A 72,089-nucleotide genomic window follows, 5' to 3' on the forward strand; every position below is an offset into this window, starting at 1 on the left:
GCTTACACTGCAGTGCAAAGCTGACGCTGCACCCTTCTTAACTGACTGGGCTCTGCAGTGTTAGCTGCACCCTGCAACAGGAGCATCTCCCTGCTTTGTGCACTGTGCTCCGCATTGTGATCTGTTTCACTGGTGTGAACTAGCACTGCTTTGTGCACTGTGCTCTGCAGTATGATCTGTTCTCTGGAGTGAATCACGCACTGCTTTGTGCACTGTGCTCTGCAGTGTGATATGTTCCCTGGAGTGAACTGCGCACTGCTTTGTGCATTGTGCGCTGCAGTGTGATCGGTTACCTGGTGTGAACTGCGCACTGTTTTCTGCACTGTGCTCTGCAGTGTGATCCGTTCCCTCCTGTGAACGACGCACTGCTCTGCGCACTGTGCTCTGCAGTGTGATCCGTTCCCTGGAGTGAACTGTGCACTGCTTTGTGCACTGTACTCTGCAGTGTGATCTGTTCCCTCGTGTGAACTGCATACTGCTTTGCGCACTGTGCTCTGCAACGTGATCTGGTCCCTGGTGTGAACTGCGCAGTGCTTTGTGCACTGTGCTCTGCAACGTGATCTGTTCCCTGCATTATAAGCAACATCCTATTTTGTGGGCTGTGCTTTGCTACCTGTTGTGAGCAGCATTATACTTTGAGTGCTGTACTCTGCTGAAGTGTGAGCTGACCCTTAGTGTGTGCAGGACCCTGCTTTGTGAGCTGTACTCTGATGCAGTGTGAGCTGCAACTTGGCGCGAGGATCACCCATCTGAGCCTGGGAATCAAAAGAGGCCCGAGAAATGATTTTCAAAGTAGCCCCATATCACACATTTTCAGCAACCCAACCCTTTCCCTATGAGAACATTTGTAAATAAATAAGTGACCACACAAAAGAGGCTCAGCGTGGAGAGGCCTACGGGGAAATCTCCAGAGTGCCCCATAGACCAGTCCACCACTGCAGCCCCTGCTTTCTGGGCTGTACTCTGCTGCCGTGTGAGCTGTACCTTGGCGCGAGCTGCACCCTGATTTGAGCTGTATCTTGGCGCGAGCTGCACCCTGCTTTGTGGGCTGTACTCTGCGTTCGTGTGAGCTGTACCATGGCGCGAGCTGCGCCCTGCTTTGAGCTGTACCTTGGCGCGAGCTGCACCCTGCTTTGGGGGATGTGCTCTGCGGCCCTTTGAGCTGTACCTTGGCGCGAGCTGCACCCTGCTTCGGAGTATGCACTCAGTCGCGCGAGTTGTTTCTTGCAGCGCGAGCTTTGCCCTGCTTTGGGTTTACTGAGTCATTGCCTGGTGTTTCCATTCTCCCCCTGGCTCTGTGTTTGTGTGCCACCAGCGTGGCGTAGGATATTACTCAGCCTCAAAGCATCCCGGGCCTGGATGTCAGCCCAGAGCTTGTAATGCCCGGGTGGGAGCCGGCGGGTGTGAAGGGGGCCTGCTCTGTTTCAAGAAGAGTTGCCTTTGCTTTTATTCTGAAACTTGCAGCTCAGGGGCGGGCTTAATATTGCATCTGAAACACTTATGTACGAGCGCGATACAAATAAAATATCATATCATCCTAAAACCACACCATGCAAATGCATAACTGTGTATGTGAGGACCCACACTCTCACCTTCCTCACCCATTCACCTCTTCACACTGCCATAAACCTCACCGCCATCATCCTCACCTCCTTCACCCACACAGCCATCATTCCAACGCCATCCCCCTCACCTCTATTATCCTGATCACTATCCATCTCACCACCCTCTCCCTCACTGCCATCACCATCATCATCACTGCCAACACCTCAGACTTCATTATCGCCACCTCCATTATCTTCAACTCCATCATCCTCACCTCCATCACCCACACCACTATCATTACAATGCCATCACCCTCACCTCCATCATGCTCATCACTATCAATCCTACCACCCCGACCCTCACTGATGTCACCTTTATCATCCCTGCCATCAACCTCAGGTACGTCATCATCCCCACCTCCATCAAGCTCACCACCATCAACTAGATTTCTATCAGCCTCATTGCTATCGCAAACACTGCCATAATCACAAGATCACCATCATCCTCACCATAATTATCCTCACTTCTATCAATCTCAGTGTCACTCCCATCACGCGCAGCACAATTACTTCATCTAGCTTACTGACATTAACGTTGACATAATGACCCTAATCACCATCCCCTTTGCAATCAACACCATTACGCTCACCTCCATCAGCGCTCTGTCAACACTGCCATAACTACGCCCATGCCTCATGTCATTCCCTCACCTTCATCAACCTTGCTACCATTATCATGACCATTACCATCCCTCATTACTCTCACTGACATAAAATTCACTTCCGCCACCCTCAATACCATTATCATCCACACATTCATCAACATCACTCCATCAGCCTCACCTCATCATCCTTACCTCCATCACCCTCATTGGTGTTACGCAATCATACCCGGGTGGATGACCCTCTCTCAAGTCTCATATTCATCACCATCACTTTCTCACCACCACCTCCATCAGCCCCCCTCTTCAGTGCCATCATGCTCACTGGCATCAACATCACTGTCATCATCATGACCTCCATCAGCCTCAGAGCCATCACCGTCAATACCATCATACTCACAGCCATCATCCTCAAAAGCATCATACTCACAGCCATCATCCTCAAAAGCATCACCCTTGCCTCCTCACTCTCGCAATCATCACACTCACCACAATTATCCTCAGATCATCACCTTCCTCACTATAATTATCACCTTCATCAGCATCACTGCTATCATCCTTGGTGATATCTACTTTATCACTATCAACCTTACTGGCATAACACAATTATCAGTCTTACCACCTCATCCTCAACATACCGATTATTCTCACTTCCTTAAGCATCACCTCTATCATGCTCTGTGCCACCATCCTCATCTTCGTCACACTCACCTCCATTGCCTGCACTACAATCACCCTCAAGTCTTCAGTCTCAGCGACATAATCCACACAGCCTTACTCTCTATCATTCTTACCTCCATCAAATCCTCCTCTATCACCATAACAAACACCATCAATAAAAACATCATTCTTACTGCATCACCCTTTCTACCATCATCCTTAGTATCACTGTGTTCACCCACACCACCCTCACTGCCATTACCTTCATGACAATCAACCTCACTGTCAACATCCTTTTCACCAATTTCATCCACAATCACTGTATTGTCATGTGTTGTCACCATTGCCTTAATCAACCTCATCACCAACAACCTCACTGCTATCATCCTTCTCACCATCATCATCCTCACTGCCTTAACCATTGCTGTATCAGTCTCATTGCAATCAACCTCAACTCCGTCAACATCATCACTCTCAACTTCACTTGTATCCCTCTCACCAAAAACACCATCAAATCCATCGCCCTCACCTCCATTACCCTCAACACAATCATCATCACCCCATCTTTCGGGCCTTGATCCTTTCTACCATTAACTTCGCTGTCCTCACTGTCAGCTCCACCAGCCTCATTACTATGGTCCTCCCCACCAGCACCAGACTCACCACCACCCTACTCACTGTATTCACCTTTACCTCCATCATCCTCACTGCCATTACCCTTGACTGAGAGATATCCTAAACGTTGTTCATTTTTAATTATAAAATGGTGCTGATGATTATGTCTCTGCTAGTGAATCTGCTAGTCAGACTCAACTTTCATAATGCACAGATGTACTTACCTGTGACCATCACCCGACATCCCCAGAAGCTTCCCTGCAGGGGCAGCAAGGCAGGCTCAAAGGACACAGCTGCTGGAACAGATGTTTTTTTTTAACTGTATACGACTATGGTCATAATTGTGTGCCTCAGAAGACTGGTGACAGTGGTTAAAAACTAAAAAGAAGCCATATCTAGTTATGGCATGGTGGCTACAAAGATTACGCAGTTATACAGCCACAAGCATTTGATATCAAACTATTGTCTGCTTTGGGGGACAGTGACTCATTCATGGCAGGGTCTGGTGTGTATTTTGCTGTCTGGGTTGTGTGTACAGACAACAACCATGTTGAATCCAGCCCCATAAACCCACTCTATGATCCCCCTGATAAGGGTTGTCACCATCTTCTAGGTAACATGAACACTCTCTGGGAGGTACTCTGGGAACTGGTGATTCACCTGCATTCCTGTCATAAAAATTGCCACTTCAAACCACAGTGCTGATTACTGCATACCAATTGCTTTAGGTAGGCAGAGGAAGGGGTACTCTTAGAATAGACCAGAAGTGAGTTTCAGTCCAGAGAGGGATCTCACCATCTTGGATTTTGCTATGGCTCTCAAACCTCATGTCCTTCTTCCCAATTCCTCAGACAAGGCACTCTGGTAATGACATAAAAAGTCAATGGATGCTTGTTACTGCCGCCAGGATTTGATCCTTAAAAACAGGCTTGCCTTAGAGCAATTGTATGCACTGCTGCATTTTGTCTGTTGTAGGCTTAAATATATCCTCAAGACTGAAGAACTGCTCTGACCATGTTGGGCCTAAAAATGGAGAAATATTTCCTGTAATTTGAAAGCACACTTTTGCCTGGCACACTGAAAGGCCAGCGTGGAAATTTCAAAACAACCAAATACACCAAATATATTGTCAGAAACAGGAAGAATAAAATTAAGTGTGCCATGTGTGCAAACGACAATGCTGAAAAGAAATGATGACTACCTTTCAGTATATTATGGAGAAATTAATACTTTTTTCAGGTTGTTTGAAAGGAACTGTTTAGAGGAAATTCCCTGGCCTGAACCATCCAAATGTATAATATAACGTGAAGTGGGACAGTGATGGCCTGATGTGACATATTAAAGCAGGCCTCATTTGTAAAAAGAATTGCAATATCCAAAAATACAATTTTTCTATGCATGAAGAAAAGCTCAGCTCAGCTCAAAAGAAATGTTTTAAGGAGATTTGAAGGCGAACACTGTTTACCTTTCCCCATCAGATGCAGGGGTAAGCTCTGCTCTTCTCTTTATTTTAGGTTCTCTGTAAAGCTGATGGGGTCACATGAATAAAGAGTTGGGTGTCCCATCTGCTTCAAGATATAAGATGACCCATGGCCAGCGAATAACTTTGAAAGAAGAAAATGATTTGATTGCATGCAGGGTTAACATAGAAGGGTAGCACACATTTACTGCGCCTACAAAAATACAGAATGCAAAAATGGCAAACGTTTATTTTTTATTTCTGTTCAATTACATGTGGGAGGTGGGTCGGGGTAATTTATTAGGTAAGGGACATATAGGTGTGGGGATATGAGGGGTTTCCCCCAAATATACATGTGGCAAAAAGAAAAAAATATTTCATCATTTTTGCATTCAGTATTTCATTTTCTCTATGATCACATAGATCACATAGAAGCAGATGGCTGTATCTACATCAAAGTGGAAGAAAGAAATATGTTTATGGAACTCAAATTATGCACATGACTTGAGATTACCATAGGTGCTATGAAATCATACTTTGTCCATTCCCTCTGGACCCGGGACACTCACAAAAATGGTTCAAATATCACTGAAAAGCTTATGAAAAGCCCAAACTCTCCTAAAATTCGACAATGGGAACAAGAGTTACAAGCTGAAGTGTGATGATAGCTTCCCAGAAAATGTAATGAAATGGAGATTTGGGGAGAAAAAAGCTTGTTCAATAAGAAATCTGTATAGAAAATCTCATGTTGATGACTGTCATCCCCATTGAATAAATTACAAAAACCTACCATTTGAACCTGCAACATCATGCCAAAATGAGACACATTTCATTAAGTCTGGCATGATTGGACCATTTCAGAAACATACAGTTTGTGCTTCTTATTTGTAAAAAAAAAAAAAACTATATTTCCATTTTAAAGTTTTTAAGGTCATAACTGAAGTGGTCAAAAATGCAATTTCAAAGGGGTGGAGTTATGACTCACAGGGATGTTGCCTGGTAACTAAAAAGGACTAACCAGAGAAAAGGAGGGCAGTAGATGTCCAATCCAGATCAAGAGCCAATACCCTGGCACCTGATAATTTAGATAATTTGGGGAGTGGTTACTGATTTATAAGGAGACGCACAAAGAGAAAGGGGGAGAGCTGTCTGAAAGCACCTGACTGGGAACTGCTGAAAAACATTTCTGAAGAACTAACATTGCCTGAGAGGTGGATTAGACCAGGAAGAAAACTAAAATGTGCAGGCAACCTGGAGAGGCAAAGAAAGGGATGGATTATGGAGGTATCCATGACTGAACTAGGAGAGGCCATCTAACTAAGTACTGACTTTTCCTGAGCACAAAACCCAGAGATATTCTATGTAAGTAACCTGTCCAAATAAACCAAGTCTTTTGGGGATATTTTTGATTTAATATCCTCCCTTATTGATTGGGTGGGCAACCAAGTAGATCCTTAATCATTTTACTAAATAATAATTTAATTAACTCCCCTAAATCCAACTGACACAGGGTGATATTGCTGAAATTCAAAATCATGCTTCGGGTGTGGATAGAAATATAGTTTGTTAAAGTAACTGGGTACTTCTATTTCTTTTTCCCAACCCCAAAATTCCCAAAAGGGATGGGTGCAAAAAAATAAATTCCCAACAGCTCCCTATTCCCCAGATCCTGCCTTAAGGCAGAGGAGTGTTATAAGTAAACTTAATATCTAGGTGTGTGCTGGGGCAGCAAAATGTCTTGCCAACTTAAATAGAATAAAGTCACTGATTTAAAAGCACATCTCTGTAGAGGGTGAGAAAGTGACCCCTGATAGAAGAGAGACGCTTCATTGCATAGTGGAGGAGTAAAAAATGATCCATGTGTATATATATATTAGCATTGCCAAGTGCATAGGGAGATAACAAAAAATAAAGAGTGGTGCATGTGTAAAATTGCTTTTGTCAATAGAAAAGTGTTGCACGTTATTTAAATTAAACTTCATGTAAAGTGTATTGTCAAACAGATGATATGGTCAGGTTTCAAGGTGCTGCATGTTATCAAGTAAACCACATGCAAAGTTTATGGTGAAGTTATATTGTTCCATCATGTCCTGGGTGCTGCGCAATTCTGTGCATTTAGAGTATTTTGTGAGTGACCCAGGTATCTGATGTGTTCTATAGACCTGCGTTTCTTTGGGTGGAAATCACCAAAGAAGGAAAACTGTACATCTTGTGGGGTTAAAGAGTCTTTGATTTGTGTTATCTTAAACCAACTAGTGTTCTCAATTTGTGTGAAAGTGAATTGTTAGTAAAGAAAATCATTTGGGCCACAGAGTGAGTTGGCGTGATTTGTGATTTTGTACAAATATAAATTTTGCAATTCATTAATAAATATATACTCTTTCTACATACCAGCCTCATTCTTGGCTTATCTATGGCATAGGTTGAGGGATCGACGTAGTATGATATGGTACATAGAGAGGGCTAGATTGAATAAAATGAATAGGTATAATGGTGTGACGCTTTTGATTGGGGGGACAGCTCCCTGCATTAATGGTTGCCCCATAGATATCTCCTACACTAGTGTAGAGGAGGAGCCAAGCACCCCCACTCCAACTGCCCCGCCTACATTACCTGAAAAGTATGAACCAAAGTATGTGACGTATACTGAACAGTTAAACCAGCAAAGAGAAGAGCGTGTGCAGTACCCACAAGAATACCTGTATCTAAGAGAATATGGGAGGTAAAGTACCCATTGAGGAAACCATACCTGCATACAAGACAATATGATGGCCATTTGAACGAGATTCCTTAAGAAGCAGAGACACTAAATGGCAAAGATGAATGGTGACGTCAGACAGTGTGAATCGACACCCATATAGAAAGATAACCAGACCAGAGAGGCAAATGATTTATAAAACACAAAGAGGTACCAAGGATAAGTGACATCTTGGGATCAAGATGAAGAGACTTATGCCACAAACCTGATGAAAATAGTTAGTTTAAATGTGTTCAGTTGCAATGAAACGCAAGCAGCAAAGCAATCATGATGCTAGCCACAAGCTTTTAAATACATTAGACCGTGGCAAGTGCCAAAATACATACATACCTATATAGAAACATATGGGCAAAAGGAGGAGGAGCCTCCTTTAGATTGGATACTCAACATATGCCGTCTGCTTCGCCCGCCCCATCTGAAATAAAAGACAAAACTAGGAATGACGAAGGGTTTACCCATTGAGGGAACTTTAAGCAGTGACGGGATATAGCAATCCGTCATATGAGTCACCTACGCAAAGTAGTGGCGAGGGCCCAGAGAATGATACCAAGCAAGTACATCTCTAGACATAAGGAGAGAAATAAAGAGACGGAAAGGAGATAAGGCTAAAACTGATGAGGTAGCGCTCTTACAGAATGAATGGATGGGAGGTCAGATTTTTACTTAAACTCGATGTTAAAGGCATCAAGGATGTAAGACAAAGGGGAGATCAAGATGAACAAGACAGAAAAGACAAAGAAAGGGAGGAACAATTGAAAGATGAGGGAGCGAAAAGAAAGGATAGACAAAGACCAGAACAGTTATATCAATATGAGCAAACTATAAAACAAGGGAGAGCAGAAGAGCAAGGAAAATGTGACAATAGACAAAGAACAGCCAATGAACAGGAAAGGCTAGGAAGAAAAAGAATAGAAGATGAAGAACAGGAAAGGATAAGAGAGAAAAGAATACAGAGACGAAGGGAAGAGGCGATTCGGCATATGAAGGGATATGAAAAGGGATATGAAAAAGAAAGAGGAAGACAGAGTAAGAGAGGAAGCAAGAAAGCACAGAGAAATTGATGATGACATGGAACGTAAAAGAAGACAGAGAGCACGCAATCTTGAGTATTTGGAAAGGGAACTAAGAAATCCCAATCCAGGCGAAGCATGGGAAGACATAGAGGATTTTTTTTCCTGAATCCAAATCATTACCAGGTACATCTAGAGTAAATCTAGAAGACGAGTTTGACTCGCGGAGCATTGGGGAAATGATCGACAAAGTATATCACAAAATGCAAGCCCAGAAAGAATCACAAGGGAAGGGAAAAAATGATCGTCTCGAGAGCACTCCGTTGCTTGACACAGAGAAAGCCTCCTGTAGTGCGAGACACAAGGAGCTATCTTTAGACAGATTAACATTAAATAGAGATGATGATGATGAGAGAAGTCTCACGAGTTGGGCACAAGAAGTATCAGACGAAGAAAGGGAAACCTTCCAGAGGGAAGAGACAAGTCATGCATGTGATCAGAGGGATATTCGCCTATGGATAAGGGAGTAAGATGGTCAGATTTAAAAATACCTATGTCTAAGGCATCATAGCCACCGACACAGTCAGACCAACATAAGGGGCAACCCCACGGTCAGAGCGGGGAGTCCCAGCCTTATGTAAGCAGGTTAAGATCATTGTCAGGTAGACGGCAATGTGGGAATATTACCCCGGTGGTAGACAGAAAAATGATGAGAAATGAGAATGAGTTGGAGCATCACAGTTCCCCTTGTTAGAGAATGAAGGAGCCAGGCCGCACTACATACCGGCGCCCCAAATGAACAGAGATAATTTAAAGTGCAAATTCCCGAGTTTAACTTCCGTGCTGGAAAATGGATACATGAGTTAGAAAAAATGACAGGAGGGAATACATTAGCTAAAGGGGATATTAAAGGTCTTCTAATCGCCATACTTGGTGAGAGAGCTGATGAAGTATGGACACGGGCAGGTTACCCTGGTGTGACTACAGTCAACACCGCGCATGATGGAGCGCCATTTAATAACTGCAGAGCAGCAATTTAGAAAGCGCTATGAGTATTATATCTGGATACATCCGATATGGGAGCTATAATGACAATAAAGATGAAAGAAGGAGATGATCCGTTAGTTTAAATTCAAAATTTCCAAGGCGCCTGGGCGCTCGAGACTAGGGAAGCTTGGGGGAAATCTATACCTGTATTTTATCATCTATTATTTCAAAGGCTGCCCAAGCAAGTACAGAAGCAGTTCAAGAAATTAGTGGGTATAGAAGCCAAACTGTGCTCGGAAATCCAGTTAAATATTGCACATTACTGCAGACTCCTGCAGGAAAAGAATGGCAAAAAGGACAATTCTTGAAAAGGTGAGGAAGCAAAATTGGTTCAGAAAAAACTGTCCAAGTACGCCTTTGAAGGGGCAATGTTAACCAGCATAGGCGGATCAAATTCGCAGCAGGCAGTAAACATGCCACAAGTAAATAACCAAAGACAGTTTGATTAGACAAATAATGGATATGCTCGGCGAGGAAGGGGTTATCGAGGAAGAGGTTGGCAAGGTAATCAAGGGAATTGGCAGAATAATCAGGGAGGTTTTCAGAATATGCAAAACGGTAATTAGAATATGCAATATGGGTAGATGGGGAGACCACTGCCTATTTGTTGGACATGTGGAATGACAGGGCACATAGCTAGTATGTGTAGAAGCCAAGGGATGGTGCAGAATGACCAGTTTTCGAGACAGTGAATGCCAAATCCACCTGCAGACAGGGGTGGACTGGGAACTAAAAGATGCCTTCGCAGCAGAGCAGAAATGGATTTGCACAAAATCAAACAGTCCAGCAGCAAGTGCCGAGAGTGTAGTAAGGCTTGCAATCACAGCAAATAACAGGTAACCAACCGCAAGGACAAGCACAACAATCTCCTATGCAACTTCAGCAGAACACAAACACAGATCCACCAATGACTCAGAGAATAGGAGGTATCACTGTTGATGGACGAAATCCATTCACGAGAGATGGAGTGAGACTGTACCCAAAATAGGACAACTCACTGGGAGACCTGATGTATTCAGTTCTATCTATAATGCCAAATCCTCATGAGGAACTGAGGATAGACGTAAATATAGGCGGCAAAGCTTTTTCGTTCTTAATGTCTGGCAATGCGATGAATACGCAGGGCTTTACAGGAGCAACAAGTCGAGTTCCTTTCACAGAAGAATTACCAGTCTCCATAGGAGAATGCGATATGAAGGTGCCACTGCTTTATTCGAGGCAAACACCTATCAACATATTAGGATGCGATTTTATGACAAAATTAAATATGACCATTTCGTTTACAGACGAAGGCATAATATGATCAACACCGGGAATGCATTATTTAAATGTGTGCGAAATGATCATGGCATTCACAGGACAGATAGCTCCTAGGGTGATAACACTTGAACCTGAGGTGTTCCATTATGGGATATGTATTCTGTTAACATGGCTACCAGGTCTGGAAGGTAGAACCATGAGGATACCATATGAGTTTCTATTTAGGCCTCAGATACCCATGGATGAAAAGGAGGGGCACATTTTTCCCTTAGACATAGAAGCAGCTATAGTCCGAGGAAATATGGCTTTACTTGATGCAACTGATGATAAGGGTAGACGAAGGAGCACAATAATTGCCATCGAAGAAGGCTGCAGAGAGACAGATGTCACTGATGAGGAATTGTTTGGAGATGACCTAAATGATGATTTTGTGATTTTGAAATTGTGCATTACTTATTGGGTAAAGGTGATCAAGAGAGAAGTTTTTCAGAGAATGATTCTAGCAAAGAAGTGTCACAAATATTTTGATGAAGATATGGCAAAAGTGCTAGTTTCATCATGGACCACTGGCCCCTATGATGTAGGATTACTGAAAGGGGTTGGGGAAGTGAAGATTAAATTGAAACCAGGAGCAATTTTCCCTCAAGCATGACAATATCCCATGTCTCGAGAGGCAGGTGAAGGCATTTTCAAGACGATTTCGGCTATGATGGAGCAGGGTATCTTAGTGACGTCAGAGTCACCATGTAAAACGTCAGTGTACCCCATGAAAAAAGTAAGTTGGGGGTCGTGGCGTTTAATCCAAGACCTTCACCCAATAAACCAAATTGTAGAGGTCGAGTTCCCTTTAGTCCTGAACCCGTCTACAATTTTATGTAATATACCAGTTGATGCATGATATTTCACGGTGATTGACTTAAAAAATGTGTTTTTCTCAATCCCATTGCATAAAGACTCACAAGATTTGACATTGTTTACATTTAGACAAGTGCAATTAAAAAGCACAAGGCTGCCACATGGGTACTGTGAGTCTCCATCAATTTTCAAAAAGAGTCCTCCAGATGGACTTGAGCAATATTGCTTTAGAAAGCGTTGTGCTGCAATACGTAGATGACATTTTAGTTTGCATCACCACAGAGGAAGAGTGCAGACGCGATTCTGTTCAGCTGATGATTATACTTGCTGACAAAGGATATAAGGTTGATAAGGAAAAGTAACAATATTGTCAACAAGAAGTGTTTTACATAGGCCAATTAATTTCACATGACATAAAGAAGGCCATTTTGAAAACAGCTAAGCCACACACGATAAAACAGATGCAGAGTTTTCTAGGACTATGTAATTATGTCAGAGCATGGGTCTTTGACAACAGCTCATATGCAAGGCCTCTCTTACAGGCCTTGAAGAAATCACAGGCAACGCGAGAAAAAATTGTGTGGACTGAGGCAATGGAAGAAGGGTTTGATGAATTGAAAAAAGCAATCTGCACAGCATCAGTTCTAGGAATACCCAATTATGCAGAAGAATTATTTTTATTCTCGCATACAGATGGTACTTTTATGACAGCAGTACTCACACAGAGAAGCACATTGGAGTACATGCCCCTTGCATATTACAGTGGAATCTTGGATCCAGTAATGAGAGGTCACTTTCCATGCAAACAAAGTTTGGCAGCCGCTGCGTTCACCATAAAAAAGGCAACAAGCATAGTGATGGGATGTTCTATGACGTTATTTGTTGAACAGGCACTATTTGCCATTTTGGAAAAACCGAAAGGCACGTTTACTTCTCAAAGGGCTTCTGCCTATGAGGTAGTCATATCAAATCCAGCGATTAAAATAGTTTGATGTAAAATAGTGAACTCAGCTATGTTTATTGCTGAGCCAATCACAGAAGGAGAACCCATACACGATTGCGCAAACTATCAAGAGTTCTGTGATGAGCTCCCTAGTGTAAAGGAGAATGCACTCGCAGGGGGAGAGATTGTTTTCATTGACGGGTCTTCGAGAATCGATCAAAATGATGGACAAAGATACATGGGTGCTGCTGTGGTAAAGCATCTGGCAAATGGAGAATTTCGAGTGCTCGTTAGTACTCGATTACTATCTCATTATTCAGCGCAAGCTTCAGAATTATTGGTGTTGATACTCGCGATTGAGAATCATGCAGACCAGGAAGTAACAGTGTACAGCCACTCCACCTATGTGACGTTGGCGGTGCATGCAGGATGAGCACACTGGAAAAGGAGGGGCTACCTCCGAGCGGACGGCACGCCAGTGCAGCATGCAGCCTTATTGTACAGGCTTATTAAAGCACTACAACTCGCAGTGGACATAGTAGTCGTTAAATGCGCAGCTCACACGAAAGGGACAGATTTTATCTCACGCAGAAATCAAGCAGGAGACGCTGAATCCAAGCGAATAGCAAATACAGATACAGGGATTATGAATATTGACACCGTTGATATGAATGAAAGGATGAATGTGATGATGACTGCAGTTGAAGGATATAATCATATGCCTAAAACACAAATAGCGGAGCTCCAAGGGGAGGCACCGCAAGAGGAAAATAATTTATGGAACCAAAGATGGTGTTCTTTAAAACCCTCTGAAGCATTGTGGCGACAAGACAGCACTGGTAAACCAGTGATGCCTATAGCCTTATTAAGGGTGGCGCTGGAACAGCTACACTACCCAGCGCATACAACTAGGGAGAATCTTGCTGAGGATAGGTTTGTACCGAATCTAATGGAGCATGTTGCATTTTTTATGGTATATTGTATTGTTTGCCAACAATTCACGGCTGGACATACACTGCGCATAGTGAGGGGAGACATCCCAAGACCCAATGGCCCTTTTCAGCACTTGCATATCGACTATGTCGACATGATACAAGTATGCAAAGGATATAGATATTTGCTTGTTGTAGTGTGTCCCTTCTCCAAATGGATAGAGGCGGGTCCATGCATACACCCAGACTCTATCTGTGCAGCCAAATTTTAGTGTGAGAATTATTTCCTAGATGGGGAGCGTGCCAGGTAATGAGATCGGATAATGGACCTCCCTTCGTTAATACAGTTTTTGAGCAAATCAGCTCATTGCTTGGTATAAAGCCCAAGTTTTCTTCTGCTTATCATCTGCAAGTAAATGGGATCCGTGAGAAGCTCAATGGCTAGTTAAAAGAAAGAATAGCCAACTTGAAGCTTACTCTGAAGAAAGGGTGGTTGCTTTGCCTACAACTGGCATTATATGCATTGAGGAACCAACCAGGTTCTGACCACCATTTTACGCCTCACGAAATCGTGACAGGAAGGTGAATGAGAACACCCCTAATGCCTCCATCCTGAGTTAGAAGTGATGCTCTGCGGACGTCAGAAGTTTTAGGATTGGAATTGAAAAACTATTTGAACTGTATGACTTCCAGTTTTTCTGTAATTTCAGGACAGTTGCAGAGATGAGGGTGTAGGGCAGTACATAACACAGAAGGAGATGCTTCAACAACCCAACCTCTGGAATTACACATTCCCAAACTTTACACCGGAGATGCGGTCCTAGTTCATAACCACACAAGGAAAAGGTGGGACGAGCCCAGGTTCAATGGTCCTTTTGTCGTTGAGGACATAACGCTATCCGCTATCAAATTGCAGGGTAGGCATGCTTGGATCTTCTTGGGAGATATACAAATCTACTCTGGAGAAACCCCTCTGCCTACACCCCTCTGCGAAGAAGCTGCAATCATCGGGGAAGAACCACAGCACGTGCAGACGAGCTCTATGATGAAGAAATGTGGAGAACGCTTTAATTGGACTGTGGCTTGATTTTGGACACTCCCTTTTGAGCTATAGATAAAGGGGTAAAAGGACACATTCGAACAGTCTGTGCATCTTAGTTGCAGGATTAAGGGAAGATTTGCCTTCTTAAAGCCACAGTAGCTTATTTACTTTGGACTGAGGCATGCTTAAGCCTTGATAAGAATATGCCAGATTCTGATCGTGGATACAGCAATTGGAAGAGGGTACAATAACCCGATTCTTTCCACAAAGAGTTCTTGTTTGGTTCTACTCATGGTGTTACCCAGTGATGATCTTTCCCGGAACATAATTATGTATTTTGAGTTGGTGTTATGTTCTTATCCATCACTGGTGGGGAGAACTTGCTGCATTCCAGCTTTCATTCGAGATCCTGACAGTGAAAAAACGAATACAAAGATTTCTCACAGTCATTGCAGAACAATTCCTGAAGTTGCCAGAGTACAGTGGGAAGACCACAGATGCCCCTATCAGATGAAGCAGCTCATAGACTGGTCAGTGTGGTGTTCTTTCGTCTAATTGGAAAATACCTGCATCTTGTTGGAAGACACACGGATGTGGTGACTTTCTGAGAGATCCAAGAAACACTGCAAACTTGAATGTAATCCTGGGAAGTATTATCATCCAGGTGAGCATCTATTCTGAAAGAAATCACAGAGCGGTGTAGAAACTTTCCTCCGAGGGACAGATCGAGGAAGTGAATAAAAGACAAAACGTTTTGTTCATGCTGACAGGGAAGCTACATGTCATCTGGACTGAAGCAGATTCGAGGAATTGATTGGGAGCTGATATATGAAGCAGAGCTTGTAAAAACATGCAGAGGTCAATTTCCTTCATGATAAAGGAACATTTGCATCCCGACTGGTGAAAAAACTGGTTCCAGAGAGAAAGATAAAGTCATTTCTTAAAGTATCCAGAAGCAGATAGTTGATCGGGGGCAAATGCTGAATGAAGACAACAGCTTCCAGAAACCAATCTAAAATATAGAGCCATTAAAATTTGTTTTTCCTTCCGTAGCATCAAATGATCGAAATGAGGAATTTCAATAGTAATATTGTGTTGCCCCATGAGAAAAGACGCACACATTGTCCAAGAAACAAATGTTGCAAAGTGACATACCTTTGGGTCATTTACACATGCATTATATTCATACTCATATTGCTTTCACTGACAGTGAGAACTGCATTTTATATAGGAGCACATGGGGCTAAAACTCCTGTATATGTTTCTGAGCAGAAAGAAAAGGTGAGCGAGACAACTACAAGGCAGCCTAGACCCTACATAGTTATTCCTGTCCCGAGAAAAGATGGGAAGATACCTGAGCTTGAAATGGATGTTAGTAATCAATCTCACACAGCACGTGGTTCAGAAGATGCTTTTAAACGCTGGTGACAGGGTCGGCGGATCAGGCAAGGTAAGGGGTTGATAAAGGTTGGTCCTACACAGAGAAGACATGCAGACACACCTGGCTCAGTGACAAGAGGCCCAAGCACGAGTCCCAAAGAAAGATCACCGGTAGAGATTATAGTAGAAACTTTATGGCCGTCATTACCTGCTGCTAGAAAAAGACAGATGGATAGAGACAGATCTGTTGAACTTTCTTCTACACAGGGAATCCGGACGGATGTTCCTGCAAACAAACCAGCCAGAAGAAGCTATGTGGATACATTTAGAGATGTAGTCATAGAAAACCACATGAAGAGTTTGAGAACCAAGAGAAGCACCCAAGAAGTTAATTATGAACTGAATGATTATTTGGACAGCACAGCACATTTAGGAAACAACCTATGGTACCAACACATGAAAGAAGTTGGAAGAAGGACGTCAGATGAATTATGCTTCGTATGTGCACTCCTGCCAAACAGCATGGGGAAGTCAAAGATCTTCATAGTCATTGAAATAGATGTCCTAACTGCACACTGCATAGTGCACCTAGCTTTCTGTAGTACAAGAGGCCAGTTCAGGGGTCGAACAGCCTCTCTCAAATGGGCAACTGAATGGACAGATCCAAATTAACATGACAATGTTCAAGATATAAAGATAAGACATAATGCCAAGACAAATAATCTTGTGATCAGAAATGAGAAACCTGCAGTAAAAGGAACAGGAATAAGAAGAGAATTAAATAAAAAACTGAGCGTTCCAGGACAATCTACAGAAGATAACCCTAGATGGAAAAATAGAAGCCAGATGCAGATTTGAGGGAACTGTTCTATCACCAGATGGCTGGGAAGAAGGGGTAGTAATCTGCAGAGACTTGGTAATAATGGGTCAATACCAACCAACAATCGAGAATGCACAAATGTTGTGTCAACCATTATGGCCAAAACTTGCTAAACTGCTAGCATGGGTCAAAGGCAGAGGAGGACCCCTGCAGATAGTACCATTGGAGAGCTCTAAATTGTGCTTCAGGAATAATGGTACAAGAAAAATGGGGGAGAATCAGAACTGTGGACGAATCTTCATTGCACCAGGAATGAATATCGGAACAGCAGTCATCATGGATCATTATTGGGCTTGTGGATCCAAGGCCTACATCAGACTGCCTAAAGATTGGGGAGAAATCTGCAATTGGTGAATGTCCATGTTCCTGCGTTGGTGATTCCTAAAGGTGATCTGAACATTAATAGTTTCGCGAAAGCAGGTGCTCATCTGAGGAAGAAGAGATCTGATGAGCTGATAAATCGAATAAAGAGAGAGAACTACTTCTCTGCCAAATCAATAGAAGCCTTTGATGCTATTCCAAATGAGCACAGACTGTTCAGTCAGACTTCTTCAGTGTTCATGTTGATCTTCATGCTAAGGATCCAGGTTGGAGAAAATACTAAGTGGCTTCAGATCACCAGATGGGAATTGCTAAAGACGATTAATACTACCATAAAGGGATTCAATGCAATCAGAGAAGAGATGAGAGCCATATGACTAATGACTCTCCAGAACAGGTACCTCCTGTGGACATGATCACAGCTATGGATGGAGGTGTTTGTGCCAAAATTGGAGAATCATGGTGCACATTTATACCTTCTCATGATGACGAGAATGGTACCTTGACAGAAGCCATAGACATGCCGACGAAACTCCATGGCCAGATGATAGAAGAGGTCGAAGACATTGCTGATGACAGCTGGTTTGGATCACTCTTCTCGTGGGTTCCACAATGGATGGCAGATATGTTCACATTTCTTGGAGCTCTGCTATTTTTAGTTATGCTTGGATTCTGTGTGATCAAGATAATAATCTCACAGTGCAAGAAGACAGCAAAGAAAGCCATAGGGATGAAGATTATGATTGATGTTGAACCAGGATGGAAGCCTAAAGATCTGACTGATGAAGAAATCAGAGACTTTGTGAAGGCCAGTATCCATGCACCTGAGGGAACAAAGTTCCTGTATCCAAAGGACCATAAGAAGTATGTGAGAAAATTGATCTATTGCAGTCCACGTGGACAGTGCATGCTCATGACATGGAACAAGGATTTGCATGGGAAATCTGCTGGATGCTTGAAGGGAGTCATAAAAATATGGATCCCTAAGAAGCATTTCTTCAGACCAGGATGTTTAGATGTAAAAGATGATGTGAGAGTGGTCGATAAATCACCCAGAGGGGGGGAGTGTAGAGGAAGAGCCAAGTACCCCCACTCTAGAGGGCTAGATTGAATAATATGAATAGGTATATTGGTGTGACGCGTTTGATCGGGCGGACAGCTCCCTTCATTAATGGTTGCCCCATAGATATCTCCTACACTAGTGTAGAGGAGGAGCCAAGTACCCCCACTCCAAATGCCCCACCTACATTACCTGAAAAGTATGAACCAAAGTATGTGACGCATACTGAACAGTTAAACCAGCAAAGCGAAGAGCATGGACTCCGTGCAGTACCCATAAGAATTCCTATACCTAAGAGAATATGGGAGGTAAAGTACCCATTGAGGAAACCATACCTGCATACAAGACAATATGATGGCCATTTGAACGAGATTCCTGAAGAAGCAGAGAAACTAAATGGCAAAGATGAATGGTGACGTCAGACAGTGTGAATCGACACCCATGTAGAAAGATAACCAGACCAGAGAGGCAGATGATTTATAAACCACAAAGAGGTACCAAGGATAAGGGACATCTTGGGATCAAGATGAAGAGACTTATGCCACAAACCCAATGAAGATAGTTAGTTTAAATGTGTACAGTTGCAATGAAACGCAAGCAGCAAAGCAATCATGAAGCTACCCACATGCTTTTAAATAGATTAGACTGCGGCAAGCACCAAAATACATATATACTTCTATAGAAACATATGGACAAGTAAAGGATGGATGGTTCCACTATGTATATAAGCAGTACTGAAAAAAAGCAAGAAGGCCTCATTTCAGTGTCGCAGCTAAGAAAAACATTGAATTAAACAGAATAAAATTTCATCTAAGGAGTTCACTGAGCCAAGAAAGCCAAGGTCTTATCAAACTGGTATTGGCTGACATTGGATACAATTAACATGAAAGAACAGAAGCTCCTGTTCAGAGAGGTCAAGCAAAACAAAAGACGTCAGAGGACTATTGAAGAATAAAACCAATTACATGAAAAGGCTCAATTTCATGGTGTCCAGTCACGTGATAGAAGGAAGTTGGATGAACGAGATGATCACACCTACGCACGGAGGCTGGCTGGTGCCCATACTCCCCAAAAATTCTCAGAGAAAAGTACAAACTCAAGGCCAACTTCAAAGCACTAATTGACATTGGACCATTGAGGTGATGATGGATGATATGCTAATTGGTGGGAGGCTGGTGCTAAAACGAGCTCACCCGCACCTGGTTGTTCAGTCTGCATGCTGCTAACATAGGTGGAAAAGTACTGGCGGGGGTTAGAAGCCAACGAATTGTATGGGACCACGTAGTTGGTGGTCCTATACCTTGTGTAGCCAATGGGACGTTGTACTTTTAGTGACGTTCATAGTGGCCATTTTGAAGGGAGTGCTTAGTTGCCCCACCTGATGTTATCTATCCAATTACCTCTTTCCGTTACCCTATACAGATAGGGAACCTATGATTAGTTATTCACTTAGAACCAATCCCACCTCCCGTTAGGTTTTTGTAGTTTGCCACGTAGGATGACGTTGGTAATGACGTAGGTCAAAACGTCAGTGATGACCAGTTTTGGGTACAAAAGCCCAACTTTTTTTGAAGTAAGTAGAGTCACAGTATTAAGCGATTGCTGATGTTCGTTGTACTCCCTGTTTTAAATATCTGATATTGAAACTGACGAACTTTGCCAAACTATTTGTGTCATCTTGATTATGGATGTATGAATAAAATCTGCATCCCCATCCATCTCCAGGGTATTGCTACTCATCTTAAAGGGCTGTTCAGGAACACCCAGCTCACTATGTAAGGCAAAAAGACCCTCCCTGTAGTTGATTCAACTTTCGAATTCAGCTGAAGAAGGATTCTCCTTGAACTCTGATGGGGGTACAGTTTGGCCCAAAGTCCTCTCTGTTAAAGGAGAGCTCCAAGAAAGAGCTCAAATAATCCACATGGCCTATTTGGGACGACCAGCTGTCTGGATAAAGACTGCTGAAACTGAGAGGGTGGTACCCAGAACCCTGCTCTATGGAGGTGAAGGAACCCTGAAAGTGATCTCTAAAAACATTCCTGGCTTGGAATGGGAGAAGAAAGGACTTACCCTGTCCCTTAGAAAATGGCGTAGGCCCCCCTTCAACCACAGAAACAAGGAAGTTACATCTGACTCTTCTGCATTGATACTGGTTTGGTCACCTTCAGCATCTTCCAAGCTGTTGCAAAGGAATCATTTATGATCTTGAAGCTCAATGGCCTCCACATCATTCTCTGCCATCTCTGTGTCTGAGATTGGACGATTCTTCCTCCATCAGAACAACAGAGCCCCCCTAGTTACCAGCATTTCTTAGCTCCAAGCTGTCGCTGCCGCAGTACCACATAACTGCTGTCAGCCTGCCAAACCCGCACGCCACTGAAGGCAAGTCTCTGCCTCTCCACCCCGAGGCTGCTGTGTCCTACAGTCAGCTAACCCAACATTGTCGCCCATTTCCCAGAGTCTTTAACCCGCAAGCCATCGCTGCTGGTGAACTGCTCTGCATAGTAGGATCCCATCACTGCCACTCCTTGACATGACCCCAGCACCAAAAGTGCCCAGACTCCTGGTTCAACACCGATAAGCCTGGCTTGACACTGTTGATTCCTGAAAGTCAATAACTAGAGAGATTTCAAGTGGCCCTGTCCATCTGGTCCACCTTAAATGGCCCAGTCTCTTTTAAGCCCCCTCTCTATATTTTGGAAGCCATTTCCAATACCTTTGACATTCGTCTGCTGCAATCTATCCCTGAGCACCCCTTTCTACATCCCAGAGCACCCCTTTATTTTAATGTTTTTTTCGGGTGTGTTTTCCCTTGGAGGGCTGATTCCAGAAGTGTGTTTATGAGTTGTGTGCATTTTTGTTATTTTAATTAGATATTCTTATTTTTATAGAGCTTTGGTTGGACATTCTTTTATTTTGGTAACACAGTACTGTTGTCATTGTTATTGCTTCTGCACCAGCTCACTTCCTTCCTGAAGAGTATAGCCTACGCTCGGCCTACATTACCAAAAGAGGCACAAAAATATACCTTTGCCTGTTTTGTCTTTATGACTGGGATCAATGCTGGTTTATTGGTACTGTGGTGCTGAATACACGCTTTAGCCACTACTCATCCCTGTACTCCTGCAAGAGCGGTTGTCCTTTCATGAACCGTCCATCCCCCGTACCACCGTTATTCCCACCGCTATCACCTTTAGGGCCATATATGTATACATATATCAGATGTATATAGGGTTATCCTAGCTAGTAAGTAAAGGCGTTCTGAACAGAATGGAACACATTGTGTGATATGATATGATAGGTTATTTATAAAGCACTTAATACCCAGAGGATTCCAAGCGTGGACCGAACATGTGTTGCTCTGTGTCCTCTTGCTTCCGAGGCGAGCATGTTGCTGATGAGTTATCCTCCCGCGACCCTTCCCGGTGAGAGGTTTTGTTTGCCCTCTGTGCTCCCCCAAGATATTAGCATCTTGGGGTATTCTTGTGCATGTTGCTAGGATACCATTAGGAGGCTTAAGTCACGTGGGACTAGCCTAGCATCCCCTCTTTTTCTGTATACTGGCAATTCCTGATTTTGCAGCAGGTGCAGTGCATTTCCGAGGGGTGATTTCATGTAGTGGGCAGCCCGGGATACCTTTCCACAGGAATAACGGCCACTGCCGTGACTAGCCTGGGATTTTAACATAGTCATTGTTTGTGTTGTGTTGGGCCATTCAAGCTGAGCCCAAGGGCGGTCTTTTAGAAGAGAAAAGATATTGGCAAATCTTTATTTTGTCATGGTTGCCAGTGATGGCACTTTATAAGGTTTTGATATCACCTTGAGTGTCGTGCATCTGAATAATATTTGAGAATGCAAGCATTCAGCAAGGCTAGATTCTGCCATACAGTAATATCTGTTGGCTTGAATGCTCGAATAGCCTTTGCCATGCCTTTTCCATACTAGGCTGGCCTGTGGACGGCCTGAAAGGTTCAGACAAAGAATTACGGCCTTCAGCTCTACCTGACCTAAGATGGCGTAGGACACCTCCATGCAATATATGGCTAGGAGTAGGAAGTGGGGCTCTCTCCACATGGAAAGAGGGGGGAAACTGTCAGCATATGAACTTTACAGCCTAATTGAATGAAGGTGGGTGGACACATCAGCCAGGCATGGGCCAGTAATTGAATACTGTATCCCCTTCGAATGCGGCGCATAAGTTAGAGGGTTTCTTGGATCCACTCCCTGATAAGGTTCGGGAACTTGTTGTGCAAGGAAGACGTTGCCTTATCCGCTGAATTCTAATGGGTGATAGACATGCCGTTTCAGGGACCTCTAAGGCCTGCCATCACTTGCTAGCCCTGGCTGCTTGCCTTCATGAGACCACCTGCACAGGGGAGAAACAAGATGTAGCACCCCCTCCCCCTTATCTCTTACACCATGAGATAGCCAGGCTGCTTAGGTGCCTACCTGTGTGCTGTACAAGTGGCAGCTCCAGTTCAAGGGGGTGTACACGATCATTCCACTGTGGCTAGAAGACTTGGGCGCAATTACCCAAACCACTACCTAGAAGGAGCCAGGAGCAATTACTGGGCCATTCCCCCCAATTACAATTGCCAATGATTGAACAACCACAGTCTCTGCAAACAGCAGTAGATCACCATAAATGTGCATGCACTGCCACAGCGCGTGGCCTAGTGAAGGAAAGCGCTCCCTAGATGCTGCCATGGCGTGGTGCACGACTAAGGAATTACTGACTGTGGCGGCTGCACGCCTGCCACACTTCTACCATTCTCTTTGTGATTAACATTGCTTCCCCATTTGTGATCTCATTGATGTCACTGGGATCAGCTGTGCATGTGTCGCCTTTTTATTGTGTTTGTACCCCTACTTTTGGTGGTTCGATATTAAAATTGGAAATTTGTATAACTTGGTTTGGCCACTGATGTCCTTGTTTCTGCTTTCTTTTGAGCTTGTGAACTGGCTGCATCTCTCATGTCACATATTAGTAAACCCTGCCCTTCGCCCATGTTACCAATGGGAGGACGAGGGATCCCATGAACCAGGTCCTTTGACCCTTCTCCCCAAAGTGGGCCAGCCAAGAACCCTTCTCCCCAAAGTGGGTGCTGCATATCGAGAGGAAGGCCTGGAGGACATGGCGCGTCCTGAGTGGAGAAGTGATTTCAGGGGATCAGCTGAGGAGCAGGTGTTTCTGGAAGAGCAAGATGTGCATTTCCTCCCGGAAGTGCAGGACGCGCATGGGCGGGATATTCCAGAGCCTGGTCGTGCAGCAGGAGAACTCTTGTCCCCTGGCTCTTTCCCTCTCGCACCTCTTAGATTCGTGTCTGCTGATGGCATGGCTTCTTCTCCTGAAGAGCAGAGGCCTTCAGAGCTGGTCGAGATTGCTACTTTGAAGGTGAAGTAGACTTGAAGGAGTAACCAGTGTAGCTGCATACACGCCAACCCTGCCAATTTAGGTGGGAGACTCGCGATTTTTCCATGAAAAATATTGTTATTTTTCACGCTCTCCCGTCTAAAATACATCTTTGCCCAATGCATTCCTATGGCAAAAATGTTGTCTCCCTGCCAGGTGGGTCGGAATGTTGGCATGTATGGTAGCTGTCTGAGGTTTGGGTTGATGTGACAGGATGTAGTGGTCTGGACTGCACCCATGGGGGTGATCAGGACTCAAGGAAGAGGGTGTTGCCCTCATCTAAGTGGGAAAGGGGCAGGGCTCGGATGCTAACTCTGTTAGTCAAAAATGTCAACTAAGAGATTCAAAGTCAGTCCGTTGGTCGTCAGTTATTTCGGTTCGAATTCTTACACAGTCATAACAGGATGACGTTTTCAGTGCCTTTTATGTATCCCTTTATAAGCATTGATGACGTTATTAGGTTCTATGTGGAAAGGGAACCAGTTTGAGAACATCCGTCTACGCTAAAACGTGATGATGTATGAAAAACAGGCAAACAGCGGTACAATACGGTCTGATGCTTCCATTAAAATGGTCACTGTTTTTCTGGCGTCAGGTTTCCTTATGCGAAAGCATATGCGTTTGTACAATCTGAGCTGGCAGCAGGGTATTTTGTGACTGAGCTTCCGGCTCTTCCTGCTTCAAATCAGGCCCCCCCTTGTGGCAGGGAGTCTGGAGGGGATTCTGGCGGGGACTCTGGAAGCAAAGGGGATTTTTATGATCCGCGTACAGCTCTGATAGCGGCAGTGGGACTACACAATGCGAGCTACCTAGCTGTCTGTAATCATACTTGAGGGATAGGAAAACCCAAACCAGATGGCCTGTCCCTCTTTGACTGTTCATAAGCAGTCTTTCTAGTTGGTAAGGTAGCTCAGTGGGTTGCGAGAAAACTGCAGTACTATCTCAGCCTTTTAGCCACAGAATGTGACAATATGAGTGAGCAGGTATTACCCAAATTGACCTTTTCAATTGACCTTTTGTCCTATTTGACCTACTAATATTGGTCCTAATTGACCTTCTCACAATTGACCTTTACCTTTATTTTAGTTATTTTATATGTGTGTGTGGGGTGGGTTTGGGATAGTAAATAATATAAGGGGATTGGGTGGGGGGGTTGTGTTTTTTTTGGGATTTGGTGGGGGGTTGCGGGTGGTTTCCCCCTGCATATAGGTCCTAATTGACCTTTTAAATGAGATCGATTCTCCTGCGATCAATTCTCCCGCGATCAATTTTCATTAGGTCAATTCCTATACATCCAGTGAGCAATAGGAGCGGGGTCGTAAAAGCAGGGGTGAGAAGGATACTGGTAGGGACAGTGCCGGGGCCTTTCAACATTGTCGTTTGAAATGGACCCCACAGTCCTCTGGGGCCCGAGCAGCTGCGTCGTGTTGGCAGTCTTATTACACAGAAACATACTCCTGCACACTACAGGCTGCCGTTGTTGCTGCCTGCGGGTGGTTACATCCCTCTTGCAGTCCCTGACAGCGTTCTTAGCACCTTGTTGCCTTTTTATTCCGGTGTCCCAGACATTAGCAACCTGCTGTCAAACATCAATTGGTAGCTTCAGAGTCGACATTTAGTATTTCAGCCCCCTGCTTGCTGGCTGGCCAGTGATAATCTGCATCTTTTTATGACTCGCTGCATTCTTTTGTCTTGTTTGTAAACTAAACACCCCACAGCTGCCTCTGACTGTTTTTCCCAGCTGTACGGAAAGTGGGCCTCCAAACATCCTGTTGAAATGGACCCCCACCAGCCCTGACACATCTTCAGCTGGCCCTGCATATTGGAAAGCACGGGCAGGAGATAGGCAGAAGAAACAGGTGGTAAATTATCAAAGAGGGGCCAGACATGTGCCACTGTTCATGTGAGCGAGAGGGGGTATTTTGTTGGACGGGTTAGTTTGGGGAGATGGAAGATATCCATACTAGGACAGGTGCCCACTCTCTAACAGAGGCATCCGTGGCAGGAGAGAGGGTGCTAGGAGTGAGTTGGTGGGATTGCTGATCATAGAGGTGCTTCAGCAAGATACTAAGGGGTTGGTGGGAGCTTTGCTCGAATTTATGTGGTACAGAAGGATTGATATCCAGGGGGAAACATGTGATGGCAGAGCATGCGTTAAGAATGGAGAGTTTGGGGTAATAGAAGGTGGAAGAAAGAGGAGGAGGAATTTGGTTAAATGAAAATAGGGGTGTCCCCACCATTGATGAGGCCTAGGGCTGTGAGCCAAAGAGAGAAGTCATCGACTTTCACGTCCGTCAGCCAGTTTATGATTTGTGCCTGCCTGCTAGAGCCCCTATGGAAGATGAATGCTGACTTTGTGGGGTCCAGTTTCAGGTAGGTGCTTGTCATTCATACGTGCTTGATGTTGTTAATGGTGTTGATAGGTAGGTAGAGCTGGAGGTTGTCAGAATATTGGTGGGTCTTGATGGAAATGTTGGTGAAGTGATCCCTCAGGGGTTCCATGTAGAGTACGCAGATGACTGGAAATAAGTTTGGCGCTTGCCAGTTTACGGGCCAGGGTTTGGCTCTCTTGTTGCCCATATGGAAAAGATGGTCTCTGTCAGTGAGGTAGGAGGCAATCCCAATGCCGGTGGTAAGTAGAATGAGAAGCACTTTGTGGATGGACACTATCAAAAGGGGACCGCTTAAGCAGCATCACCAGGCATGGTTTAACTCAATCCATGGTGAGGACATCCTCATTGCCCTTATTCTCGGTGCCATCGAATACAACTAAATCCTACTCCTAACCATCATCCCCACAACTATCACCCTTGGCACCATTCCCCTCACCTCAATCATCATCAATGGCAACGCACCATCACCCCAGCACCATTAAAATCATATCTGTCAGCCTCACTGCCAATATCATCACCTCCGTCTCCCTCAGTGCCATTGCCCTCTCATCCATCTCACTCAATGATATCACTAAGCCTCGGAGAGCTTTTTCGAAAGTGACCCGTGGGCTCCCGCAAATCTCCAAGTCAGATTTTGGTAGGTTTATGGGTTCCAGTAGATTTTTCTTCCAGCCTGAATCTGCCCAAATCTCCGTTCAGAGCCATAGATCTTTGGGAAATGTTGGGAGACGTTTGGGCAGATTGGGGCTGGTTCTTGGAGAAAAAACACAAAATAAGTTAAAAGACTTCAGCAAGATTAAGATTTGAGGAAAGGGAGGTATCGGGAGAGGCCAAGTGGGTAAGGGCTGGTTAACAAGAAGAAATGGAGTGACTACTGTGGCTATGGATGTTATCCAAATAGGACAGCACACTAAACGATGTAGTAAGATACCTCAGTAGATGAATGCACCTACTGCAAGGATCTATGTGTCACTTGCAGGTCCCAGCATTGAATCTGGGTTAGAGGTACTCAGCCTTTCATCTTTCTGAAGTTGATCAAATTAGTAACACTGAAGTGGGGAATGCTAGGTTTGTGTGTCAGACCAGCAGAGGCAGTCACATGTCAGGCATGCCTCAGACTGATTTTCATCATTCTTAGGTTGATACATTGAGTGCCATATAGGTTCATAATATTACAATAAAGGCATTGCATAACATACATGGACCCCTGAAAAGCCTACAGGGATGAGGAAGCAATAGCTGTGCATGCAGTTTCATCCTGCTGAGTTTGCTTGCATGAGGACTACTGAGATGATTTATTTAATAATAGGGAGAGTCAATGTGTGCAGGTCAATAACATCCGAAAGGTCACTAGGCCTAAGGCATATTCAGTAACATGTCACACATTCATGATGTATACGCAGACGTTTCTTAAATGAATAGCATTTGGTCAAGTAGAATTGCAATGTTATGTTCTCTGAAACTTGGACCAGCAAAACACATACCTACAGTAAGAGGTCTACTCTCAAAACCTTCTCATGGCAGGAGGGATGAGATGTTCTAGTGCATCGCCCAAAAAAGATCTGCCCTTTTCACAACGTTTGTGAATAAGGTGCCCTGGGAATTTCTCAAAGTAATGCAAATAAAAAATATATCCTCTGCACAATGTTTGATTCACATCAGTTATTTAGGAATTTGGCAATATATTTTTTTAAAAAAAAAGATTATAATTATTTGTCGGATGCAAACAAAGATTTAATTTTGGATTATATTTGAAAGAGACAGCCCTGTTGAAGCCATTCATCACGTAGACACTTTGCTTTCTTTGAGTATCCCTGGGAGGGAGGGCCTGACCTATTCTGTTAACTTTATACTTTGCTTGTTTTGGACATATGCTGGCAGGAAAAGGCCTGATTTCTGCAATCCAATGTTTAAAGCAACATTTTATTAGCATTAAATTGTTATGAGTCCCCCACATTATTAAAAGTTGGGCAAAAAATGGGTGATTCAGGGTTTGAGAATTAATTCGGCACTCACACCTCTCAACTCCCTCACCACAATCATCCTAAACTACATCACGTGCACCAGGCATTATCTTCACCAGCTATTACCCTAAGCTCAATCTCCTCCACCACCAACACCTCACTGCCCTCCCCTTGTCTGCCATCAACTTCATTTCCACCTCCATGTCCTCCATTACCCTGAGTGCCACCATATCCACATCAATCAGTTTCATCTTCATCATCCTCATGGAATAATCCTCACCACCATGGCCCTCACATCCAACACCCTCAACATCATCTCCACTAATATTACACTTACTGTCAACATCCTCACTGTCATCACCTTCAATGCCATAAGTCTTACTACTCTCATTCTCACCCCACTACCCTCCCATTCATCTCCCCATGACCCTCATTACCATCATCCAAACACTGTCACCTTTGACCCATCTGCTACACCACCATCATCCTCACCAGAATCATCATCATACCATTACCCTCAAAGGCATCACCCACACCACCATCATTCTCACCACATCGTCATGCTATCACCATCACTGTCCATGCCATCCCTGTTACCTAATCAGTGTCACCCTGATAACTCTCACAACCTCACTTTTCCTTTTTATAGCCCTCACAAAACAACTGGCACCAAAATCTCCCTCTTCCTCAACATTTTGATTGCCATCTTCCTCGCTTACATCATCCTCACGACCATCACTACCATTACAGTTACCTCCATCGCTGCCACTGCAATCACCTTGGATGCTACAACCCTCATAGCTATAAACAATTCTCATCATCTTCACTGTAATCACCCTCACTGCCACCCTCGTCACCACTGCAACCATCACTAGCATCTTCATCACTGGAGCGACCATTACCTAAAAGCCTCAAAGCAGTATTTATCACCACTTTTATCACTACAAAACCTCCTGACCCCTCTTGAGTAAGATTAATTTAGCAGGAACATTGACCATTATTATGCCTTTGAAGTGTCCTGTTGCAGCATTCCCAGCATATTCTAAGACAGATGTAATTAAGCTGAGCCCAGGCAATGACATTTTCTATCAAAGGACATTCTTTTATCTTACTCGATCCATATGTGCTTTACTGTCTACAATGGTGAGCATTTTGAAGCCTGAACCTTGGGCCCATGAAATGTTGACAGGAAGGAGCTCCCATTCCCATCAGTTGTTTTCCTGCCTCATCGTGGGATACTTAAGGGAAACATATAGCTGGCACTCATCAGCTGTGGGAGAGCTATGGTCACATTATCAGCTCTGCCTCCTGATTGCAGTACCTCCATTAGCTGTTTTTTCCATCTTGAAGTGAGTACTTAATAGACAAAAACAGCTGGAACTCAGCAGTGCTTTGGGTCCTTTGGTCAAGTGACCAGATCCGCCTCCTGTCCACTCCAACCACCTCCATCAGCTCTTTCTTCCAGCAAGCTACTTAACCAGCCTTGCATAGGAGACCTCACCACCAGTGCCCTTGGATAAAAAGGAGGGCTAAAATATTGCCTGTTTGTGCCTGTTACGGCCAAAGGTGAGAACCCTATCTTACTTGCCACGGCAAATAAGACATGACAATGTGTCTAACACAGACACATTGTGAGTGTGTCAGACACAGGACATCTAACACACTCACAAGGACCAGGCCCACAAATGCTCACCGCACCGCTGTGACGCAAATGCTCTTATCCCCATCCACATCCCCCTCATTTCGTACCACCTCTAGCGCCACTACTCTCTCTCCACCTGATGCTTTTTCACGCTTACCCCGTTGTGTTTTACACCAGTGATATCCCCTACCTCACCCGCACACACAAAAGGTGTCACGATCTTTATCACTGAGACATGGTCCCCTCCCACCTCCTCCCATGCGCTAGACATCCTTGTCCCTACTTGGTACAGCATCCAACCAGCCAACCACATGAGCAATATAAGGGGAACCCTCAGAGTCAACCACACATTCTGACTGGCAAAGGACACAGCGGTGTGCCTCACATGGTACTTCTTGATGTCATGAAGGAAAACCACCCCTCCCCGATCCATCGCGCCCCTCCTCCCCCCCAGTGTGCGACATTTCTCGATAAGTTCAACAAACTCATCATATTAGCATCAGACTCACACTCACTAAACAGATTCCCTGGTGACTTCAACCTAACAGGAAAACATGACACTAATGGAAATGGGGATGCTCTTCTTTCCCTCACTGAACCAATGGGCACAAACCAGCATGTGCTGAGCCCTAGTCATGTGTGGGGCAACCCATTCAGTCTAATTTTATCTGTAGCTCCTCTAGCTGAATACCTCAACCCTGTCCCATTTGACTGGATACACCACGACACCACTGCCATCCACCTCACCCACATCCTTACTTCTAAGGGACAATTCTAAGGGACAGGGTAATCTCAGGATTATTTCATGCCAGTCCTTCAAGAACTTCCCCATGGAAGTACTGGAATGATTTCTGACAATATTGGCCACGGTTAGCCCTATCAAATTTGAAATTGGCATCATGCCGTTTTGCCTGTAACCACACCATGACTGAACTGGTAGACGTGCAAGACCGCATGAAGCAACCTCACATCTCTACTAAATACTCCACCACATGGTGTACTCAGGAACTAACAAACACAGTACTGAAAACAAAAGCAGACCACCTGGTATCAACTTGTACTACACCAGAAGATAAAATCCATCCTTCCACCACAGGACTTCAGAACAGAACCATGTTCCAAACCCTATTAGTACATGGCGGGTGGGTCAGGACCCCTCCCAGTCGGTCAGGAAGCTCCGAACATGGGCTTCACATCATGGTAGAACACGTGTTCCAATACTCCTCAGAAGCAGGAGGCTGCCATCTTCCTATCCAGGACAGCAGGTAAGTGCTCCCCCATGATCCCCACACCCTATCCCCCCACCCCAAATTCACCATCCCTCACCCACCCCTGTCTCACTTACCTGGAACTTTCTTGTCCCTCACCGGTGCCCACTTCCATGTGGCTGTAATGGCCACCATGAAAAGGGAGAAGCAACTCTGCGTAGTTCCCTTCTTTTTTTTTAATTAATTTTTTTATTTTACATTTTTAAAGCGCTCACACAGCCCACCGGCATCGAGGCGATGTTACAGGAATTTCTTGTTTTGTAGTTGCATAATAGTTTTTCTCTTAGTTGCGTATTTATAACGCGCTTAAACTCCCAGAGGTATCTAAGCGCGGACCCGGCGATCGAACCTGTGTTGCTTCGTGTCGTCTTGCTTCCAAAGCGCGCACGTTGCCGCTGAGCTATCCTCCCGGGACCTTCTCCTTGTCCATGGTGGCCATCTTGTTTTGTAGTATTTTTTTAAGTTGAGATACAGCAAACACGCAGTTTCTCAACTTAAAAATAACTATTAGCAACCTAGAAAAACATGCCAGGATACTTATAGCAATAAACCCCTCCGGGCGGCCTCTTTACCGGACCTGTAACTCAGCCCGGGGCATTAGTTGACCCAGTAACAGCCCTGCCTGGAGGTTTTTTTTTTGATAGGTAATCTCACACCTCGGCAGAGGGAATGTCCTCCTCACATCTAGGCCACACACCTAGCCCCTCTTATGACTGTTCAACATGCGGTGTGCATCTGCGCCTAGGGTCAAATAAATCTGACCGCATCTCCCCTACTTTGAGAGAAGTGTACTGGTTGCCTATCCTGCAATGATTTGCTTCAAGATAGCTGATATCACAAATAAGGCAACTACCACCCAAACTTCCACCTACCTCTCCACCAAACCCACAAACCCAGGTGGCATGTGCTCACCAGGAGGCAGACCGTGGCAAGGCCGGAGACAAAATGCTGCACAAAAAAAGAAACAAACAATCATATTCTTGTCATGCAGCAACCCTATCTTGCTCGCAACTAGGATGTCCCCAATGCCCTTGCCATTCAAGAAGGAACACAAGACACCAATCTTCAGAGAGTAGCCCAGGCGCACCTACAAAAGTCAGGTCCTCATCCCAGGACCTTTCAGATACACAGCCGGAACTTGTCCTCGGTGGGGACGGCTTACAATGGGCCTCATTACAAGTTTGCCGGTCCGACCGGTAAAACCGGCACCGTTGCTAGCGGACCGGCAAACTAAGAGGTCTGCGAGCGGGTGCCGTGCTGCCCACCAGGTCATACCTGGCAGGTGGAACGGCACCCGCTCGCAGACCTTGACCGATAAACCACCACCATTCATGAATGGTGCTGGTGCATCCGTCCTCCCCATTACCATTGAGTCCCTCGAATGGGAATGGGGAGTAATATTTCCCGGCGCCCGGGGCTGCAACGCCCGGTAAGTCCCCATTGCAGGGCGCCGGAAAAAAAATGACACTGGTGCCAGCCGTGCCATTTTTACCGGCACGGCTACCGCAAGACTCAAAATGAGGCCCAATGTGTTGTAATCCCCATCCCACACTATACAGCACTGAGATTCTCTTCAGCTAGATGTTCACTATAGAAGCCCAAATACAAGTTCTAATGGTATGCTTTGGAACAGTATTCCCATTGGTCATCAGAGCTGCGATACCTTTTTATGGGGCCGTATTCGCACCTGCCGATTGGTGTGCAATTTTTAACATTGGACCGTTCCAGTACTTCTGTGATAAGCCCCATACCTTGATGGGCACATTGCCAGACATTTTCAGGCATGTCATAACACACACATACATATAATACTTTTTGTTTGGTCTTTTCTTTTTCATGGGCTGCTCCCAATACTTCTCAGAGCATATTCTATCCCTTTAAAGATACAATATCAGTTTTTCTCAGCAGCCAGGGCTGATATTTAGATGGACAGACAGAGCTATACCTAGAGTGCACGGAAAGCTTTGCTCGTCTCCCATTCCCTGATACCTGACCAGTGACTGACACAGCCCAAGCCCTACTCAGCTTTCAGAAGCATTATAAATCTCCATAATCCCAAACCAGGGATTCCTTGAATACGCTGGTGGCAGTGGGGCAGAGGCAGTCACAAGTCAGACACAGCTAGCCTTTGTCTGATAATGCTCTAGCCTCATGTGCATCCAAGTGGAAAAGGTGTCCGGATACTTGATCTATGTGTCCCAGATTGTAATCTGGCTGAAAAAACTCAGTATGATGAATCTGCTGCAGAAGGGGCTGGTGTGTGCTTGCTTGAGCCTGCGCACGTATATAAGTGCGTGTGTGTATTTGTGTATGCGCCTCAGTTGCTTCTCTACAGGGAGTTAAAGCTTTAATTAAAGGATACAAACACTATGGGCCTCATTGCGAGGTTGCTCTCCCGTAATGAAGGGTGCCGGTACGGGACCGGCACCGTTCATTACTGGATGCTTGATTACGCGGTACCCTAGCGGGACCCGGAACAGACGTCTGGTAAAACCAGACGTTCTTTCCGGGTCCCGCGAAGGGATCAAGAAGCTAATAAAGGGCCTGTTATTCAAGGGCCCGTTATTAGCTCCATCCCCATTCCCATTGAGCCCTAGTGGGGCTCAATGGGAATGGGGATTGGTTTTGTCCATGAGGAATTATCGTGTCCTCCAAGGTTGGAATGACACGGTAATTCCTCATTCACAGAACCCGGTACTGGAACCCGGTATGGAACCCGGTATGGAGGCAGCCATGCATGGCTGCCTCCATACTCGTAATGAGGGCCTATATTCTCAAATGGGTGTCCTACTTAAATTTGGATTGTAGTTTTGTTTAGTCTATACTTTTATATAGCGCTCAACGGAACCTCAATTGCTTTTGTAGAGCACTGCAGTGGAATTTCTCAGAGCAGCTGAAATGCTTTAAATGGAGCACTACAAGGACTTCTCATGTCCTGTTAAACCCATTCCGCAAGATTACGAGGTGCCCTCGCGGGACCCGGTAAGGATGCCTGGTAAAACTAGGTGTCCTTACCGGGTCCCGCGAGGGGACCAAGGAGCTAATAACGGGCCGGTCGTAATCGGTCCGTTGTTAGCTCCCTGCACTCATTCCCATTGAGCCCTATGGGGGCTCAAATGGGAATGGGGAAGGTCTGGGCCCAGGTTCCCTGAAGGAGGAATACCGGGCCCTCCAAACTCGGAATGGCCCAGTAATTCCCCATTCAGGGAACCCGGACCCGATTTTGGACCAGCTCCTCCCCATGCAAAACACACCCTCCTAGGATCTCTTTGGGCTAGCAGTAATAAAACACATTGTGCTGTAAATGGCCTGCTGGTGTTATTCCTAAACAGTCTTCTCTGAGTTATTGGCTTAATTACCACTTAATTTGTAAGCAATAAGCATCTCCTTGCATCTGTTCCTAGCACTGAAGTGCCTGACAAAGTTGTATCTGATGCCTACACAAATGCCAAAACTGTTGCCTTTGCCAGTGCTTGTTTTGTCTGTTCTTAGTATAGGCATGAGCCGTATGTTATGGATCAACCCCTCCCTATACATTTTTGGAGTAATTCCAAGAGAGTGGTGAGATGGGGTAAGATAGTCTGCTGTAGAGACGCACCGATCCCAATTGACAAGATACCCTGAAAAGCAGATTCTGTCATCAAGCAGGTAACCTACCAGGATGGAATATACCAGGCAATACAAGTTGCAAGTGTGTCAAATGATGCACAGATGAAAGCCCTGCCAGGAGAGTATACCAGGCAGATTCAAGTTGCAAGTGTGTTAAGAGAAGCACAGGAGAAAGCCCTGGCAGGAGAGTATACCAGGTAAAGTGAAGCTTGACAATGTTTAAAGCAAATCATATGAGAGAGTCGTGATAAAGATACATTAGTTTTGCCAAAGACTATATTTAAGTCATACTACAGGTAGGAGAGTACACCAGGTATCTGACCAAAAGTAAGACTAACAACTATGTTGTTTTGCATACATGTTGTTTTGCCGACCAGAAGAAGCCTTAGGAAAACTCATATCTTTTCAAGTATAAACATTTCAAACATTTATACACTTTCCAAGGCCAGAGACGTTCCTATTTTCACCTTAGAGTTAATGAATAGAGTGTGAGGGCCAGAATAGTATTTCAGACACAGGACATTTTTGCTTTGGACATCTTGACATTGGAAAGACCCTTGATTTTGTTTTAGGCAGGGAAATACCTCCCAGAGTAGGGATAGTGAGGCATTTTCCAACGTAGCATTTTGTTCATTAAATCACAACTGAATATATTGGCTTGTGTGAAAATGTCATGATATTACTGGGCTCTCTTCACAAGCTTGTCAAAATTTCCAAATAACATATACATTGGTGCCAGTCCTCTGGTTTTCGGTACATTGTTCCAGTGCAGCGATGCACCATTTTAAATGGCTGCAGAAAGTTTATTTGAAAAGAGGGGCATTCAGCATTTCTTGCTGTGAGTTTAAAGTTCACAAGCCAGTTCTTGTGCCTTGAAGGTACATTTTCGCAGATGCAGTTCAGAAGAATGTTCATTTTGTGTGACAAAATCTGTGTCATATGTCAAGTGCTGTCTCTCAGGAGTGAGCACAACCTGAAATCCACATGAGCACCTTTTGTGTGGTATCTGAAGAAAAGCACAACACGTTAATGAAGTGAGGCTTTATTCCAACACCTCTTAGTTTAGATTCATCCAATCTCATTTTCCCCAACAGGTGAAAAGAAGTAGGGGTGAAGGCAGCCAGGGACGCATAGGGTCTTCCTCAGTAGGATTCCTCATGGCGGCAGAGATACAGGTTAAGACCTGTGGGACAAAGCAAGTAGGAGAGAGCAGGCCTTATTTCCAAAACAGAATGAATGGTAGTAAGCATGTGTGTGTGTAAGCAGCAAGGTTGCCAGCAATTGTACCTGCTACAAGGTGTATAAGATCTGTTACACAAAGGAACAATATCACATGAGCGAGCAGGATTCAGAGTTCTACTCTAACATATCCTTAGCGTTCAAACCAATAGGTGGAAGTAGGCCAATCCTCAATCTCAAGAACCTTAGCTCATTGTATGGAGTGAATTTTTTGTTTTAAAAAAAATGGAAATAATCGATTTAGAAAGACAGCTCGGAGATCACTCCAAGTGGTCTTTCCAAGTTGAACTTTCAGCCCCGGCACACACTTAGGCGTGGCTGGGCCTGAAGAGGAGAGAGGCGGGTGCCTGAGGTAAATGTTTTGGTGTGTGCGTGTGTGAGAGTGTGATTGAGCATCTGCATGTGTCTGCGGGGAGGAGGCATTATGTTTGTCTCATGTGGAAGGGAGGGGGAGTTGGTAAACATGAATGTGTATGCATGTTTGGGTGTTTGGGACAGTCTGTCTTGAGTGAGAGTGGACAGTGGTAAGACTTCCGGACGGGGTGAGGGAGAAACACTCCCATTAGAGTGCTATTTCTGCTTTTATAAGTCACTCACAAAACTGCCAAAATAAATTGGTCTTTTTGATGTGCAACTTTATAGAGCAGAAATATCACATAGAAATTAGCTTAAATGCCCACCAACTTTCAGATAGAGTCGGGCAAGGCCACTTGCTCCCTATTCAGAAGGGGAGTTTGTGGTCAATAGATGTTTACGTTGCATATCTTCATATCCATATTTTAAAGGGACACCAAAGGTATCTTAGGTTCAAGGTGGGAGGATTCCATTTTTAGTTTTCATCCCTCCTATTTGGCCTGAAGACTGCTCTCAGAGTCTTCAGGAAAGAGCTGGTGCCTTTGTCCTGACTCTTCCACTAACAGAAGATAAGGGTTCATCCATATATAGATGACTGAATGATACTTGCTCCATCGGCCCTTCCAATAAGGATGTACAGTCTTCTAGAAGCACATGGGTTGATCATAAGATACAAAATAAACCTGCCTCAAACCCTCTCAGTCCTTGACTTCATTTAATGCCATTCAAAACCCACTCCAACAGAGCGTTCCTCCCTCCTCCCCTGGCACTTAAATGAGAGGTGCTGGGTGAACACCTTTCTAAGCCTGCACATCAATGGCTTCAGGTGCAAGGGGAAGTTCCAGCCTGCATGTCCAGCATTTCCTGGGTGAAATTAGACCTCAAACCTCTGGTCCACCTTTTGCTACAATAGTGGAATCCACATTTCTGGGACTACAAATGCCAGATCCATACATCACCAGAGATAGGAGAACATCTTGAAAGGAATAATGATGTTGCGGTCACCAGATACTGTGACAACAGATATATGTTTCCTGTGGTGGGGTTGCAACCTTGAAGCAACAATTCATCCAAAGACAATGCAAGGTCTTGCACTGCTAAAGAGCACCAGTAGACACAACATGCAGGAGGGATAATCTGAAAGGTCATGGCCCAGTAGGAGTGCATGACAGGCACATAGTCCAGGTGCACTACTCATCATTGGGATCATCGGCCAAGGCCAAGCAAAGAAAACTTTCTGAGTTTCGGAAGGTATTGAAGTACTCTTTCTTGGGTTTGTACCCCTGCTGAACCTGGAATATGGAAATGGGGTCTAGACTTCATAATAAGGGCACTGGGTCTTCTTAGCAAAGGCACCTTGCTTGATTTCCCTCTATCCTGACACTGTTACCTGAGAATGTCCCTCTTATGTTGGTTACATCATCCCATAGGTTCTGTGCGATTTTATTCAACCAACCCTGACTCTAAGGCTTGTGTTTAAGAGGAACTAATTTGGGGAAACCAAGGCAAGGATAACAGACAGTGTGGTCAAATTCAGAACGTATGTACTCATTAAGAAAGTGAGGCCCTTTCTAATCCCCAGACGATTTATCAGGATAAAGTGATACCGGCTGTAGTGTGTGGGGCTGTGTTGTGGGTTATGTTGATTATACTCCCATTCAGACCACTGAGAATAGATTTTGAAATCATTACTTAATCTTCCATTGAGACCTCGATCGACGCCAGCTGTGTGTGAGCATGGTCTCATTGAAATTAGGTATGTTATCAAACTACAGCCTGCTTTATATTGGCTCTGTGTATGTAATTCCCAAGATCTTGCACCCTTCAGAGAAGATCTCAGTGAGGATTTTCGGGTGCCGGGTGGTTGGAATCTACCATGGTTTATGCATGTCAGAACCATGTTAAATGACTTGGGGCTCGAGGACCCCAAGTCCTCGAGCCCCAAAGAAGTATGGAGGTGGCTGTAAAGCTTATGTTAAGAAATGCTTTACGGAATGGGAATGGATTATGAGGTTTGACAGGTGTCTAAGGGAGATAAAATCAAAGGTCTATCTGTATCTCAAAAAGGAGTTGGGTATGGAAGCCTATTTGTATTATTAGCTTTCCCCCGCCCTTAAATGTTGGTATGTAAAATTATGTTTGGGCATTCTCCCATTAGCCAACTTTTCAGTGGAGTAGGGGCTCTGCTTCGCCTGCATGTCCTTTTCGTTGCAACAAAATTGAAGATGAAGTACTTTTTCTCCTTCTATGCCCAGCCCATCATGTTGAGAGGTCCAAGTGGCGTAGGCCATTATGGTCGTATCCAGATATTCTATCCACTCACTTGGTCATTGAAGCCTTAAAATGCTGTTCAGCGTTTGAAGATGTTAAGACCATCTCCCTTTATATCAAGTCTGTTTGTTTATGAAAAGAAGTCTATTGAGTAACAATGCTTAACTATTTATAAAAGTGCATCAGTCGATTTTACCTCTGTATAGTTTCTTGTACTAGCGAAGTTTTAATTGACAACTTTACAGATGATTTATTAGTTAATTGTATGTATTTTGTATTGTTTCATTTGTGCTACTCTGTTCTTTTATGGCGTTTCCGCCGAAATAAATAATCTGAATTTGACTAATTATAGCACTTGTATGGGCGGTGAGCACAGCCATCTTTTATAAAGCTTTGACTATGGACAAAGGCGTCTTTGTCCATCGGCAAACGTTTATAAAAGATGACTTGAAATGTGTACCTTTCAAGCCATCTTTTATAAACCTCGAAATTTGTCACACAGTCCCCAGGTTCGCCGAGGGTTATAGATACCTCAGTGACCTGGGTAGTAGAAACAAAGGACAGTAACTTCCTCTGGTGACCCTTCGAACAAGAGGTCACCAGAGGAAGTTCCAGGGACTGACAGAAGTGCCAGCCAGCCACGGCGAGGCAATGGTGTGGCTGGCACTTCTGTCAGCTTGCCTGACTCAATGGTGGGCACATCTCCTGTCGTGGCTGCGGCCGTGGCAAGATAATGTGTCCCGCCATGAGGTGGTGGGACAGGGGACCCTGGCAGGGCCCTGGCTCAACCCCCTTTTAGGAGACTGCCAGGACCCGGCCCTGGCCCACTTAAAGCACTGCATCCAGCTGAAGAGACAGAGACTGCACCGGCCCTGGCTGGCCCCGGCCCACTTAAAGCACTGCATCCAGCTGAAGAGACAGAGTCTGCCCGGTGCAACTAGTAGGATCAGAGCCATTTGAAGACGAACTCCGAAAAACGGAAAGAGGAGAGTGAAAATAGCTGAATAGAATGAGTAGAAGTATCAGACGTTTCAAATAATATCCATTTAGGTTTCCATGCTCTAAAATGTCCCGGTGTTGGTGTTTCCATGAGTTAAAGTGTGTTCTTGTGTTTGGGTGTGTGGATGGATGTGTGTGTGTGTGTGGGTCTGCGTCTATGGAAAGGTAGGTGGGTAGAGATGCATACGTGGGTGAATGGGTGTATGTGTTGGTTGATGGAAAGAGGGATGCATGGAAGGATGGATGCATTTTGATGTGCAGGTGTGCTAGGGCTGTGGGAAACAGACATTGCTTTTCATATCATACCCCCTTCCGGATAATCTTATGAAAATCAATCAAATGTCCTAGTTTCAGAAATGGCTTTGCAGCTGAATTCGTATCAAATAGCTTATCCAATTAATTGGGTGCATACAGGTCAGATGAAAGGCAATTGGATTTTTTTTTCTGTGCATCAGGTAGAGACCCGGTAAATATATGCATATGTTAATCCCATCAGAAGGAGTACTACAAATGGGATAAAACCACAAGAAAGGATAAGATTAAAGAGGGGATGGAAAGTTCTATCGACAAGGAAACTGCTGCTGCAGAGGTGGTCAGTCTGTCGCAAAGTTGAGGGTATTTGTATCTTTTTTCGGATGGTTGATTGGTCTACAGGTGCTCTAGCACCACTGCCAACAACCTGTCAATGCACGTAACCCCGACTCCAACTTTTTCCACTAAACCAGATCCCACGATCCGAAAAGCAGACAATAAATAAATATGGGTGTCAGCTTGACACACACCGTAGAAGCTCAGATAGTAAATCAAGCTAGACTGGTATCATATATGTCCTTTCTTTAGAGGCATACATTGCACCCCGTGGCATGCTATAGCTGAACATCTTACGCTGTGTGCTATTTGTATAGACCCTAACTGGCTTTATCATGGCTTCCAAGCTTTGTGGGCTGTCTGGGAGTTCAGCAGACTGTAGTCTGAACATTAGTGATAAACATCACGTAGCATTGCAGGCAGAAGAACATTATGGGCCTCATTACGAGGTTCGCGGAACGGGTTAACAGGCTCTGCTAATGGAGGCGGACCCGTTAAACCCGTCCCGCGAAATTACAAGGTCACCTCGCGGGACCCGGTAAGGACGCCTGGCAGAACCAGGCGTCGTTACCGGGTCCCGCGAGGGGAAGAGGGAGCAGACAACGGGCCGCTCGTAATCGGCCCATTGTTGGCTCCCTCTCCCATTCCCATTGAGCCCTATGGGGGCTCAGATGGGAATGGGGAAGGCCCGGGCCCGGGTTCTCAGAGGGAGGAATTACCGAGCCCTCCGTACTCAGAATGGCCCGTCAGAGGGAGGAATTACCGAGCCCTCCGTACTCAGAATGGCCCGGTAATTCCCCATTCTGGGAACCCGGTAAAGGAGCCCGGTTTGGTGGCAGCCATGGAGCTATAGCTCCATGGCTTCCGCCAAACCCGTAATGAGGCCCAATGTGTTAATATGCATAAATGATTGTATATCAGAGATGACTAGTACCATAACAGCATATTTAGCTGTTCTATGGGCGGTGCCTTCTGAGTTGCTATGTCAGTGAATGTGTGTTTGCCGGCATGAGGCACGAATTTGGCAACTTCGGTCCTCTATGGCGTGGTTACATTGAGCTTTGCTTATTCCCATCTGTCGTGGTAACACCCATTTTATTACCATACATGATGGGATACAGAGGCTTTACGGCATCATCTGTACTGTTCCTCAAGGCACAGTGTCACAAGCAGTGTGAGGGGGAGTCACAAAAAGGCCGGCACGAGGATGTTGTTCTCAAGAAGGTAATGCAGATTCAGACAACAGAAGTGAAAGGATTCTTCAATAATGAATTGTGAGAAGGAAATTGTCTCCTGCAAGTGAGGGATTGGGCTCCGCTTGGCCCAGCTCCAATGTCCAATGGGACACCCTGGTCTTTTTTTCTGGTTGTGGGTTTGCTGGGTTACCAATCCCACATTTAGAGAGTCGGTGGTGAGTGCCCTCCAAGGCCAAATGTCAAGTGCTTGGCAGAGCTATAAGTTCTCTTCCTGAAGTCTGAGACAGAGGTGGATTTTCTCTACAGTATTTCAGGGACGTGCTTGGGAAGTTCACTGTCACATTAATCATTGGGCTCCAATTTATAATTCCCCATATGCCCATATAGACACAGAAGTGTGGGCTTGGGATGACCCTGGGTGATCTTGCTTGCAGAAGATTAGTTGTTGGAATAGCATTTGTGTTATCCCATTTGGATACTGGGTCGTTGCTGTCTATGTAAGAATTCCCAGACTTCTGTCTTTGCCGTAGAAATGTTTTTCTGGTCACGTTCCTCCCATGAGAATGGTGCTGGTCTGCTACTGAGTTTTCTTGAGATGTGGCACTAGAATGAATGATGATCTTAAACATATAGCCGATGATAAACAGAGGTCAAAGTGGGCAGGAACTAAACGGTACGATGTTCCTCTACTATTCAGGAAACTACTCCCCAGGGATGTCATTTCATCAAAACACCAGAGGTAATGGACGTGGCATCACATAACCCTTGACCTCTGATGACATCACAAGAAGTGATGACATTTAACCCAACCCCGAAGTGACATCACGGGAAGTGGATAACATGACCTTTCGCACCTTGATAAAACTGGAAGGGGCATCAAATAGTATTGTTCCTACGTACACAATGAAAACTATGGTTACAATATCGCTATAATCTGATATACATTTCATAAAAGAATAGATCACCATATGCATTGTTAACATCAGTGTGTATAGGCCCAGATTACCAAATTACTTTGAATGCAAGAAGACATCCAAGGCCAAATGATAATTCTGTTATTATTAAGCACATACGCTTAAGCGCATTATATAGAACAAATATACATACAATATCACCCGACCAGTGTTGGTACTCATTTATCGACCTCAGAAGGATGAAAGGCTGTGTTTAGGAACAGACTAAATCAGGGACTCGCCGCCTGATGTGTGCCTGAAATAAACCTTTAATGAGTCTAGTAATTATTGTATAGCATTCCAGAAAGACAAATTATTTGTTATTCTTATTCATTCTTATTTAGGGTCACACTAGTGCAACCCCCTGTTTTTTAAGAGGCCTGAACAAGAAAGCCAGCCACTCCAGAAACAAAGAGCCATGTGGCACTGGCGACAGCCAGCCCAGGAGCTTACATTAAAAAAACAAAACATGTTTTTACTTTTTACTTTTCTTTTTAGGACTAGCAAGGGAGACCCCAGGGGTAACAAGGGAGACCTCCAAAAAATGTCCCGGTCGTTCCCTTACTTTTTGCACTCAGGAATACCATTCCTGGATGGCAGGGAAAGGAACCTTAGCTTTTAACTAACCTCCTACTAGATCACATCTTCCTGAGCTATATCGCAGGTACCCGCTTCTTTGTGTTTGTTTGACCAGTTTTGGGGTGGTCAGGAAAGGTCCCCATGATTACCAGGGGTTTATGTTGCGCACACTGTATTAATAACTAGGGGTGACAGCAAACTGGGTGTGATGTTGCAATCTCATATACATGAAAGTGTAGATAATTATGGATAGTATATGTTACTGTAGCATTACTGTTTGTCTAGAAATTGATACATATGAGCGTGCACACGCATAGAAAGATAAAATGTTAAACCCACCCAATGTAAAAACATACATGCACATTAATACAAATACATGGAGAATTCATAAATCTCAATATAGTGGGCTTTTCACAAATGAGCCAAACACAGTAGTCGAGGTCTGTACTTTGAAACTGGTTCTGTGAGATCTTTGGAGCCAGGGGATAGGTAAATAAGTAACTTCATAACATTTGCGGTCTCAACAGAGCTATAGAAAATAGCCATGAGGAGTTTTTATAATCTGATAAGTATCGTAGTTAGTAGATGTAATCCCCTGATGCCTGAGAGTGTGATGGAAGGAGTTTCATTATTTATTTTGGAAAGCAGTAAAACATGGGATAAGCCACTGCCCAAGTCTACCCAGGAGTTTCAATTGTGTGATAAAGTAGCAGTTTTGTAGATTGGAAAGTTTCAATGGAACAGTGACCTGTGGAATGAGATGATATCGCTAACCTAAAAAGGAATTATTTACCTAGCCTTCCTCATATCGCTTGAACTATTGACGCAAACCATGTGCAAATTTAAGGTTAAGGCTAAAGAGCTTAGGCCAAATATTGCTAGTAATAAATTATGTTTCAATACCAATTTTTAACCATGTGCTGACATCCTGATCTACTACAGATAAATTGCAATAAGTGGTGTGTTCTACATATGAACTGAAGATGACAATTAAGATGAAACTGGGTGGTGGAAATGTAGGAATTGACAAAAGACAGGGTTTTTTTGAAGAGGTTTTTGTCCAATCATATGTGGCAGTGGATTGTAATAAAGTATCTGGGAGTGTTTTACCTATTGCAAAAATGTACATAAGATATGAACTGATGTGGTTTGTTAAGACGTGGGTTAGTTTGGTCCTGCAACACCATCTAACTGCTCCCCGGATAAGTGTTCAATAAACTTGCTTTATGTACAACCATGTACTCACTTCTTAAGTGATGGGCCTGTTCAGGTCAAGGTGATAAAAGGCCCATCTGCACATTTGGCATCCCTGGTTTGGGCCTGAGGCTTTCCGAGATATTGTTGGGTCACCTGTTGGCACCACTCAGCTATGGCATCTCAATGAAGGGACAAGTCTTCTGTGCATGGTGAAAAAGAGGTCTGCGGATGCCATATTCGTTAAAAATCTTTCTGCTCCCCAGAGACGCAGTGCTATGCTCCAGATTTGCAGGACGATTTGGTGGAGCACCACATTGGATCGCTTCGGGTTCATGTGAGTGCATGTTTGAGGTGTAAAGCAAGAGGGGAAGTAGGGTTGTAAGTTTTTTTTGTGAGGGTAGACTTGTAGTGTGGGTATGAAATGAGTTGAGATTGCAGGATTTTTCTTTTTTTTTGATGGAGTGGTTGAACTGTTCTGTTTTGTAAGTCCCCAGTATATATTTCTTACCTAGTTTGTTTTTTTTAGAGTTGTGAGGGGGTATCTTACCCTGCTAACCTAGTGTGAGGTTTGTCCTGATACCCTTTAGCTTGCTTGTCTGGTTGGCTGAAGCCCTCACCTGAAGGTCAGGTGGTATCTTAGGGTAAGTCCAAACGTAGATACCGTTCTGAAGTAGGCCTTGAAATTCTTTTGTATTAGCCGTATGGGCATAGCCCCTCACCTCGATTTTCTTGGTTATTCAAGTAGTAAAGAGGAAACTTCCAGTAGTCAGGAAAATACGGTTTCATTTTTATTTTGTAAATGTTTTTATTTGTATTTAGAATCATACATTTAGTGGTATCAGCTGGTTGCAATACGTAAATTACAATGCAATTCTCAGGATTAGTATAACAAATCACAGTCAAACATTAACAACAACAAACAATGTCTGTCTTCTGGCCTATTAAGGTCGAGCAGGCCGTAAGTGTAGACGGGCTGTGTTGTGACAACATAGCAATCACCTTGGGCGGACCTTGCTGGTCAGGAATAGACACATGCATTTATCATTGATATGCTTATATGCAGCAGGTAATGGTGCATTTCAGGGAGGCTTGTCATCTGCTGGGAGGAACATGTCCCTGATTAGTGCTTTCCATGCCTCGAAAGTTACACTCAAGTCCCCTTCGGACAAGTGAGTCTTCATACTCCAAGCAGCAGTCTCAGCAGTCGACCATCTTTCCAGTTCCCCCAACCATCTGTCGTGTTGTGGGCCCCTGAGTGATTTTCAAGCGATAGCTATCGACCTTTTTGCTAATATGCACACAATTTCCATCAGTTTCACAACATGCTTATGCTTACTCAGCCTGGGGTACGAACTCAGGAGGCATTCCTTCAGAGTCCAATCATATCGGCTCACCCCTGCATTACGGCAGGTGCTTTCAACCCTTGCCCAGAACCTCTGCACTTTGCAGCACCCCCAAAACATGTGCCTCAAGTCGGCTTCCTCTCTGTTGCACCATTGGCATGTAGATCGTGCTTGTCTGTTAAAGCCTGCCACTCTTAGGGGGGTCATGTAAGTCCTATACAGTATGTTTAGTTGTATTAAACTGAAACTGATGTTCCTAGACATCTCTTTCGGTATGCCAGAATCCTTTCCCACTCTCGATCAGTAATCGCGATTGCTAGATCTCTCTCCCATTTGTCTTTCATTGCAGCACTGCGGGGATTAGGCCTATCTGTGAGTTGTCTGTACAGTCTGGACACAGGTCGCCAACCGTCATCAAGGATATACATCTCATTCAGCAGGGGATTCTTTGACGGCTCCTCTGGCCACTTATTCCATTTCCCTTTAGCTATATGTTTAATACGTTGAAACCATAGAAAATATCCCTGTGCCATTCCCTCCTGTGTTTGCAATGAGTCAAAGTCTCTGAAGACTCCCTCCTCAAACATGTCCCCCCATGTGTATAACCCTACCCTTTCCCAGAGTCTCATTGTGGGAAGATCAGTCGACGCTTTGCAGACGTCGACCAATATCGGGACTCCTGGGGCATAGGGGTATTTCAAAGAAAGTACCAATTTCGTCCTATTCCAGACTTGTCTGCCCAATTGAACTATCATGTGGGTGTTAGCTGGCCTGTAGGAGGGTTTCAGAGGATCTCCTGTGGGTACAGCAGTGCGATGAATCCCTCCAGGAGGCTAGTTTCGGCTGTGGGCTCGTCTGACAGCCATCTAGTTAAATTGGCTGAGCTGTGCCACACATAATACCTCTCAAAATCTGGGAGTTGTATCCCACCCTCTTTGTACGGTAATTGCAGCATTGCCAAGGATATTCTACAGCGGGTTGCACCCCATAGGAACTGCCCAAGCAGAGCATCTAGTTTCTTGAAAAAGTCTGATTTGATATAGTAACATACGTTTTGGAAACAGTATAAGAATTGTGAAAGGAAAACCATCTTGGTGATGGCTGCTCTGCCCATCATTGATAGGGGTAGTTTGGCCCAAAACTTTATAGAACTGCGTAAGCCATGTATTACAACCTCTGTGTTGCACTCATGTGTGAGCTCAGGTGTGTGCTTGATGGTGACCCCCAGGTATTTAAACTCGTGCGGTTGCCATTTGATTCCCACATTGGTAGATCTAGCACGTCTTCCCATATCATCTTTGCCAGAGGGAATGCGCATGATTTGTGTTTAATAAATCTTATTCCAGAGACTCTCGCATAGTTGTCAAGTATCTCCAGTAGTACCGGGACATTAGCCTATGGGTCTCTTATATATATATAAGAACGTTGTCCGCATACAGGGATATTATATTGTATTTACCCCCCAATTGTATCCCAGCGTCAAACAGCTGTTTCCTGAGATATATTGCCAATGGTTCGAGGCCCAAAATGTATAGCATAGGTGAAAGCCTGATGCCTTTCTGGATCGGCCATGCTCCTGATACCGTTCTGCTAGTCTTAACTCTAGCCTTTGGGGTATTGTATAACACTTTGACCCACTCACGAAGCCATCTCCGAACCCAAAGCTCCTTAGGACTTCCACTAGCTATTCCCAATATATTGAGTCGAATGCTTTGACAGCGTCCAGTGACAGTACTGCCATAGGGACCTTGCACTCTTGTGTCTGTGCTATGATATGTTGGAGCTGGCGCAAGTTGACTGTCGTATTGCGGCCCGGGAAAAACCCGTTCTGATCCTCGTGTATCACGTTCCCTATTACCCTGGCCAGCTTTTTGGCCAATATAGTGGTCAGAATTTTGCTATCATAATTCAGCATAGCGAGCAGCCAGTATGAGTCGCATTCTGTTGGGGGTTTATTTGGCTTTTACATTGGTACTATCAGAGTTTCCTTCATGCTCTCTGGTGGGCTCCCTGTCTCGTATGCTTCTGTAAAGACTTCATGTAGCAATGGGGTAAGAGTGGACTCGTAGGCTTTGTAAAACTCTGGGGGTAACCCATCGCTCCCCGGTTTCTTACAAGTGGATAGTGATCTGATCGTGTCTGTCACACCCTCAGGAGTGATCGCTCGTCTAGTGTGTCACATTGAGATGTGTTCAATTTGGGGAGCCCTATCTCCTCTAGCGTGTCTCTAATTTCAGATGTATCTATCAGGGATTCGTGGGCATATAGTGTGGAGTAGAATATGGCGAAAGTGTTGTTAATCGATGCTTGTGTTTTATGTGTATCTCCTCCCTTCATCTTTAACTTCCGTGGGTAGGTGCCTTGGGCGTTCTCTCTTACATAGCCATGCCAATAGTCTGCCCGGTTTATCTGCTTCTCTATGTGCTCTGACAGTGTAGGTGGTATAATCAAACTTGGATAGCCTGCCCCACGCCTCTTGGCATTCATCTCTAGCCTTTGCCAGTTTTGCCTCATCCTCTCTGGTTCCCCTGGTGTTAGCTTCCAACTGTTGTATCTCCACCTCCCGCCTCTCTAGTTTGTTCTTCAGAGTTCTCCTTATACCACCTGCACTAGCTATCATTTCTCCCTGTGTCACCACCTTCAGTGTCTCCCAAAGTGTGCCCCATTGTTCCACGCTACCTTGATTAATGCGTACAAATTGCTCCAGTTTATCGCATAGCTCATCCCTGAAAATCTGGTCGGTAAGAGCTCCTGTGGGCATCCGCCACATTGGTATAGGGGGTCGTGGGCTTATAACAGACGAATGAATAAGCAGTGGTGAGTGATCAGATAACGATCTGCCCAGATATTGTGCATTTTCTATTTGTGAAAATAGTTCCCTGTCTGTGTGAAAATAGTCCAACTTAGTGTATAGCCCGTGGGGAGAGGAGTAATACGAATAGCATCTGTTGGTGGGGTGAAGTTCCCTCCACACATCTACCTGGTCCAGATGATCTACCATCATGTTCAATGATTTGGATGTTGTGTGTGTCTGATGCTGAGGTGCATGAGATCTATCTAATGCCATATCCCTTGTGCAATTGTGGTCTCCTCCCCATAGAAATAGACTGTTCTGGTGTGGTGTTATCTTGGCGCACAACTGGTTTGTTCAATAATTCCCCACATTATCAAATATCTGCCTTCTGTGTCTGTTTCCGTGCCCATCAACTGAAAAGGTATCTCTGGGCTTACTCACGTAAACACTCCTATGGCTTATATGGAGTAGGAGGCTCCAGGTCCCTGCCCACCCCAACATTCCTTTAGTTTGGCCATGGTTTCGCCCATGAGATGGGTCTCTTGTAGCAGAGCAATCAAGATTTTCTTCCTGCTCAGGAAGGAGTTAATCCTATTCCTCCTCAAGTATGTGCCCAATCCTCTAACATTCCAAGTCAATACTTTAAGGAGTTGTGCCATATTGATCTGTAACTGTCCGCCCATATCCAGTACCCCCTGCCGTGTGCAGGATAACCTCTGTTCAGTGCCCCCCTGATCAGGACATGCCTCTTTTTGGCCTTCGCATGTGTAGTGCTCAGACTCCTCAAGTTACTTGGCTTCAGCATCTCGAAGACAGACCAACATATATAACGATTAACATAAACCAAACTGTTGCGCCCAGCTGCTGCATTCTTCTTGCAGCACTCGGGCGCTCTCGCGCTGTCAATTCCCCTCCTGGGTTTCAAGCACAAGTGATCATGTGCTAGCAACAGGCCCGCACTTGTCGTTTCACAGGGTGGGTCGGTGCGCATAGTTGGGGAGACCAAGCTTGGCCACCAGCCATTCTTAGCAGTGCAATGGAAGAATAGTATTCAATTTTCAGTGTGTCGGTACCTCATTGGTGGCCAAACATACTTGTAATTGATGCCGCTCGCCCTGTGAACAGCCATGAGTTGGTTTAAGTGACTGTTTCTTCCCTGCCGGCCAAGTTGTGTGCTCCATCCACATTGTTGCCACTGCTGTGATTTCTAGGAACACTGCTCTACCTTTATGTATCACCTTCAGTCTGGACGGGTAGCGAAGCATGTACTTCAAGTTCAGTTGCTGGAGCCCGGCCTTGATCAGTATAAAGGAGTTCCTCGCTTTCTGCACTGCCGCGGTGTAGTCAGGGTAAATGGTTATCTTGGAGTTGTCGTGTTCTATTATACCATCTTCTCTGGAGTACCTGAGGATAATTTCCCTGTCTTGGAAATTGAGGATGTTCACAATTATTGGGTGAGGGGATGAGCCTGGCGGAGGTCTTTTTGAAGGGATCTGTGGGCTCTTTCTACAGCGAAGCCCTGTGAGAGTCTGCCCGCGCCAATTTCCTGCTGCAATAGTGTCTCCACATAACCGGTCAGGTTGTGTCCCTCCATACCCTCAGGCACCCCCAGAATCCTGATATTGCTGTGCCGAGCGCATCCTTCAGCCTCCTCAGATCTCGTTTCCAGCGCAGCAATTCGCTTTTCGAGTTCACAGACTTTGAGTTTCAGGTCGGCAGTGCTCTCAGCCATCTCCTGGAGTGCTGTACCGCATTAGTGACCCTCTCCGTTAGATAGCGTGCGTCCTGGCGCATTAATTGCATGTCAGATTTGACCTCCTCAATCTTGTTGTCAATAAAGGTTCTTAGCGAAGCGATAGCTTCCAGCACTTGTCCATCCCTACTGCTTCCATCTGGCTCTATCTGGAATGTAGCTTCAGTAGTCCCACTGTGTGTTGCAGCGTGAGGCTTTGTAGCATTGTATGAGTCCATTATCGTCACCTTTGTTTTGTTTTTAGATGGTTACCTTTTGGATTTAGGCTTCAGGGGGTATGTAGTGCAGGGACGTGATATAGCTATGACACACCATTCGGGAGCTCCTGGAGCGCAGGTGTCATCTTCGTTGCGTTCCCCCTTGCCTTTCGTTGTGCTTTATCTGTTTATTAGTCAAGTGTGTCGGGTATAGCTCGTTCTCTGGTCGAACAAGTCGATTTGATGATTATCGGCGCTTGCACCCCGTGCTCATGCAGTGTAAGAACTGTTGTGAGGTCAGAATGTTGCGCTCTCAGCAGTGTGTTTGCTTCTTTTCAATGTTGGTAAGCAGGCCGTTCATGATGTCGACTGGGGTTCCAAACTGGTGACGTAACTCTTTGTATATGGGATTGAGAAGCCGGGGGCATTCTTACTGTGGGCCACGTGGCTTTACGTTGTGCAGTAATGGCTGCTGTTGATGCCTCAGGAGGGTTGCTGGTAGGTTCTTATAGTGCTATGAGGAGTGGGCTTATAGCAACGACCTTATTGTGCCTGCCAGCCCGCCTCTCACCCTCTGGTTACTCTCCACTAGTGTCACGGTGTTGATCGGTAGTGTCGTGTGCCTCGATGTACAGTGTTGTGGGGGTAAGGTAATGCTCTATAGCGAGCAAGTTGTGGCCAGGTGGAGGGGACTGCAAGTGGTTCATCCCGTAATATAGCCGCACATGTCAACCCGACCGAGCCAGCTGCTCTTCAGTGTCTTGTTGTTGGTATTGATTTGCTAACACCCTCTATTCAACATGGATGCCCTTTGTCAGTGGTAGTTCATGTCACATTAGGGCCTTATTTCACAGACAGTTCTGTGGTTGGCGTTGTTCCTCATCGTGCTGCGACTCTTCCTGCTCCAGCAGCACGATGTAAGTTTAGAATCCGGGTTGTTGCTCCGACCTCACAACCAGTTTCGCGTGTTGTTCTGATGGTGACAGGGATTCCGGCAATCCCGCGGGGTGTTCTGCGAGCTTCGCTCACCCCCGCCGCAGCAACGATGCCGGGGGATCCGCTCAGATTACGAGTTCCCAGGACCCAGGTCCCGCAACACTGTGGTAGTCAGCAAATCAGTGTCGGGTCCCGTCGGGCATAGCACTCTTATCCAGGTGACCGGCAGCTGGGTTAATAAGACCAGGATCGGTGTGGGGAAGTGCCTGCTTTCGTGTGGGTGCGTCCACCATGCTGCTCTCCGGTGTTCAATTCAGCTCCAGTCCAGTGCAGTTGGGGCGCTGAGCTCTCGCTTCGGTGGCAGCGTTCCACACCTCCCCCTTCAGCGGCCCGGTCACACAGACGCGTCTGCCATTTTGCGGCGCCTAGGAGAGAAGGTCTCCAGAGTCTTTTCTTAGCTCTCCCGGGTCCTATTTTCCTCAGAGTTGCAGATATAGTGGGCGCCTGCATTCTGTAGTCCTTCAGGCGTCCTTATTTTGTCTTTTTGCAGCGTTTGGCCACCAGTGAAGGCTCAAGCTTCAGGATCTTGGCTGGAGCTCAGAGCTACTGCCACTTTACTCCATGAGCACCAGGCCACGGCCCCCAAAAATACGGTCTCATAATGAGAAGACCGTACTGGTGATAAAGACAGCGAGAGTAGCAGTGCTCTAGTGGAAAGCATTGCGCCCCTCCCTATGATTGAGTGGTGGGGATATCTCAGAAATAATGGCTGGCAAGTGTTTTTTCATAAGATGCTGTCTTTTGAGTAAAAGCGAGAAGTAGAATTGAAGTAAGTAGCTGAGTGAGGTAATTGAGGTATAAACGAGTACAGTGAGTGATTGAGGGGTACAAATAAGAAATGGGGTAGGTGTGAAAAGGGGATTCGTTGGGTGAAAATGTCTGCCTCGGGTTCGGCCTGAAATATATTTTTGGGGAATAATGTTTTATAACTTGGGGAGGAGTATGGAAACTCCATTGAATCATTTGTGCCCGGTGTTGTCGGCTGTAAGGCGAACATTCTAAAGTACTACAGGGAGTGGTTGTGGGAAAGTAAGGGGAAAATGAACAATTCTTGGCCTATGATAATGGGATATTGAAGAACTTGCATACCTTTTTAACTACAAAGCACAACCGCTCAAAATTAGAGAAGCGGGTAAACATATTGGAATTATGGAGGATGTATGAAAAAAGGCGGAAAGGCCATAATGTTGCAATTTTGGGAGGGGGGCTGAAAAAAGTGGTGCAAGAATTCCTTCTGCACTGACCCCATATGGGTGCTATACTTAATTGTATGTAGAGGGGTAGACAGACCCCAATTTCGTATCACCATTTTGCCCAGCGGCTACGCCAGTGGTTGCGAAACAGCCACAGGTAACATCTCCATCAGTTATGATTTATAAGAAATAGGATTTTGAGGAAAGTGGAAGGGTAACTCCTTCAATGTTTAAGGGTGCAGAGAGGTTGAAAGCTAAGAGGGGGAAGGAGATAATTTCCCTGACTGCTAGGTTAGCAGATAGATTAAGGGTGGAGGAGTGAGAAAAAGTGAGGCTGGTAGTTAGAAGAGTGGATGAAGGATTGGCCCAGCTCTAATGTCCAATGGGACACCCTGGTCTTTGTTTTCCGGTTGTGTGTTTGGTGGGTTCCTAATCCCACTTTTAGAGAGTCGGTGTTAAGGGCCCTCGAGGCAAACATGTCAAGTGCTTGGCAGAAACATAAGTTCAGTTCCTGAAGTCTGAGACAGAGGTGGATTTTATCTACAACGGTCCATTCTCCCAGTATTTCAGGGACGTGCTTGGGAAGTTCACTGTCACATTAAACATTGGGTTCCAATTCATAATTCCCCATATGTCCATATAGACACACAAGTGTGTGCTTGGGATGAACATGGGTGATCTTGCTTGCAGAGGATCAGTTGTTAGAATAGCATTTGTGTTATCCAGTTTGGATACTGGGTTGTTGCTGTCTATGTCAGAATTCCCAGGCTTCTGTCTTTGCCATAGGAATGTTTTTCTGGTCACGTTCCTCCCATGAGGATGGTGCTGGTCTGCTACTGAGTTTTCTTGAGATGGGGCACTAGAATGAATGATGATCTTAAACTTATAGCCAATGATACAAAGAGGTCAAAGTGGGTAGGAACTCAAGGTTGAGATGTTTCTCTACTTTTCAGGAAAATACTCCATCGTTCCCCATGGACGTCATTTCACCAAAATGGCAAGCGTTGCAGAAGTGGCATCACATGACCCTTGACCTCTGATGACATCACAGGAAGTGATGTCATTTGACCCAACCCCAAAGTGACATCATGGGAAGCGGAGGAACATGACCTTGCTCCCCTTTGTAAACCTGGAAGGAGCATCACATAGCATTGGTCCTACATACACAACGAAAACTCTGGTTACGATATCGCTATAATGTGATATACATTTCATACAAGAATGGATCACCATATGTATCGTTAATATCAGTGTGTATAGGCCTATTACCAAATTTCTGTGAATGCAAGAAGACATCCAAGGCCAAATGATAATTTATTAAGCACATATGCTTGAGCGCATTGTATGGAACAAATATACATACAATATCACCCGACCAGTGTTGGTACTCATTTATCGACCTCAAAAGGATGAAAGTCTGACTTGAGGTGTTTAAGAACAAACTAAATCAGAGACTCGCTCCCTGAAGTATGCCTGAGATAAACCTTTAATGAGTCTAGCAATTATTGTATAGAATTCCAGAAAGACAAATTATTTGTTATTCCTATTCATTCTTATTTAGGGTCACTGCTTAAAGTGTTACACTAGTGCAACCTCCTGTTTTTTTAAGAGGCCTAAACAAGAAAGCCAGCCAATCCAGAAATAAAGAGCCATGTGGCACTGGCCACAGCCAGCCCAGGAGCATACATTTAAAAAAAAACATGTTTTTACTTTTTACTTTTTATTTAGGGCTAGCAAGGGAGACCACAGGGGTAGCAAGGGAGACTTGCAAATGACGTCCCTGTCGTTCCCTTATTTTTTTCCCTCAGGAATAAAATGTGTGGATGGCAGGGAAAGGAACCGTTGCTTTTAACTAACCTGCTACTAAATCACATCTACGTGAGCTATCTCGCAGGTACCGGTTTCTTTTTGTGTATTTGACTAGTTTTGGGGTGGTCAGGAAAGGTCCCCATGATTAACAGGGGTTTATGTTGCACGCGTTGTATTAATAACTGGGGTGACAGCAAACTGGGTGTGATGTTGCAATTCCATATGTATCAAAGTGTAGCTGATTATGGATGGCATATGTGATTTTAGCGTTACTGTATGTCTAGAAATTGATACATATGAGTATGCACACACGTAGAAAGATAAAATGTTAAACCCACCAAATGTAAAAATACACATGTGCATCAATACAAATACATGGAGAAATCATGAATCTCAATATAGTGGGCTTTTCACAAATGAACCAAACACAGTATTCGAGGTCTGTACTTTGAAACTGGTTCTGTGAGATCTTAGGAGCCAGGGGATAGGTGAATAAGTAACTTCATAACATTTGCGGTCAACAGAGCTGTATAAAATAGCCATGAGTGTTTATAATCTGAGAAGTATCAAAGATATAGATGTAATCCCCTGATGCCTGAGAGTGTGATGGAAGGAGTTTTGTTATTTATTTTGGTCAGCAGTAAAACATGGGATAAGCCAGTGCCCAAGTCCACCCAGAAGTTTCAATTGTGCTATAAAGTAGCAGTTTTGGAGATTGGAAAGTTTCAATGGAAGGGTGACCTGGGGAATCAGATTGTATCGCTAATGCAAAAAGGAATTATTTACCTAGCCTTCCTCATATCGCTTGAACTATTTACGCGAACCGTGTGCCCATTTAAGGTTAAGGCTATAAAGCTTAAACCAATTATTGCTAGTAATGAATTATGTTTCAATACTAATTTTTAACCATGTGCTGACATTCCGACCTACTACGGATGAATCGTAATAAGAGGTGTTTTCTACATATGATCTGAAGATGACAATTAAGATAAAGGGGAGGTGGAAATGTAGGAATAGAAAAAAAGATGGGGTTTCTTTGAAGAGGTTTCTGTCCAATCATATGTGGGGGTGGGTTGTAATCAAGTATCTGGATGTGTTTTACCTGTTGCAAAAATGTATATAAGATATGAACTGATGTGGTTTGTTGAGACGTGGGTTCATTTGGTTCTGCAACACCATCTAACTGCTCCCCAGATCATTTTACAATAAACTTGCTTTTTGTACAACCATGTACTCACTTCTTAAGTGATAGGCCTCTTTGGGTTCAGCTGATTAAAGGCCCATCTGCACATTTGACATCCCTGGTTTGGGCCCAAGGCTTTCCGATATGTTGGGAGGTCTCCTGTCAGCACCACTCAGCTATGTCACCTCACTGCAAGGACAAGTCTTCTGTGCATGGTGAAAAAGAGGACTGCTGATGCCATATTGGTTAAAAGTCTATCTGCTCCCCAGAGATGCAGTGCCATGGCCCAGATGTGCAGGACGACTTGATGGAGCACCACTTTGGAGCGCTTCAGGTTCATGTGAGTGCACGTTTGGGGTGTAAAGCAAGAGGGGAAATAGGGTTGTTTCTTTGATTTAAGTTTTTTTTGTAAGGGTAGACTTGTAGTGTGGGTATGAAATGAGTTGAGATTGCAGGATTTCTTTTTTTTGATGGAGTGGTTGAACTGTTCTGTTTTGTAAGTCCCCAGTATATATTTCTTACCTAGTTTGTTTTTTTAGAGGTGTGAGGGGGTAATTTACCCTGCTGATCCAGTGTGAGGTTTGTCATGATACCCTTTAGTTTGCTTGTCTGGTTGGCTGAAGCCCTCACCTGAAGGTCAGGTGGTATTTTAGGGTATGTCTAAACGTAGATACCTTTCTGAAGTAGGCCTTGAAATTCTTTTGTATTAGCCATGTGGACATAGCCCCTCACCTCGATTTTCTTTGTTATTAAAGTAGTAAAGGGTAAACTTCCACTAGCCAGGAAAATACGGTTTCATAGTAGAGAAGGGTGTACTGGTGATAAAGAGAGCGAGAGTAGCGGTTCTGTAGTGGAAATCATTGTGCCCCTCCTATGCTCGAAGTGTGGGGATATCTCATAAATATTGGCTGGCAAGTGTTTTTCATAAGATGCTGTCTTTTGTGTAAAAGCGAGAAGTAGAATTGAAGTAAGTAGCTGAGTGACGTAATTGTGGTATAAACGAGTACGGTGAGTGATTGAGGGGTACAAATAGGAAATGGGGTAGGTGTGAAAAGGGGGTTTGTTGGGTGAAAATGTGTGCCATGGGTTCAGCTTGAAATTTATTTCTGGTGAATTATGTTTTGATAACTTGGGGAGGAGTGTGGAAACTTAACTGAATCATTTGAGCCAGGTGTGGCCTGGCTATAAGGCGAACATTCTAAAGTACTACCGGGAGTGGTTCCGGGAAAGTAAGGGAAAAATGAACAACTCTTGGCCTATTGGGGGAGCCTATGATAAGGGGATATTGGAGAACCTGCATACCCTTTTAACTACAAAGCACAACCGCTCGAAGTTAGAGAAGCAGGTAAACATATTGGAATTATGGAGGATGTATGAAAAAGGCGGAAAGGACATAATGTTGCAATTGTGGGGGGAGGGCTGAAAAAGGAGGTGCAGGAATTCCTTCTGCACTAGCCCCGTATGGGTGCTATCCTTTATCGTACACAGAGGGGTGGACAGTTCCTGGTTTCGTACCACCATTTTCCCCAGCGGCTATGCCAGTGGTTGCAAAACAGCCACAGGTAACATCTCCATTGGTTACAATTTATAAGAATTAGCATTATGAGGAAAGTGGAAGGGTAACTCCTTCAATGTTTAAGGTTGCAGAGAGGGGGAAGGAGATAATTTCCCTGGCTGCTAGGTTAGCAGATAGATTAATGGGGGAGGAGTGAGAAAAGGTTAGGATGGCAGTCAGAAGAGTAAGGTTAAATCAGTAAGGTTGAGGTGGATATGGAGACCAGGGATGAGGTCACAAGGTACAGTGGCTGAGCAGGGGGGATGGGAGAGGGCACTCTATGGTAGTACTGATTATGCTCCCATGCATGTAGAAGGGTCAGGGAATGTGGTAGCCATGGTAGAAGATGAAGAGGGATGGGAATCAGATGTTGAGCAGGGAGAGCAGGTTGTAGTCACCATACCTCCTGCTCCAGTAGTTGAGATAGAAAGCACCCCTGGGAATCATAAAACATGCCAGGGGACATGCATGGCCATAGTAAGTATTAAGAGAGAAGGGGGAAAGCAACAGAAAAATCTTGTGTAACTAAGTTTCTGTTGCTCCAGTAAGGTCTGGGAAGGGTGTTTGTCCTGTGGTCACACATGGACTGGAGTAACTTGATAAAGACACTCCCTTCGCTCACTGCAGGGGCGGGAAAGTGGATTTATGCATTAGAGAAACACACTGCGGGTGTCATGTTGGCCATAGGGGACATGAAGAGCTTATTTATGGCCCTAATGGGGGAGCAATTACTTGAGCTTTGGAAGAGATCGGGTTGGATACAAATACCCATGATGAAGCAGCTTTTAATAATGTTAGGGCACAGGTATGGGGGGGCTTGCAATTATGTATTCTGATACACCCGATATCAATTCAATTCTAGCTAAAATGATGAAATTAGATGATGATCCTGCCAAACACATCCAGTGAATTCAGGAGGGCAAAAACAGGAGAAGCATGGGACAAGAATGTGGTGAATTATTACCACATGCTGAAGAAGGGACTTCCCAAAGAAGACCAGCACGATTTAGAGAAAGTGGTAGGGATGGAGGCCAAGGGTTGGCTCGAGATTTAAGCACATATTGTGCATTTTTGCAAATGAAGACAAGAAAAAGAGCTGGAGAGTTTAAAGCAAGCACAAAAAGCAGAGGCTAAGCTCATTGAAAAGAAATTGGTAAATATTTATCTAGAAGGAGCAGTAATTATGAATTCTATGGAGGGACAGCAGGGGCAATAAGAACAACAGGGAAACAGTGAACCGGGTATGACACAGAGGTGGATGGACGGGTATAACACCCGTACTAGGCTGATAGAGGTTTTACGAGGGGCAGGGGAGCATTTACACAGGGAAGTGGGTCATTTGGCAGGTTCAGGGGAATGGGTCCTCGGTTTAATGGGTTGATGGGAAACAGCTATGGCGGGTTCTATGGGATTTAGTGTTGGTCATGTGGAAGGTATATATGTATAACGGGATTTTCATGAACAGCTACAGCACTTAAACATGGGAGCTGAACAGATGCATGCCCCAACCCTGCCATATGCCCCAGGATCTATGCAATCACAGCAGGCATGGATTAAACAGAGCCCAGTGACTGGGGCTACACAGACCTTTTGGATCCCAACAATCATGCCAGCACAAGCATCAGTGCAGAGATGAGACAAGAGTCCGTAACCCCAAGGAACAGTTACGCACTACACTGGAGCGAGTGCTTTTTCAGGGGAACTCCTTTTTCTCTCCCTGGTGCTAAAATGTACCAGGAGTAGGACTGCCTACATGGATCTCTGATGTGTCCAGTCCTGTCCGTTACCACTGATCCAAAAGAGGAAGCCTGTATAGGTGTGCAGGTAGGTGACTAAACTTTCTCATTCACGGTTCACACAGGGGCTACAAAATCTTGCATCATGGACGGGGAAATCCACTTGTCAGGCAAAACGATGGCCACACAGGGATTCTCTGGGACAATGCTGTCGGTTCCGTATACTGAAGATCTTCATATCAAGGAGGGTAATCAAAATGTATAAGCCCCTTTGTTGTATTGTACAGAAACACCAGCAAATCATTTGGGAAGGGTTATCCTGAGCAAGTTGCAGATGTCCATTGCCTTCACAAAGCATGGTATTTATGCTCGACCCCAGGGTTGTATCCGGTAAGGGAAACAGTGCATGTTCAGACCTATTGTAGTACAGCACGATTAGGAGGGTTCCCGTGCATGCAGCATTGTTTCTTTCTGGGATGATGGTTTTGTTGAGTTGGATCCCGTGATCAGAAATCAGGCCTGCTGGGTACCATTTGAGTTCTTATTTTAGCTTGAGGTGCCACAGTAAGTAATGCCAGGTGCCATCGTTACGAGGCCATAGTGATCAAGAAGAACCAGGTGGTTCTCTCAAGCACAGATGAGGTAGGTGGAGAATGGCGCACAGTTATGTGCCTCAATTCAACCTTGTCACTGATGGTCGTGTCCAACAAGCAATTGTTCGAAGACACTGAAGACACACGAGAGATGATCTTTGAAATTGGGTTGCCTTGCCAGATAGCGATAGAGCAAAGGAAAGTACCACAGACCACGCTCATCATTAAAAATACAGTGTGTATAAGTAACAGCAAGTAAAGTTTTTCGCAGCCGTGGGAAGTCATTATCTAAACCAAGGCGGTAGTCCCCAAATTAACCATTTAGAAATTGAATATTGTAAACCACACAACCAATGAAAAAGGGTGGCTATAGTGGACTGAGTAAAGACCAATCAAATTAGTCTAATACAGAGTGAACAGACATCGTCTATTTATAACATTTTTATTTGTAGGTCCTACATAGGATTTGGGATAGCTCATTTTCTCCAAATACAGTTAAAAATCAAAAACACATGAACAAATAAACAGTGTATGTTACATTTGTTCTCAAGAAAAAGCAAAAGAAATGAATTTGGCAGTATACACAAAACCTATATTTTCTGATAGGCAACCAGTGACACTATGAACTTGACATATAGAGCATGCATCAACTGGTAAAAGAAACAATGTATTACAGACAAGCTGATAATGAACAATGATACATCTAGAAAAAGTCATGCCTAGATATGATGCTGTTTAAAAGAACTAAACTGTGACGACGAAATTCAATGAATCCTATGTCACCACCCCAATTCAGGATCAATCTGACAGGAAGGGGGGTATATGGAGGTCCAGGCTTGGTAGGCCGTAAAACATTATTTTTTTAATTTTCTTTAGATGTTATCTGGCCAATAGACACATCCCAGGTCTATGTGATAGAGTTACCCAAGTCCAGTAGGTAAAGGACGTATATGCTGTTCAAAGTTGGACATTTAGGCAGAATGATAGAGTAGCAGCCTTTTTCAGGACCCCAAGGGAAGGGTGGAGCACTGTGGATGTGGAAAAAGCCAACATTTAGAGAAAGTTCAAAACCAACAAGGACAATCCTATACATTAGGAAGGTACTCAATATAATAATGAAAACAAAGGATTACATGTGCATCATCCACTATTAGTGCCATCACCTACATGGAAAAACCATGGAAAATAGTTGTTTACCATTACAACCCTACACCACCTTGTGTATCAAAAGTGCAATTCTCACTGCTCTCTCCCACCATCCACCCAAGGCCAAGGTCTCAACAAAGCTCACTTACTTTGAAATGTAGGAATGGAACCCCACAAAGTGGACTAAAAGAAGTCAATATAACAAGGGAATTGTATGACATACTTTATTCACTAAAGTTAAAGTGCTTGCGTGAAGAGACGGCCTTTCTTTTACTGGTTATACTTGAACTGTTGCCAAACGGTCACGTGTCTCCAATTAAGGAGGAGAACATTGCTGGGAAACCTTTAAGAAGCAGTAGTTCACTCTCCCGTAGGGTTACCAGGCTATATAACATCAAAGTGAGGTTGCGCATTTGAAACTATGTTTCCCGAGTCGTATTAAAGCATAACGCTGACTGAATAAGAGGTAACACATACCTTTAAGTGGAAGTTTGTCATCAAAACGAAATTGTGTGTACCTCAATGTATTGCTACAGAGAAACCTGTCTTTTGTAACATTCAAAACAATTATTTAAAAGTCGTAGAAGTTGCTGAAGTCACAAAGAGAACAAGCATTGCCCAAACCAGTAGGCAAAGCTTCCCTAAAATGAAACCAGCCCAATTAAGAACTAAACACCATTGTTCTAAGATTGTTGAAACTGTTGTAAGTCCAGAGCCCTCTGATACAAGGGTGACAAGGATACTCAAGGCTGGAAGAGTGGAAATACAGCTTTGGGGTAACTTCTGCAAACAAGAAGGTGTACATGAAGCTGGGAAAGGGAGTTGGGTGCTTGTTAAAGAAATGATTGGAGCGGAGACTGTCAAAGTCGAGAGAGAGCAGCAGTCTGAAAGCGAACACAGATTTTGGGATAGCTGCACGACAGATAGGAAAGGCAAAGAGGCTGCCCATTCTCATCATACAAGAAAATAGAGTGATTTGCCAACCTGTAGGGGTCTAAGAGTCTTGTTTAAGTTGCCTAAAAATACTTTTCCAGTATCAAGTTGCAACAGAAGCAGTAGAACTGTGGCTGTCTATTATTTTGACAAAACATTATAAGAATGTAGTGGAAGCAGAAGTAGACTGTAAGGCAAAGCAGTCTACTCTCACAGAAGGGAGTTGCTAAGAAGAGAGCAATCGCTAAAAAGAAGCATCCAGACAAATTGTATTGAAGACGCTGCAGAGAGTACAAGAAGAGTGGTTATTAAGCAGAAGTGGTACATTTGTTCTGAACTCTAACCATTGTTTCCTAGAAGGAACTTATCCAGGAATACTATTGGTTCTGTTTCTTTGTGGAGCTTGGAAAGGGAATCCTTTAAAAAAACAAATAAGCAACTGTTACCAGTGGATTTTTGTTTGGGTGAACTTTTGTTTCCTTGCAACTTTTCAAGAACTGATTTAAGAGTTTATTTTTCCTTGAGAATTTGACTTTGGACATTACTGGGGCAACAAGATCTACCCAGGACAAGTAGAAGTCTTCCAAGACACTAGTTATTTGGTAATCTTTTATGTATGCTGTTCATGCTTTGTTTTGACTGTTCTGTTGTTTAGTGTGAAGGCCAGTTTGTGTATACTAGGAGGTTTTCGCTTAGATTCCAGAATAGTTAGGGAATCCCCTGGTAGAGTTGGTTTAGTTAGGGTTTAGTTTTTGCTTTTGTTTAAAATAAAATGTATAAACTTGAGGAGAAAACTAAACACAGGTATGAGCCTCACATTACTGACTGCTCACAGGGAGAGAGGGATGGACCTTGGCCCCACAAAATAAAATAAAACCCTTACACTGTTTCTAAGCCTCGCAGTGACTTCTGTGGCATTTGTGACAGTGACAAAGAGATTCTTAAGCTCACTTAAACATTAGCCCATGGGCCATCTTTACTTCTACTCTTTCTCCTTTTTTCATCTAGTGTTTCTGTCATGCCAGATGAGCATAGAACATACTTGTTCTGCCACAAAACAGTTGTAAACATCCATCATCTCATTGAGGATCAAAATAATAACATGCTGGAATTTGCGTGTCAACTTTATAGATATGTTAAATTCCATTCACTTTTAAAACAGAACTGATTGTCTTTTCACTTATTGAACATACTGTACACCCATGTTCCAGTAGGTGCTTTTTAAATGTACAAAGATGCTTTTGATTGGCTTTTTTAAATTAGAACGCTACTTATAATGAAGCATATCTTGAATGGTCAAACAAAATATTCAATGAATTTGCAATGTTGGCTTTATTTATTCCGATGTCTGAGTACGCTGGAAAAGCATACGGAATGGCGTTGAGTGCTCCGATATCCCCGTAAAATACTATATTGTATAAATGTACAAAGCCAATCTCCTTAAAGAATGTACCGAGAGTACAGCTTTCCAAAGCGAATGCGCTTATAAGCTAGAAGCACACGTTCCTTCCACCTCGCGAGATGCTGTACATGCACGGAGATGCAAAGAAATGTGTATAGGCGTGAGCTCGCCATCAGCTGATGAATTTAGAAGGTGCCATGCCCATCACATCATGATAGGATGCAGTGCCGTGGTGCCATCCCCCATGGTGCAAGTGCCAATGCAGTTGAGTTGATGACGATAATACTTGTGCATAATGGGAAATTAGGTACAATGTACACGCCGGCCATGCCGACATGTGTTTGTAAGACAATGTCAATATTCATTCCATGCAATGGGAACATTATCAATACATTCCCTGTTAATAAATAGATAACACTTGTATCACGTGCAAAAACACATGTGTGTATTATGTATGCTTCTGCCCTGTCTCCATAGCTCATAGATTTTTCTGCCATTTTCATTCGTAATTATACGCCAAACCGTGTTGGAACACGGAACTTTGCTGCACTGCCAGGTTCCACACCCATGACAGGCGTAAAATGTTCATATCACCATGACCAGGTTTGCAGGGGCGTTTCGCCTGCGCCTTGGATGGATGGGTGGGTGTGTTCGTGTGCGTGTTTTCCCTCTTTATATTGTACATATAATATAGCGTTTCACGACATATAGAGAGCGTCCCCATGATAATATAAAATTAATTTCGTGTCTAGACAGAAGACGCATTTGCCCGATAAATAGCCATATTCCTGTACATGAATTGTGTGCACCGGCCGCGATCACAAGATGTACATACATGCAGCTGCCTACTTGGCCCCGCATCTGTACACATGTGCAGGGCTCCCGGCCGCTTGTGACACAAACAGGGAAGGGGGACTCCAGCATATCTACCCGGGCCCCAACACCACTCACTCACTCACTCACTCACTCACTCACTCACTCAGGGACAACTGATTCCTTGCTCCACGTGGCAGCCAGCCAAAAGCAACATTTGTTGACGCTGCTAAACCTCTGCATGAAGCCATGCAGGCCACCCAACCTCAAACCGGCTCATCTCCCCCATGACCCCAGACCGATACGAGCAGTGAGAACCCCCCCCCCCGTGCCCCCACACTCACATCCTCCACCGCAGACTAGAAGTAACAATACTTTAGATTCGTTTTTCCTTCGTACCTCACTTCCTCATCCAAATCTCTAAGTGCTACTTAGATAATTAATGTATAAGAGATTACAGACACTGCTTGACATTCTCTTTTTTCTTTTGGATGAATTGCAGTCACGTTTGAAGATCTGTCCCCGCAGTGTGGAACCAAGTGCAAGTCAAAGGTTAAATCAAGGAGTGCTTTTGATTTCATTTGTCCATGCACCACTGGACATGGCGCTATGGCAGCTTGGCTAAATCACATTGGGTCTCATGCCCCCCTCTCAATCAGGGCTGCACTGGCCGACAGGGAACTCTGAAGATTTCCTGGCGGGCCTCTGTAGCCTGTGCCTCTTTTGTACTTAATTGAACACATTTCTCATAAGAAAAGGGTAGGGCTGACTCAAAATGTGTAATATGGGGCCACTTTACAATTGTTTCCAGGGCCTCTTTTGGTTCCCAGTCCCACCCTGCCTCAACTTATCTTGCCTGAACAACCCACAGCTTCCTGTTTCATGCCCCTCTTCCTATCCTCTCCCATCCTTCTCCCATTGGATTTCTTGCCCTCGCCTATGTGGTCCTGACTTCTCAGCCTAGGGGGTGTAACAATGTTTAACATCAATGGGATAAACCCACCCCTTTATTCACCCTGATGGTGCACCAATGGCAGCCCACATTGGAGAGTGTCCGAGTTAGTGTTAGGGGGCCTTGTTGCAGTGATATCCAAGGTTTGTAAACAATAGTCTCTAATTCAAAACCGCTTCACAGCCATTTCATGCTGATTTTTTTTATAGGGAGGACTAGCGCACCTGCTACTGTGTGGTGTGTAGCGGTATTAGAAAGCAGTGCCAGCCTGTGTTAGGAACCGTGAGTGGCATGCCTGGAGATTTCGCAGGCTCTCTGTTATTTGTTTGCCTGTTCTCTCTCTCTCTTGGTCCCTGGTGATCGGATGACTAGAGTCATCTGACAAAAGTTGCTGATGGGTTGCTGTCTTGCGGTCGGTCTGCCCTTACTTTGGCTGCCTCTTTATTATGCCTACAAGAAAAAGGAAGCATCTGGCCAGCATTGTTGTCAGGATGTATTGGATGATCCAAAGTGGCACTGCTAAGATACATACAGGCATGTGAGGAAGGGACATGAACTGTAACCTTCTCACCCTGGGGTAGGATTGGCTCTGTCTTGCACCCTGGTAGGCACCCCCCCAAGGCTGAGAGGGGTCCTTATCCCCTTGTGGCAAGGTCATATGGCTGGCCTTGTCACGGGTGGTACCAAAATAAAAGAATGTCCAACCAAGGTTCTAGAAAAATAGGAACATTAATTGAAACACAACTAATTAAAAACACTAGCCACCCAACCATGTAAAGTAAGACTCAGCGAATGCAGACTCGGAGAACAAAGGGGACACTCTGCGTGGAGTCAGGGGTGAATGCAATTGATTTGAGCAGCAAATGTCAAACATGCTTGAAATTGTCGCTTAAGGCCTTCTTGTCTTTGGGGCTCAACAGCGTCAAGCCAGGCTTCTATGCGCTTTACTGCAGTAAGGGCGGTGTCAAGACAATCGAGATGTGTTTTCCCAATGATAAAGCGGCATCAAGTCAGCTGAAGCTGCAGACTCCTGGTGGATGGAGTCTTCATTTGAGGGGGCCAAGTCGATGCCTTCCAGCGGTTTTAGTGGGCAATCGAGTTGGCGATAAGACAATGTTTCTGCTGAGTCAAGATGGGCAAGTCGATGCCTTCCAGCAGGACAAGTCAGCATTCAAGTTGGTTGCTTCCATGGATTCAGACCAATAATCAGGTCAAGTCGAGGTTGTCTGCTTCAATGAGTCATGGCGTGCCAAAACCAGCAAAGCAGTTCCTGTAGAGGTTCAAAGTGAGTCGATCAAGGTTAAGACAGCTTAAAGAAGTTCTGAGGTGGTTAGCAGGAATCTGAGCTGCTTCTGGTCTTCTAAGTCCTTGGAGGGGGTGTTTTTCTGTACTTCCACTCCAGATTAATCTGTCTGGTCCCTACATGCAGTCCTTCAACTTCAGTGAGCATGATCTTGGTTCCAATGCACAGGAGCCAAGAGACCTTGGTACACAGCAGTGTTAGCCCAAATGTGCACCTGAGGTTGTATTTGGAGAAGAGTGTTCCTCTCCTATGGTACGGCAAAGGACTTTGGAATGAACTGTATCCCAGAGTTCCAGGTGAATCTTTCCAAGTTCAGGGATTAATAAACTAAAGGTAGGGATACCTACCCTTATAAAGGCAAAGTGCAACAGCAGATTAGTCCAAAGCAAGCCTGTTGTCAGGGATTCAATCCAGGTTGATGGAACAAGTGTCCTTTGGCTTCTGATGTCATACCCAGAGTGCCTTGTCTAAAGTAAGTGGACAGGGGCAGGAGGTTTAGGGAGCCGTAGCAAAATGGCCAAGATGGTAGCACCCAGCTCTTGTCCTGATCTTCTCCTCTGGCTACTCTCCAGACCTCCCAGTGAGTGTTCCTTTGCCCTGAAGGAAGGTGTTGCCTTCCTCAGGGGATCAAAAGAGGAGCTTCTTGGTGGTGAGACCCAAGTGGTTGTTGTGAAGGCACCAGACAGATAATCCACCAGACAGATAATCCACACCAGCTCTTCCAGGACTGGTACACTGCTCACCAAACTGACAACAATTTCACACTAAATGGTGTGGCTGTATAATTGTAATTGTGTGATCCCATGAGCCACTATTTCATAACCAGAAAAGGCTTATATGTAAAGTTTAAAGTGCCACCAGGCTGACTAGGGTAAACAGTTCAAATGTTATGAATCATAGGTGCAGATGATTAAAAAGCCACATCTGACTGTGGAATCTTTGTGTACTAGCAGTTGGCAGAAGTGTATATGTGACCTTTGAACCTGCACTGCTGCCACTGCATGAGAGTTGCTGTGAATGTCAGAAGACAGTTACAACAGACACATGTGTGCTCTATGATTTTCGCATGACACTTTATAAAAGGGGGCATCTAATTAGGAGATATCCCTTCCATAAATAGATTTAACCACATCTTTTTATTAATGAAAAATCTAAAAAATTCAGGCTATCTCGCTCTGACCAGATTCTGTCACAAATACCTATATCTGCCTTTCTCTAACCTTAATCCTCGTCGCTGTTGGACTTCCTGAGAGTGTTGTAAAATGATATAAAAGCAACCAATTCAACATTTACAATCAACAAAAACTTTACTTGAATTATAAGATTGTTTGTTTTTCGTTTACAAAACAAAATATAGTGAGTTTTAAAACAATGGAATGAATGCAAATACTCATTAAAAATGTCTACACGTCTATGTTTTGATTAGTTTCTAAGCCTTAGGTGGTGGATGCACCAGCAAGACAGACTGCAGGCTGCACCTGCACTCCATTATGGGGGGGGGGGGCGCACAGTGCCTGGGATTCTCCTGAACTCCTTCCAAAGGACACCATGGGTCTATGCGCTACACGTGTGCCCTCGCCAGGGGGCGGGGCAGACTATGGCATGTGTGGTATCCCGCCGACTGAGCTGTCACAATAGGGTGCCGGTGGTGCGCTGCCCAGGGTACAGTCCCCCACAGACCTTCAATGGGCCCTTGCACTGACTGGTATATACTTTTTCATTTGTCTATTTGTTTTGAGCACCACAGAAAAATAGTTGAAATGAGCATTGTCTGCGGCAAGACCCCAATAGGTGCTGCCGCACTGGTAATGGGTTCATCGGCTTCTCAGAGGCCCACACATTGCCAGTGTACTATTCCAAGGTACCAGCTACATGATTTCTAACATAACCCACTCTGCTTTTCACATATCTACTTGTTTCTATGATTTCTATGATACTAGTTAGCTTTTTTGGGAACTTTAAGCGGGTGCCACACAAACTATTTTGTTATATGTCTTTGTCACCTGGCAACCATCAGAACAACCATCCTAGCACCAGAGGAGTTGAGAAACCAGACAAGGTACCGCCACAAAAACCGGAGTGACCCCTGGGAAAAACAAAGTACGCCAACCCCGAGATACCTGAATGTGGAGGTGCAGAGAATGCTGCAAGAGGAGGAGGATCCACCTCCATCCAGCGAACCCGCACTAATTAACACCTCAATGTGGAGTACCCAGAGATGGAAACACTGCGAGAACCACGGCGGGCCGGGATGGAACACAGGCGAGCTTGCGGCCTGACCGATTAATGGACGCACGTCAGACCTCATCACGAGAGAGGACAACCACCAAAGGATCCCTAATGACACCGGACAGAGAGTCAATAAAAACAGGAATCCTATTATCCCCCAGAGTAATGCGGACAGTCCCAAACACCACGCCGTACAAGGTAGTGGCGCGGGAATAGCCTACAGATGGTACTATAGCAGAGAGGAGGGCCAGTACATGGGCAACCACTCAGGGGACAGAAGGACAGGTTGGGAGGGAAAATAAAGGACAGGACAACCAGCAAAGTAGGAGGAGTAAGCAGCGTACCTCCAGGAGCCTGCAGATCTCTGGATGCAAGACAGAATCCTGGAATCCCCCACATGCCCCCAGAACCTCAGCTCAAGCAGATCCTGTCAACAATAAAGAGAGGTGTGAATCAGCCCAGTGCCTTGTACATAACCCTCGCTTTGCACTCTAGCACGTGTAGGCTTCCATTCATGATGAGCAAAATGAAGGTAGTTATAACATTTGTTCTTTAGATGTTGCACCAGGGATGCCTTGTGCATTATCAAACTGGTTTATTATGTGACTTTTGAACTTTGTCTATCAACGCTGTAAAATAGAGTATTATTTTAGCTTTCGAAAAACAACATGCCCACCTTGTTGAACAGTTGAAGCTGGGCCGGGGTCAAGTGCTTCATTTCAAAGTGTTGTTCTTTCTGTATATCTAATTTCCCATTTGGTACATTCAGTGGCCATCTTGGTTGTGGATATCAACCCAGGCACACAGTGTAGCTTTTCTGTTGTCGTTGGTAGGAAATGGGACGTAACAATAATGAGCGTTCTGGTAAAGTTTGTCTGAAGACCAAACCCCAGAGACTATGCGAGCCCAACCCAGCAAGACTGGACGTTTAAAATTAAGAGTTCTGAGCAAAAGCAGCCAAAGCCTCACATCCTGTTCAGAAGCTGGCCAAAGTGGTAAATATGTCTTACAATTCAAAGTCCTTTTTTTATTAGGGTGAGTATTGCGACAAATGATAGAGTGGAGACCCCAACTTCCAAAAGGTTTTTTTGCTTAATCAGTATTGCAGACATATTTCAAATATACAATTGTGGGCTTTTTTATGTCCCCAAAATGCTCTTTGCTGTTATGCAAATCGCCAGGCTTGAAGAGATAGCATGTTGAGTGACCTGATCTGGGATTCTGGTCCTACGCACGCCCCTTTTGCTTCCCCAAAATATGTGCTTACGGGTTTGGATTCTCAGATGCACACTTTAGCCGGTAACCATTTACATCTGCATGCCGTTTGGTTGACAGACTTAGACCTTACACAGTATCCCTTTGTGTCTGCTGCAGTCTTCCGTCCTGTTCTTTGAAATTGTTCTCCTCCTGGACTAGACCCCTCCACACCTGTTCCCTGTTAGTGTGCCTCCTTCCCAGGTATCCTATCGATCAAGTTGACTCCTCGTGAACTGACTTGTTTCTGACTTTGGCAGCCCAGGGCGTAGACAGTGATCTTGTCCATTTTACTCCCATCCGTCACCTTGTTTGCCTTGGATAGTGTCCATTTTGATAGTCTGAGAAGAAATATGGGGGGCTGTCTCTGTGAGCCTGGTTGGAGTATAAAACAATTATTACTTTTCAGACAGACGCTTTTGCAGGGAGAAATGTCAGTGTTAAATCACCCCATGTGACAAGAATGTAGATAAGGAGAGGCTATAATTAACCAATGTACTCATACCTATGGCACTAGAAGACAAAACTAATAAGTGCTAACAAAGCTATTAGCTTTTCGCTGCCATATGTGAAGATGAGAGTCTCATTGCCACATACACTGGATGCCATGCGCAAAGGAACTCAATAAAGCTCACACCATTAGTGATCAAAAGTGTTAAAGAATTTGACACAAAACAGGCATACAAACACTTGAAAGAAACATTGGCAGTTTTGGTAGGCATGGGAAAGCACTTCTCAGGTACAGCCGTAAGGGTATTAACTGACCATTGATGGTAGCCGGTGCAAAATGGTGTGAGTACCTGGGCATCTAACAGAAGTACCTGGCAAATGCCTCATACTTATAGGCAAGCCAACACTGTTGGCTTTGTCAATGCTTGTTTTTAACACAACTTCAGTTAAGAACACGCATAGTGCTTATAAATTGAGTGGCTGAAGGCAAACCTGGTTCAGACATTCTTATCACATTAGTAGCGTGTTTACTGCACCAATCAAGTCATTAACTTTCAGAATACTGGTTTGAAAAACACTGGCAGGCACTTTGAGTGCAAAGTTTGATGGTAAGGCTTAACCAAAGCGAGTTTAAAGCGTTCCCATGAGGAGGTGTTTTTGGTGGGGTGGGACAGAAACTGAGTGGGAATGGCCATAGGGATTAGCATGGCCATGAGCAGTCAATAGGTGGGCAAATAACCAAACACTTTCAAGCTTTATGTCCCTCCTCATATGCCATTTCTCCTTCTCTGTACTCCAATTAAATTGTTTATGACTTATAGGTGGCCCCTAATAGCTCAAACCAACAAAAGAGTAGAGAATAACAAACAGAGTTCTGTAGACTGGAACATATGGGACTCTTTCCAGTAAACTGGCAAAAGAGGCAATCACAACAAAGGCACACATGTTTCAGCAAGTCACAATTCCAGAAGCATGCAAAAGGAGGAAATGATGACATATCACTGAAGCGGATGTGCATTAATACACATTGGCCATCAGCCACTATACATTGCAATCTATTTTGATTGCACTCATTGTCACCAGAGCAACACCGTTAAGCCAAAACCTATGTATAGGGGCACCAACCCCTCGCCCCCTCTTCTAAGTACATATAATATCATAGGCAGATCAATGGCTCCATTATTGCAGAAATAAGGATTATAGTCCCTTTTATTAAAGGTAAAAAGTGAACTAGCCAGTACATATCTGGGTTAAAATGACCCAGGAAGTCAAGGGTGCTTTAAATGGCACACACATATCATGAGTTATAGAAATATGTTATAAATAAGGGATTCAAAGTGAGAAATGCTTAAATAAATAAGTAATGGCTCCCTGAAGAATTAATACAGTAGGCAGACACAGATATATTTCAAAATGGATACCTCTTGTACAAAATGGTGTCTAGTGTTAAGGACAGGTGTGGAAATCCTGACTCATGTTAATAAGAAATGGTCTTTGGCAGCATCTCACTGTTAGATAATTAAGTCTAGGAGGTTAATCTTGGAATTTGACAGGAAAAGCAGACAAGATTGATGAAGTCAAATAAAGGCAAGGGAAATTACCAATTTGAACAGACCAGCTGCCTTACTTGGCACCATATCATTGGGCCTATTTATTTTTCCATTGTATAAAGGATAACTAAACTTGGCAGGACCTCACAAAGTAGGTAAAGGATTGACAGTGATGTGATTAAAATTGTTTTTGGCAGAAGTTGAAGAATGTTGTAATTGTGTTCAGCCGGGTTTAAAATAGCCTATCCGTCTATACGTCAGACAGCCAGTGTTAATGCCAAGTAAACTAATGTGGGCTTGGGGTGCGCCAGATACATTTTCCAATTGTATGGAAAGGGGGGTGTTTCCCCTTGCTAAGAGAACCTATCAGAAGCATCCTTTGACCAAGTAGTCATTTGCATAAGGATGTTGCATCATCCAAATAAGCCTATATAAGCAGGTTGATGTCAGAAACCCACGGCCTGCATCACGCCCACATGGTAAGAATAAAGGTAGGGTGGTTACTGGGATTGTGGGTGTAACGTTTCTGAGTCGCTGCCACCTTTGTCCCCATTGCAGATGTACTTGGTGTAGGGGTACAGGGTGTGCAGGACACAGAAAACCAGGAAGACTACGCTTCCCGGCAGCCCCGGGCCTGAAACTACAGCTCCAGCAGCCCAGGAACGCCCAGGACAACGCCCGACACAACGCGCATGCGCGAAGAAACTACCGCGCATGCGCGATCCCAGAAAGCTCGTCCGTGCTCGACTCTGCTGCCGAGAGGACGCATCTCACGGAGCTCCGGTGAAACTTCTCGCGGGGCCGCCCTCGCC

This window comes from Ambystoma mexicanum, chromosome 1p, assembly GCF_040938575.1.
Source record: "Ambystoma mexicanum isolate Mex_15411 chromosome 1p, UKY_AmexF1_1, whole genome shotgun sequence".
In the NCBI taxonomy this organism is placed as follows: domain Eukaryota; kingdom Metazoa; phylum Chordata; class Amphibia; order Caudata; family Ambystomatidae; genus Ambystoma; species Ambystoma mexicanum.